A 54,445-nucleotide genomic window follows, 5' to 3' on the forward strand; every position below is an offset into this window, starting at 1 on the left:
CTAACCCCTATTAAATAGGTTTTAGAAATAGGACTGAGTTCGCAGTTTCCACGGTCTGATGTTCCCTTTAGACGCAACTTTTTAAGCCAAAGCACTTAAATCGCTCGTTGTGAAGAGAGTTTTATATTCATGTAAATTGAAAATATTTCGTATTTGTTTCACTAATGAAATATATAGAGATTATTGTGGTGTATTAATATAATGACCGCCCCCCCCCCAACCCTTTGACTCTCCCCACTCTCTATACCACTGATACTCTAAAGAATAACCCAATGCCGGTGTATGACATTGCGTACTAGTCGTCAAATCCGTGCTGAACCTCTGTAGCAGACTATAGTAGAATCTTAGTAAATAGGGTTTTAACGAACCCCATTCACTGACAGTGGAGAGAATCCCGCAGTGAGTTGTCGGCAGGTATGGAGCCCCTATGCTCTGGATGTGTTGTGGACGTTTACGGCAAATTTGATTTATTTCAATGAAATGTGTGAAATCCGCAGCAGAAAAGTCTTTTATGGAGTTTTCCTTGTAGATTTTAATTTAAAAATTTAGCGCGGAATCGCAGCATAAAGCCGGGCTCACACGAGCGCCATTTAATTGCGTATTATGCCGTGAATGGATCCAATGAAAGTATTGATTTGCACCGATCCATTCACATTTGCGTATAATACGGCCGTAAAAAAGAATGCAGCTTGTTCTATTTCACTGCGTTTTATGTGCGTCAGAACCCCATTGTTCTCTATGGACTTGTTGTACACGCCACGGTTTCTACACGCACCCTCGTGTGACCCCAGGCTAAAATGTGTGCTGCTTGTGAAAGGATCTCAAATGTCATAGTAAAACTTGTTAAAGGGAACCTTCATCTTATACCAGCGGGCAGCAGGGGGAGCCAATTTTTATTTTCTGGGTGCCTTAAGAGTTTGGTCCGAGATATATATCTATTTTTTTTTTCTTCTTTCGGTTTTCATGCACGATTTGCATTCATTTTTTACACGCATAAAAAAGCGTACAAGCTCTGCTTTAACCCCTTAAGGACGTCCCCTTTTTTCCCCCCATTTTTTGTCCCCACCCCACCTTTTAAAAAATTATAACTTTTTTTAAATTCATTTATCAACATAGCTGCATGAGGGCTTGTTTTTTGCGGGACGAGTTGTATTTTTCAATGGTGCTATATAATGTACTGAAAAACTTAAAAAAAATTCTAAGTAGAGTAAAACGAGAAAAAAAAAAAACACGAAAATTGTGGATTCTGCGAGTGGAAGAAAAATCGCAGCATGCTGTATTTTACCATGGATTCAGCGAGTATGAGCTCCATTGATCTCTATGGATGTGTTCGATCCACAGTGCATACGCAATTACATTGCATACAGGCGCGGATTCATACGGACGTTGCTAGGAGACCAGATAATAAATGGTATTAAAAAAGCAGGAATTTGTGGGTAGTCAATGCAGGAGAGTCTGGGGAGCAGCACACCATCCAGACTGTCTGCAACCTCCGCCTGTTCTTCTGGACTCTCTCCACAAGAATAGGGGTTTTTTTTCAAGTGGTTTATACTACTTCTAAAAAAGTAGTATAAACCAGCCAAAGCGAGAGAGCAGTATTCGTTCTGAAGGCTCTCAGAGCAGCGCTCACCACAAGAGAATGTCGCATGGGCGGTAGAAGGGTGTTACCAGGGGGTTGGGCTATTTTCTAATGTCATTCCCTGCTAGTGGTCTTTCTTACGCATGGATTATACGCTGTGCATACGTGTACATTTGTTCAAAAAACCTCATACGTATGCGACTATATACAATTTGTTTCTGCAAACTTTCGCAGGTCTGCCGCTGTGGATACCTTCACGCAGAACCTGACCCCCTCGTGTGAGCCTGGCTGTAGTTATATTTTTCCACTGCTGACCTCCCGCTAGTGAATTCTGATGGCACAGAACCAATGATGCGTCTTAACACTGTTCATAAGTTCCTCTGTACCATCTTACTGTCGGGTCTCCTGCTGTCTTCCTATTATTGGATGTACGGACATTATTTCTGGATAATATGCTCTATTCCTCTTTTGGATGTGTTAGTTTTCATGTATTTACACCTATTTGATATTTCTCATGTTTGTCTATATACGAGGGGCTGCTGATGAGTCTTTGGCTTTACCCAGAAAGAAACGAGATAGGAAGATGAAACTTTACATTTCTCCCACATACTCTCCACTGATGCCAACACACTTCTTACATCGGTATTCCAAGTTCTGTAAGCCTTGCAAAAAGAAGGATTTCGTTGTGACAATCATCTGTAGCAACCATGGCATCAGAAATGGTGTGAAATTTGGTACCCTTGAGGTGTTTCTTCAGGTTTGGAAACAGATGATAGTCGGAGGGAGCTAGATCTGGTGAATAAGGTGGGTGGTCAACCAACTGGAAGCCTAGCTCCACCAGTCTTGCCGTGGTTGCTTGTGCAGTGTGAGCGGAGGTGTTGTCTTGCAGGAACAAGATTCCTTTGGACAGCTTGCTGCGCCTTTTGGCCTTCAGAGCTGCCTTCAATTGGTCCAAAAGTTCAATGTAATACCTTGCATTGATGGTGGAACCATTTTGAAGGTCGTCCACTAGCAGCGCGCCCTCCTTATCCCAGAACACAGACGCCATCACCTTAGTGGCTGACCTTCTTTGGGTGAGGAGAACCACTGTGCCTCCACTCTTTTGACTGCTCCTTGGTTTCAGAGTCATACAAATAAATCCAGGTCTCCTCCATAGTGACCAGTCAATCCAGGAAGTTCTTATCAGTCCGGAAACGCCGACAAATGGACCGGGACAGCGTTACATCATACTGCAATCTGACAGGCAGCCTATCAAGCCACTTCACGGGCATGGCTTGATAGGCATACTACCAAGATAGCCCTAGGGCCTTTCAGAAGTCCCCCGGCTGCCATGACACCTGCATGGCTCCCTGCAATCTCATCGCAGGGGGGCCGTATGGGACCCCAGAACATCGTGTGGGGGATTTAAATGCCGCAGCATTTAAAGAGTTAACAGCCCCAATCGGCCGCACGGTTTGTCGGGGCTGTTGCCCGCGGGTGTCAGCTGTAAGAAACGGCTGACACCCGCGATGTATGGAGGGAGATGGCAGCGCGATCTCCCTCCCTACAGGTTCTGCAACTGCAGGCCGTAAAAACACTATGGGGCAGTCACTAAGGGGTTAAGGTGGTTTTCTACTAAAGATTGATACTTAGGGCAGGCTCACACAAGCGTATAGTAAAATGCAGCATTTTACCGGCGTGTAGAGCTGCAATCTCACGCACGCTGTCATGCGCTGGCTGCTTCTTTTACTTTCCTTGTTTAATTCCCTAACAACATGCGTATAAGACGCCGCACGTACGCAATGTAATTGGTATTGGTATATGCAATGTAAGTGGTTTCATACGCACCCGTTAACCCTGTGATATGCAGGTCACACGTGGTTTTGTATAAAAGCAGCCCTCGTACTCTACACCCAGTATACAAATTCGCCATCTCGAGTCACAAAGGCAGTGCCTCCATCACTGCGAATTGCCACATCTCCCCCTGGCTTTTGACATCAGCACCTAGATCTCGTACATTCTACTGCCGGTGCATGTACAGCACGCCAGTGTAGTATACACCTTGACTTCACCAATGCACGATGCATTGGTGGCAAATTTGCACAATATTATAAGTAAGATTTGGGGTAGATGTATATCAATATTTCTGTATACAGGTTCCCTTTAACCCGATAAGGACCAAGCGCTGTAAATTTACAGTGCTTGGTCCTGAGCCTTAATTCCAGACGATGGTAAAAATACGGTGTCGGATTAAAGCTCCTACAATGTAGCAAGGAGCAAGTTGGGTCCTCAGCTGTTAGTCACAGTCGAGGACCTGGTGAAGGCAGAATCAATTTTTAACCGCTTCTGCTTTCTCTCTTGCACACTACATAGTGCTATGTAGTGAATAGAGAAAGCAGAAATGCTACTTTCGCTAGTTGACCCAGCAATCACGTGACCAGAGGGAGCCCCCTGCCAAGGCCAAGCTGTAGGGTCCTGGCAGATCCAGATCAGCTCTGCTAGTAACTACTGTCACTACAGCGGTATGCTTTCCCCTGTAACTGGGGTCCCTATGGATGCCCCAGCTACAGTAGAAAAGTGTGAAATATTAAAAAAAGTGTATGACCCCCAGAGGTCTAATATGATGGTATGGAGAACATAGATGTTACAAAAATAATTACAAAAAAAAAAATTAAAGTTACTGAATAAAATCTAAAAAAGAAAATGACCCACCGCTGCTACCAACCAAAACCGTCGACATATGGGCCCTGTAATCCGAGACTATAGGAATTATATATCAAAACGTCCTAAACAAAATGGGCAACCCATTCCTGTACTTAAAATGAGTATATTTATGCTAAAATAACTGAATAAAAAAAAATGTTTAGCTTTTTACTCCTAATAGAACTAAAAAACTGAAAAAAAAGTTAAGTGAAAAAAAAAGATATTAAAAAACGCAGCAAAAATAATTTTGGGAACTGAAGAAAAAAAATTAGGGCCGTAAAACCACCACATGGGTGAAATCCTTAAAAATGGTCTAGTCTTTTTTGACCAGACTGATTGGGCCCAAACATTGCTCTGATCACTCGTTTGCTGGACAATCAGCCATGCGAAAAGGGCGGCGATTAGCTGATGAACGCGCTAACGCTCATTTGTTGGCTGTTCATCGGAAGTACATCTTCCTGTGTGAACAGAGAGATGTACCATTGGCCTATGGGGACGAACGATCGTAATTACTATCATTTATGCCCTATAAGCTGATTTTTGGCCCATGTGAAAAAAATGAAGTGAGCGGCGATCAAGTGTGTGAATTGTCGCTTGGGCCATAAGTTTGTATCCTATAACAGGGCCTTAACTATCTGTGACCCTTGTCTCATTAGTAACAATCAACTTATCTCCCGTGGTCATAGTCTATAGCAGGTGACTACTACTGATAACGTGCAGCTAGTTTTTCGCTATCAGGACTGATCTACTCTATGTGAACTCATTCTTTTGACTGTTTGTTATGCCCAAAGCAATAAAGTTTGTTTTATGGGTGCGTTCAAACATAGCCGTATTGTGGTGGAGCCCCATTTAACCGCAGTAGAAAAAAAATTAGCAGTAGAATCTAGTCATGCTATGGATTTTCAATTCGGCAGCATGCTCCGGGTATCGCGGGAAAGTGGTGGATTTTCACCGTATGTTTAATTGCGATGAATAAATGAAATCCACAGTGAAAATCTGTACCAAAATCCAGTGCGGGTTTGCATTCGAAGAAGCTCCACACCTACCCTAAAAATGTTTTTGAATAGGTTTTTGGGGTAAAAAAGACGTAGCTCATACATTTTTCATATCCACATGTACACAATGGCTCCTTTATAAAGGTGCACTATCGAGGCCCATGTGTTCTAATAGGGTCACATGACTACATATATTTGTTGCGCAACTGCAGTATCGGGATTGCACAAAAATATTAAAATGTTGGATTTACTGTGATCAAAAATCTCATGTAATTTGGTTTTCCGTACGATATTGCTGAACTACAATGCTGTACAACAGTGAAATTGTGGCAGTTTTTGTTCACGGAGGTCTGGTTTGTGTTAGTGCGGTTTTGGATTTTCCTCTCCACTTTCTCTAGCACTGGTGGGAATGTCTATGGGAGTGTTCTGCTATCTGTTGCACCTGCCTAGAAATTAGAAAGGGATTTTTATTCCCGTCTTGGCTGAGGACCTGTGCTGATTATTCTCAGTCTTCATCTGATGGTTGTTGGAATCTAAGCTGGATCTTGGCTCCACAACAGCTGAACAAGTAGCACAGTTACCCCAGGACCCGACAGACCTTCAGGTTGTGCAATTACTGATGTCTACGCAGCAGAGGATGAGTGACACCTCCATCCCAGCGGGGCTGCAAATACATAGAGCGGCTTCAGTTTAGGTACCCCAGTGCCTGAGCTTGCTTGGGGGCTCTGGAATTCTGTCATGTGCCTTTTTAGCAGAATCCTCCCCTGGAGCCTTAGGTGACCCAACATCTCTCCCAGGCTCCCTCACTCAGGATAAATCTCAGCAGCATGCAAGGGCACTGCTGCTTACTTCTGCAAACATATCACACCCCTTACAGGAACGATGGTGGATGGTGTGTGCCTTGCCCGCAAAGACAGATTTGGAGACCTAGCTCCAGAGCTTAGAGGAAAGACATGCCACGACCATACAGGCAGTTAACCAGACAGTACAATACCTGTCTGAATGGGTCTTGACATTGGAACAAAGATCCTCCGCAAACTCAACTGAATTGCAACACTTATCCCAAAATAGTGGACTCCCCACACTCAGATGAAAGACGTCACTTTACATTTTGATGACGCTGAAAATAGGGGTCATTCATTACAACAACTTGAAACTTCAAGGCCTGCCTGAGGATGGGCCACCTGATTCTTTTTAGGTTAGTATTGCTTTCATTTTAATAAGGTCTTAAATGGGCCAGAAGATAGAGACAGGACTCTTAACTGCCCATGCAAAGTAAAGTCCCATTTACACGCAAAGATGATCACGTAAAATTTGTCAGAAACGTACAGTTTTGAGCGATCATTTTGCATTAGCTACTAATGGGCTAATCAGCCCATTACTAGATAACTAGCTTCATTTGTATGTATCTAGAGAACAGCGGGTGGTGAGTTCTCTAAATACGTCTGCTTTGTTCTGCCGCGGGCTGCCAGCTGCATACAATGCTATCAGCGCTGCTCGCAGAGAACACAGTATGGCGTCCCTCTTATCAGGGACGATGGATTTCACACTGACTTGAAGTCAGCGATGAAGAGTGCACAATGGGCACATTTCCACGCAATAGCTACCGCTCAAAAACTTTTGAGCAATAATCGTTGCGTGTAAATCAGCCTTAACTTGCCATGTACATTTTTACAAATAAAAAGACAACCTACACGGAGCATGGGAGCTGGGCTTAATTCCTTGTAATGGCTTGAAATCACTATTCTGCCAGGATGTTTCCAGACTCACCCTCTACATGTGCAAAGCCGTGTGACCTCTTCTAGAAGCAACTCAAGCAGCCTATGCCACTTACAGATGAGGACACCCATTCCGTATCATCTTGCAGAAACGTGGCTGCATATACATTGTCCGCATCAGTGGACTTGGATGGTGCATTTTTCTTCCTCTGCACACCAGCAGGACCAGTCCCAGACTGGACTATCCCTCAGGTCTTTCTCCCGTCCAAAAGCAATAACACTGGCATCACCTTTCAGACTGCCAGGCACCCATTCATAGGAACTTTAGAGATATCCAGTCTCACTTTCACTACAGCAGCACCCCTGGCATGACTCTTACTAAAAAGGACAATTTGACTACAGTTGGGCCCGTAGTTCAACCATATGAATGACAGCCTTTCTGCGGTATGGTTACCTGTAGACTAGAATCTTAGGGCCCCAATGGATATGTCAGGGCGAGAGAGGGGGAAACCTACTCACAGCGCTTCTATCACCGATTTGCATGGATCGACTAATCCGAGGGCTCTCGACCTTACTACGACTGCTTGTCATGGCAGAGCCTCAATCGATCACTCTAAGGGGATTGCGAGCGCGGATTCGTTAGAATACAGGCAGATTTGTACCTAGCTTTTCCAGGCTTCTGCACACATGCAGAACGAAAGCTCAAATCACCCTCTGATCCGGTCTAATGCCTCCATAATCTACAATACCCACACACATTCACTGCCACCACCAGCTTTTGTTTCCAGAGTAAGCTGGCACCCAGTCTTATGAATTATTAACACAATCTTCTGAGTTATGGTTTGTTTTAAAACGGACAAGGTTTGACTAATAAATTGCAGATTTATTTCAAAAAAGACTAGCAGTGCTAAATATTTATATATACAGAAAAAAAGATGGTACAGTGGAGATAAGGTTTACAGGTATACACAACAGACAGTACTTAAAATAAACCAAGGAAGAAATAAAAGTAAGATACCATATTTGGGATGTTTGGTTCAATGTTCTGATTGTGCGGAGTCACTGGGAACAAACAGAAAAGTCCATATGCCGTAAAGCACCTCCAAAGTACTAAAATTGGGTCTCTCTGAGCCCCAAGTTTTTAAACTTTCCCCAGAACACACCTCTCCCCCTCTGAGGCCATTCAGAGAGAGGTGGGGTAAATGCGTACGTACCTGTGAAAAGCAATAATTCCCCATTTCTGCCATATCTTCGCAGGAGATTCTCCGATTGGGAATATATACCTGCCATATTTCCGGTCGCAATTTTATCTATTCTGCTATATCAAACTTGACACGTAAATTATAACCAGGTATGCACATACCCCATTTAGGGGTGTTCTGGGGCTTGCACCTCATTGGGTTTAGATGCGTTTTATTCATGCAACCAATAATCCTTATTACAAGATTTTTCCCTAATTTGAATTTTGGAGCCAGAGCATCTGTGAGAATCCAGCTTCTAGTAGGAGAATTTCCTTAGACGTCATTAAAAAGTAAATGGTCGCACAATTTGGTTTCCTCATGCTAAACTAAACAACCAAGTGGAGTGAGGAGGGCTTAGGGTAAGGCAAGACAATTGCCTTTCTAAATGCAAATATTCAAAAGGCAAGGGGACTGAGAAACTTCACATTATAGATTACAGTGTAGCTAGGTCTGACACACACTGTCAAAATGGCTGATGTCCCACCAGTCTCTATATCACAGGTTCCTCTTCTCTTTGACCTACACTTACGTACACAGATGTTAACTTTTATTTTTACCCTAAGCATCCTAGTCAGGTGTCAATAGTTTCCTGACTATTATACAACATATTTAGGTGGTGTTAGGGTATCTTGATGCCCTCTGAACCTAATTGGCTGCACAGCAGCCTGCCACATAGGTCCTGGAAAGGCACTACTAGTTGGCTGCAAAATACATCCAGCAGTGCCTGGTGCAAAGGCACATCCAGAGATCACACGCCCTTCCTGGCCCCCGAGGCACAAGCCACAACATGCCTCTGGGTTTTTGCTCTGATGCCGCTACCGTTTTTTCCTGTGCCACTACCCAACAGTTCAACCCACCCCCAAGCGATGAAACTTGCATATACCGGCGGTTGCAGGGAGGGGGGAGACAGAGTTTAATCCGGAAGCCGGCTACTGCTTGACCACACGCCGCAGGCTCCCCCCCTTCCCCATCACCGGAAAAGTCTTTACCAGTGGCGGAGCAGAAGCAATGAGGCGTCCAGCTGTCAATGGGTGAGCGCATGGCATGGATCTCACAGTCCTGACGGCGGCGGAGAAGAAGCGGTGATGGCAGCATCTCTGAGCGGGGGGGACGTCAGCATGCCAGTATTCAAACATGTTAATGTAAGCCTTGGCCCTATCGGGAGCTGGGGGTGTGACAGGGGTGTCCCTCCTGTCAAACCCCTAGCTTCTGGTGGTGTCATGATACACTAATACCCATTTAGGTTTGGTGTTCTGGAATTATTAGTTAGTTATAAAGTTTCTTGGCAGCGTTTTGCCGTTTGTTACCCCATTAGGGCGTTTGGGTTCTGTGCCTGAAATGGTACTTACTCACTGGGTCACAATCCTCGACATTTTGATATACGATTAGTTAACTTCTACTTATAGGGTTAAAGGCAGCTTACTAGATCCCATGTTTAACTTGTTTTTCCTGAATACTTGACCTCTCCCCCTCCTCATCTGTTATGTATTGGGTGACCCCCCACCCCCTCCCTTTTTTTGAATCTTTCTTCTCCTCTTTCCCTTTTTTTGCCTCTTCATTTCTTTCTTCTTCTAATCCTCCCTGAATCTCACAATCACCTAAAGCTATGTTTTCAGAACAGACCTAATCTTGTTATTGTCTCCATCAATGCAAAGGATTGAATGTCCCAGAAATAACGTTTTTCTCTCCTTCGTCTCCTGTGGCAGAAGAGAGCCCATGTAGGCTCATAAAAGTTTCATTCGAAACTCCTTCATTAGTATAGGTTCGCATATCAAAAAGGAACATAGCACCCCACTCAGGGACCCCTTGGGATGTATTCAGGCTTTGGAGGCGACACATAAAAGTACTCTGGACGGGGTGAGAGGAGCTGAAATGGCGCAGTCAGGTCCGCGATCTTTACCTAGCGCAGGCTAACATGTCATTATCTAAGTGTAGATATCACTTCTTCGATTTTGGGAATAAACCTAGCTGTACACTGGCCCAAGTGTTACGGAAAGCGAGAACGTGCTCATACGTCCCACACGTCTGGTCACTAGGCCAATCTCACCACTTACCTGAGCAGATCACTGAAGCGTTCCAATACTACTACCATTCTCTTTATAATTTGTCTCCCTTTTGGACACTGGGTGGGCCTCCCGTAGAACTTTGATGCAATCTAATCCTCATAACTCAGGCATGGGTCATTTCTTGCAAGAAGCAGGAGGAACTTGCCTTCACACCAAAAGAATCCTGAACAGGAGTGGCCCCTGGCCCTGATGGATTCCCCCTCTCTTATTATAAGACTTTCTTTGACATCCTCTCCCATCGTTTCCTTCAGGCCTTTAACTCTTTACCATCTGGAAACACCTTCCCGGAAGACACTCTGAAAGCATACCAGTCATACCAAAAGGAAAGAACCTTAGAAGTTTTCGCCCTATATCTCTCTTAACCCCTTCAGTGGTAGGTTTATTATTACCACGTCATGCCTCACAGGGCTGCCGGCAACCCCTGCAGTGATTTTCAGGGAAGGGCTTTAAATATAAGCCCTTTCCTGAAAATCCCTCCTAGCTGTAGTAAAAAAAAAAATATACTTAACTCTCCACCGCTGCTCAGGCGTGACTCACCGCTTGGTCTCCAGCACTGTAATTAAGTTGTTTCAGCAGGCGGGGATTTAAAATCCCCACCTGCTGAAAGAGCTGTGTCTGATTGGCTGAGCGCTCAGCCAATCACAGGCAGCGCTCAGCTATTCATTAATTGACAGCTGCGTGCTGCTTGTGATTGATCATAGTGCTCAGGCAATCATAGGCAGCGCTCGGCCATTCATTGAGTGGACACGCAGGTTTGTGCGCACGTGCGAAACGCTTGTGTGAACGAGGCCTAAGGAATGCAACAACCACATTGGGAAATCTCCAGGGTTTGCTGCGCTAAGTATGCAGTAAAAACCCTGGAAGATTTCAGATGACAGCTTAGTGCTTTGCACATTTCAGCACTAGAGCTGTCCACAGAAATCTTCCAGGGTTTAACTGCATGGTCAGTGCAGCAAGCCCCAGAGATTTTCCGGGCGTGCCACTAAAGGGGTTAAATGTGGACCTCAAACTTTTCACCAAAATATTAGCCCTTTTCTAATACACAGAGACCAAGTAGGTTTTGTGCCCCTTCGTGAGACCTGAGGCAACACTATCAGAAGCATAAATCTTATTCATCATGCTTTGTCCGATGCACAAAGTCCCCCCTATGTACTAAGTCGGGAAGGATATCTGTTGATGTCGCTCATGGTGGAACAAAAAACACAAGCTCTGTACCATACCACACAAATCGTCCATCTCCAGGAAGATTCAAGAGACAGGATTCAAATGTTCTCTCGCTGGTACGGGCTGCCCTCCTATCTGCACACATTGATACCTACTGTGTCCCCACTATGTTGGAGATGTGGAAATGAACAAGGTACCATGTTGCACATATTTTGGGATTGTCCAATATTGGTAAGTGTTTGGTCCGAGGTCTGGCACTTTACCTCTAGAGTCACAAACTTTGTTCTACCCAAAGCACCCGCACCGATTCTCTTGCACCTCAGTGATATCCCACTGTCTACCCATAAACACATCGTGGAGCCTGTATCACGAAGCTTGGGTGAAAATCCTCATCACCTCCTATCTCACTATGGTTTAACACAATACAGGAGATCCTGGAGATGGAAGACCTCTTGTGATGCAACAGTGCTACAAATCGCATGTATGTGAAGCCCATGATTTCCAATGGGTTCCTTCAGATTTGCGATGTTTTGTAGCATGCTAGATCGCGAGACAAAAACCTTGCTGGTTGCGCGATATGCAAGCGACTCGTGAGTTCTGTAGCCCACGTTTCCCTATGGAGCCTTGCTCTTTGTTGAATCACATGAAAACACGGTTTGTGTGCCGTGTGATCCAACTTTGACAGTAGGAAATCCTGTTTCCCCTAAAATAAGCCCTAGATGCAGGAAAAAAATAACTAAAAATATATCACCTAGAAGCGCTGTCCGGCTCCGCTGCAGCTTCTCCCCGGCACTGTTCTTTTTCATCACTTCTGGGCGGGGATTGAAAAATCTTGCCTCCTGGAAGTGTTGCCTCTGATTGGCTAAGCATCAGCCAATCAGAGGCAGCGCTTCCAGGAGGCGGGGATTTTTCAATCCCTGGGGAAGCGATGATGTAGAACAGTGACGGGGAGGAAGCTGCAGCGGAGCCGGACAGCGCCTCTAGGTGATGTATTTTTTTCCCCCTGCATCTAGGACTTATTTTCAGGGTAGGCTTTATATTTTAAGCTGCCCCCCTCAAAAATCCTCGCATGTGGTGCTACAAAGTCGCGCCACAAAATCGCAGTGAGAAAATGCAGTGATACGGCACAGACCAGCAATGTGATATCGCTAAGATTTTCTCGATGCCGTGTTGCCCGTGTGAAGGAGGCCCAATTCTCCCCTACTGAGATGTTGTTGAGATAATCTCCCTCTTCCTGAAAATATGGGATTAGTGACTGGCAGCGTACGCAGGACCGCTGGATATTGGCCTCCATATCTGTTATTTTCTATGCTACATATCATATCCTTATGGAGACACGTCTAGGCCCGCGAGCCGTTCGCACCGTGTATCTGTTACTTGTATATGTGAAAATTGACTGCACATATCCACCTCTGCTATCGCAGACCGCTCCCCGTATTCCCTTTCTGCTCTCGCAGACTGCTCCCCGCGTCCTCCTCTGCTCTCGCAGACTGCTCCCCTCGTCCTCCTCTGCTCTCGCAGACTGCTCCCCGCGTCCTCCTCTGCTCTCGCAGACTGCTCCCCGCGTCCTCCTCTGCCCTCGCAGACTGCTCCCCGCGTCCTCCTCTGCCCTCGCAGACTGCTCCCCGCGTCCTCCTCTGCCCTCGCAGACTGCTCCCCGCGTCCTCCTCTGCCCTCGCAGACTGCTCCCCGCGTCCTCCTCTGCCCTCGCAGACTGCTCCCCGCGTCCTCCTCTGCCCTCGCAGATTGCTCCCCGCGTCCTCCTCTGCCCTCGCAGACTGCTCCCCGCGTCCTCCTCTGCCCTCGCAGACTGCTCCCCGCGTCCTCCTCTGCCCTCCCAGACTGCTCCCCGCGTCCTCCTCTGCCCTCGCAGACTGCTCCCCGCGTCCTCCTCTGCCCTCGCAGACTGCTCCCCGCGTCCTCCTCTGCCCTCGCAGACTGCTCCCCGCGTCCTCCTCTGCCCTCGCAGACTGCTCCCCGCGTCCTCCTCTGCCCTCGCAGACTGCTCCCCGCGTCCTCCTCTGCCCTCGCAGACTGCTCCCCGCTTCCTCCTCTGCCCTCGCAGACTGCTCCCGCTGTCCTCTGCCCTCGCAGACTGCTCATCATGTCCTCCTCTGCCCTGGGAGACTGCTCCCCATGTCCTCCTCTGCCCTCGCAGACTGCTCCCCCTGTCTTCCTCTGCCCTCGCAGACTGCTCATCATGTCCTCCTCTGCCCTCGCAGACTGCTCATCATGTCCTCCTCTGCCCTCGCAGACTGCTCATCATGTCCTCCTCTGCCCTCGCAGACTGCTCATCATGTCCTCCTCTGCCCTCGCAGACTGCTCCCCGTGTCCTCCTCTGCCCTCGCAGACTGCTTTCCATACCCACTCTTGCAGACTACTCCCAATAGTCCCCTATGCTCTTGCAGATCGTTGGCCATCCCCACCTCTGCTCTCTTAGGCTGCTCCCAACGCCTCCCACTAATCTTGCACACTGCTCCCCAGTGATTCTGCAGACTGCTCCCTATATTCCCCTTTGATCTCTCACAGACTGCTCCTCTTGCTCTCAGTCATCCCCTCCCTCCGTCTCCTGCCTCTACATACACCCCCCCCCGCGACTCCCCGCGACTCCCCGCGTCCTCAGTATACACGTGTAGTCTGGCACAGGGAGGCCCCGCCTTCGGCGACGTCATTCCTACCACTCGTTTACAACCAAGCCTCGTTCTGAGTCTGCCGCGCTGTAAACCGGAAGTAGGAAGCGCTGCGGCCCCGCCCCTCTGGTGACTGAGGGGATTACTAGAACTTGTGACAGCTGAAAACCGACCGGAGTCGCGAGCCTTCTAACGGTAATAACCGGGCGGCGGTGTCACTGGTGGAAGGAGGAGCGGCGGGGACGAAGGGGCTGTCAGTGTATGTAATCCATATGTGGGGGGCAGAGGGGTGCTGTAGAATTAGCCATAGAGTCTCCACTGCTGCCCCGTGTGGACAGGGGGGTCTGCCGGGCCCCCACTAACCACAAGGCACCCCCCCCCCCCCTCCATATGATGGTACGCTGGTCGCGCCTGTAAATGAACACATTGCGTTGTTGTTACACGTGAGCGCTGACCGTATCACACGGCGTCCTCCATGCGCTGTTTTGCTGCGTTGCGAGACGCACGTGAAAGTAGTCCGTATTTGTAAATGTGTGTATTTACACGGGCGACTGTTCGCCGCAGCGCTGCTGTGTAATGGAGAGATCGCAGCGCGTCCGACTTATGGCGGTTTTGTTTTACAATCGCCCGTTATTCCCTGTGGGAGCAAAAAAATCGTATTGTCCTCGCACGTAAACGCAGGTTTTATGGCGGCGCGGTGCGATATTCTAAAAATGGTGAATTTTCTCAGAATTCCCTATTGGATCATGTGAAAATTGTAAGCGCAGCGATCCGTTTTTCTCGCCAAACGTGTCGCATAAGGATTTGCGTGACGCTGGCCCGCTGCCTCGGACTGATGTGCCTGCGTAACGGCGCCCTGCGTCACACCAGCGTGTTTTGTGCGCACCGTACGCAGAGAATAGAACCCATTGACTTAATGGGTTCGCTCACGCGTGTTTTGCGCGCTCAAAGAACAGCGCAGCGGGCTCTATTTTCCTGCACGTTTGCGCAAGAACATATTCTACTAAGTGCCAGTGAGTGGGAGTGCGGTTGCGGTATTTTTTTTGAATGCGCGGGCAGTACAGGAAAACACGCGTAGATACCCAACGACCCTTGCGCAAATGTTCTTACACCCATTTGAACTGGCCTAAGGGGAGAAGTTCGTTTTGTGGGACAACCGCTTTCCCCGCCCACCGGGTAGGGGGTAAATGTGGGATGGCGGACTGCCGAGACCCCCAGCGATGACGAGATCTGGGTGGCCCATGAATGGCGCGGTGGGACGGAGGAGTAGCAATGCGCTCATCAATCTTCCTCCGGCCCTTACAAGTGAACGGCGTATGGATTGCGTGTACGTCGCTACTGCAATCACAGGGAGGATTTAAGGTGCACAGATCTTGGGATCACCGATCCCAGCGGTCAGACCCCCTGTGATTAAGGAATGTACCCCCCACCCAGTACATGCAGCGGACCCTTTTAGACGCTCTGTCTGGTACTCTTTCTATCTCTGATCTGTCCTGAGGATAGGTGATCAGCGGGGGTCGCCACTCCGGATCTCCGCCGCTCAGCTGATTCCAGGCCTGCTATCAGTGCAGACAGCACAGAAAGCAGATAGCGCTGTCCGTATTACAGTGGCCCGCTTTGGTACTGCAGGCAGAGCTCAAATTGAATTCAATGGAAGTTGTGCCTCTAGTATCCAACCGGGCCGCTGCAGTACGGAGAGCGCTGGCTGATAGGCGGGGGCCCGTCATCCATTATCCGGGCCGACCAACTATTAATGACCTATCCTGAGCTTGGGTGGTCGATGGTAAAAGTCCTGCAGATCCCTTTAAATGTTTACCAGCAGGCTCGTTAGTATCCGCTCTAGGAGTCGTCTGATAGCCACATACGTCCTTAATAATCAGCCCTGACCAATCACGGGGCTAGCTGCCGCCACTTCGGCCGCTGAGTGACAGCTGTCCCCCTATATAACTGTTAACTATGAATCGTATAGCTAACAGCCCTTTACTGAATGACCCCCCTGTGGTTAAAGCTGCCAGGAAGCCGGAGAGTTCAGTGACAGCGGTGCCAGGTAAGACGGCCTTATCAGATCTTGTAGCAGAGTCCACGGCGCGGACGCCCCGGCAAGGACGCTCTTTGTGATGCAACCCTACGGAGCGCTCTTTGCTATCCGGGCAGAGTCGCTCGCTGTTAAGCATTCAAGTACGGGCTTGTTGTGCGGCTCGCTGCTGCGCCCATTGTGAACACGTTGGCCAAGATACATAGCGAGTCTGTGAACGCACCCTCGGGCGCATTCATACAGGTATGCAGGGTGTGATCCGTGGATATGCAGTGTTTTCACGGGCCGGCATATATGACCCTCCTTGCACTTTTTTTTTGTTTTGCGCATTTATTAACAGCATTTTTTGCGTGGATTATAGCGTGGATTTTCGGTGAATTCTGCACCAAATGGTGCTTTTTCTGATCTGACACTGCAGGTCTGCTGCGGACGCTCCACCGCAAACTCCGCCCCCTGCGGACGCGCCGTAAGGTTATGTTCACACGTGCAGAAATTATGTGTCTTTCACAGTGGAAATTCAAATCAAAACCGCGTGAAAGTGCGCAACATTGGTGCGGATCTCCCACTGTGGAAAATCGCCACCGTTTCCGCTACGTGTGAATATAACGAAATAGCGGCTTCACGTGTCAACCAATTAATGAGCGTGTTTTTGCGCTCGCAGAATAAAGTAGGAGCTGCTCTATTTTTCAGCGTTTTTGCTCAGCAAAAATCCCCATAGAAGTCTATGGGAGGTGCGCAAATGGGCGAGGGGAAGCGCGAATCGCTGCGCAAAACCGTGAAGACAAAGGACACGTCTGGACCTCATTAGGCTAATTAGCCTTTATTCCACAGAAAGGGAGTGTTAAGCGAGTGCGAACAGGCCCTGCGTGCGCAGAAAGTACAGTACTATGTGCAGATAGTACCGCTCCGGGGGATTGCGGTGCTGATAGTGGGCGCCCGACCAGCTGATTGGTTAGGGTCCCGAGTGGCGGACAACCGGGCGATCAGCTAAGGCCCTGAGGACGGGTCATCAATAGTATTTACGTGGAAAACGTTACACATGGAGAGCCGCTCTTCCACCGACTTATTGAGCGTGTTCGCACGTAATGAGCGCGGCGTTCTAGATGAATGAACAATGGTTTTTTTTTTGTGTGCGCAGCGGCGGATTTTAGGGTGCTTTTTGTGCCCACAAGACCTTTTCATTTGCGCACAGCAAACATATGCAATGCTTGACATGTTTAATGCGTGTCCTCGCGTATTGCACATGGCTTTGCGCAGCCATCATTTACTCCTCAGTGTGACGGCGGCACACTAATGTTGTGCCACTGCCAACGTATGTGACGGCCTTGTAATCCTGGCATCACAGCAGTCTGTTCAAAGTTCGCACATTTCTACTACATGACGGATAGAGGACTTGTTAGCGGGAGCCGTAGACCTCGGACCGTCTGTCCTGTCAGTCTGTACTGTAGAATTTAGTGCAACACATCGCCAGCGCTCTCTGATTCCGGCATAAAACTGGAGGGTCACTAACTTAGCGGGATTCTTTGGGACCTTAACCATTGATAACCTGAGGATGGGCCATCAGTAGTTGATTGGTGGGGTCCTTCTGCTCAAGATCCCTGGGACTGCAGGTAGCGCTGTTTGTATTGCAGTGGCCTGGTTTGGTACTACAGGCCCAGCTTCCATTGAATTCAAAGGGACCCGTCCGGCAGTACCAAACCGGGCTGTTGGTGTGGACGTTGCTTTATGCTTCCAGCACCGACGCTGGCCAGGGAATCAACGGGGATCCTGAGCAGCAGATCCCCCACTAATCGACTATTGGTAAGCTGTGCTGTGGGTAAGCCATCAATAGTTAAAGCCCAGAGAAAAACCCAGAAACCCTGATGGAAGCAGAGGCCCGATTGACTTCTGTAGGTTGAATGGAGTCTGTGGATCCATTGATCGCGTGCGCTGCATACAGTAAATGTACCGTGACGCAGGGTGAAATGCATGCAGGCGGCTTTCTGCTGCAGAATCGCGGCTGGCGCCCGCCTGTGGGTTCCACGGCAATGTCCGTCCATAGGATGCAATGCAAAAGTGATTGTTCACGCACATGAGCGGAAATCAACAGCGTCCGTGTGGAAAACACTCAGAAATGGAGCACGTTTCAATTTTTTATTTTTATTTTTTTACATTTTTGCTCAGCAAACGGAAGCAAAAATCGCAACATGCTCCATTTCGGAGTGTTTTCTGCACGGACAGCTTCCATTGAAGTCAATGGAAGCCGTCCGATTCGCCTCCCGCAGGGTCTCCAGCCGTGGGCACAGGCGGATTCCGTGTGCATTTGGCCTTCCTCTGATTGGCGCACCTGGATGAGGTGAATGCTACATTATGATCCAGCTTTTGGCCACCGGGATTAGTTTAGGAGGGGCCGTTTACTGGGTGCTTTGTGTCCACTACCGGCTCGTTTACCCTGGCAGATCTTGTGCCAATCAATGATAAAGCAAAGTTGATGGTTCATCCGACAGCTGCAGAAGGTGTACGTGGAGCCGCTTATATGCGCCCATAAATTAGTTCCTGCAACCAGCCTGAATCTCAACTATTATCCTTCAGTGTAAATGCGGCTGCGACTGAACGACGAAGGGCGTGCAGAAAACTGAGTGACGATCGGCCACGTAAACGGGCAGCTGTTCATCTATGAACGACTGCTTGCTTACAGTGAATGGAGGTGGGCGGCCGGAACGGATCGGCAACAATGCAGCGGCTTCTATTTAGCCGGACCCGTTTACTGATGGAAGAAATGTTTAGTCCTCCCTATTATCATCTTGTCTGATACCTACAGTAAGGTGTCCTCACCGGCGTGTCGGCAGGTAAGTAGTGCGGGGGTGAGGTTGTTCCTTCCTGCTTTGTTTGCAGCTGCAGTAACCTTATAGTCTTCATATGCTTCATCCTAACGCTGGACATTTCTTCTTCCTTTCCTCCAGGTCGTTGCAGCCATGAGCCTCCAGTGGACTGCGGTCGCCGCCTTCCTGTATGCAGAAGTGTTCCTGGTGCTGCTGCTATGTATTCCCTTTATTTCACCCACAAGGTATCTGAACCCTCTTTATACCCTCCCTCCATCCGTGTTGTATACAGAGTCCCCGCTGGTCTGTAATGCCAGGACCCTGTATACCGCCATACAAGGGCTATACATACGGCTTCACAACCCGGAGGGTTTAATTCAGTATGTTGCCCTCCCAGAGGCGGGTAGTTGTGCCATCCTGGCTCGTTCCTCTTCATGTTGGGTTACAGACGTGAGTGAATCTGCCTGGCGGGCGTGAGTGAGCTGGGATTACATTGTAATCTGAGTCACACGCGGGTGTCGTCCCGCTGCCTCTCGGGAGGTTACTGTCACATATTTACACTGGAATTAAACTGTTAGGCCGGATTCACATGAGTCTATGCGTATTTACGCGTGCATTTGCGCCTCGCTTTTGTAGGATGGGCGTTGTGTATTTGCGGGTACAGATGTGTGTTTCACTTTACCTTTTGCGCACACAAATCGTGCACAGTTGTGCATTCAAAACACGTGACCGCTCTCCCATTCATTGAAATGAGCAATTAAGATCAGTAGGTGCTATTGAACTTGAAACAAAGGGTTTGGTATTCTGTATTACGCTATACCATGACAATATTACACTGACTGTTAATCACTTATTGATACTATGTCAAACTACACTAAAAATAAAAAAAATAAAAAATTTATATAATAGAAAAAAAAGCGCGCTGCATATTTTTCCATCAACCAAATGTGTGCGTGCAAAATACACGCATGTGAACGAACGCATTGAGATCAATGGGTCCTTGTGCGGTCCATATTTTTGGAACTGACAGCACACGGACCCCTTACAGTTAATGGGACTGTACAGATATTCACACCCACAGACATGAATGGGTGACTGTCAGACAGCAAAGCGGTCAGACCAGAATAGGACGGGCTGTGATTTTTAACAGACCATAAGGGGAAAAAAAAAAGAAAATCACGGCCCGTCCTATTCTGGTCTGACCGCTTTGCTGTCTGACAGTCCCCCATTCATGTCATTGGGTGTGCAACAAGACATGGAGTGCACACGTAGGCCATCCGTTTACACGCCTGCCTTTTACTGATCATCTAGCGATGCCAGATAAATAGTTGGGTCGCTTTTTCTTTCTCGTTTTGTCTTGTGCGCCCAACACACAAATGTACAGGCAACACATTCAGATGCAACATGGACGTGCAGACGGATAAATATTGGTTCATTTTTTTTTTTTTTACAGACCAGAATCGGACGTGTATCTCGCAGCATACCGCCTGCGAGGGATATCCGCGTGGCACGCAGCCAGCATGTACTGACACTGCATACTGGCTGCTTATTGCCAATCGCCATGTACTAGTTTGGCATGTAGGCACGCGTAATACGTGCAAAGATAGAACATGCTGCAACTTTTATTGTACGTGTATTTCACGCAATTCCTGTGAGCGGTAACATGGCCGCCTATGGGAGAATGGTAGAGCGTAATGTGCGTGCGCAATACACTAGAACAACACATGTGAGTCCGGCCTTGGCCTCTTCTAGTCAGGATCGTGCAGAACAAAGCGGGCAGTGCCACGACCTCATTGCTCTGCCGACATGTTAGAGAAGGTAGTGGCTGGTATAATGGGAAGCATTCGGCTTCCCGCCGTGCCACTGTGATAGTTACATCTCAAACACTTTGATACTTTTCACTCCCTTCTCAGCCCAAAACCGCAGCCCCCAGTGACGGATCTCAGTGCTGAAGAGTTGGCTGCTTACTTCAAAAAGAAAATAGACGACATCCGTCAGGAAATAACTTCCCAATCCCAGACTAGCCCTGACCCTAGTCCTGTCAGCACTGCATCTAGCTCCTGCTCACTGTCTGTACTCAGACCAGCGACAGAGGAAGAAGTCTCCAAATTGCTCTTCTCTGCTCGCCCCACCACCTGCGCTAGCGACCCTCTCCCCTCACACCTCCTCCGTTCCTTCTCCCCAGTGGTCATCTCCCATCTCACCACTATATTCAACCTCTCTCTGACCTCTGGCATCTTTCCCTCTTCTTTCAAACACGCCATCATATCCCCACTGCTAAAGAAACCGACTCTGGACGCGACTGATGCTGCCAACTACAGACCCATCTCAAACCTCCCCTTCATCTCCAAACTACTAGAACGCCTAGTTTACTCCCGCCTTGTAAGCTATTTATCAGAGAACTCTCTCCTAGACCCCCTACAGTCTGGCTTCCGACCTCAACACTCGACAGAAACTGCCCTTACTAGGGTATCCAATGACCTACTGTCAGCCAAATCGAGGGGCGATTACTCCCTACTGATCCTCCTTGACCTTTCTGCAGCGTTTGACACTGTTGACCACAAACTCCTCCTCAGTATGCTACGCTCCATTGGCCTAAAGGACACTGCTCTCTCCTGGTTCTCCTCTTACCTATCTGACCGCTCTTTCAGTGTCTCCTTTGCTGGCTCTACCTCCCCTCCTCTTCCCCTTGCTGTTGGGGTCCCCCAGGGCTCGGTCCTTGGCCCCCTTCTCTTCTCTATCTACACAGCCCCTATTGGACAAACCATCAGGAGTTTTGGCCTCAAATACCACCTGTACGCTGATGACACCCAGCTATACACCTCTGCCTGTGACATCTCTGCACCTTTACTCCAAAACATCACTAACTGTCTGTCCGCTGTCTCTAACACCATGTCCTCTCTCTACCTAAAACTAAACCTCTCTAAAACTGACTTACTGGTATTTCCACCCTCCACTAACCGACCTCATCCTGACATCTCCATCTCAGTGTGTGGCGCCACCATAACTCCTAGACAACACGCCCGCTGCCTTGGGGTCATATTTGACTCTGATCTCTCTTTTGCCCCCTACATCCAATCTCTGGCCCGAACATGTCAGCTGCACCTCAAGAACATCGCAAGAATCCGCTCTTTTCTCACTGTGGAGACGTTAAAAACGCTTATTGTCGCCCTCATCCACTCCCGGCTCGATTATTGCAACTCGTTGCTGATCGGCCTCCCCTGTACCAGACTCTACCCTCTCCAATCCATCCTGAATGCAGCAGCCAGGCTCATATTCCTGTCCAGCCGCTACTCGGACGCCTCTGTCCTGTGCCGGTCACTGCACTGGCTGCCCGTTAAATACAGAATTCAATTCAAACTCGCTACCTTCATCCACAAAGCCCTCCACAGTACAGCGCCACCCTATATCGCCTCCCTCATCTCAATCCATCAACCAGCCCGGGCTCTCCGCTCTGCTAATGAAACCAGACTGAGCGCCCCTTTAATTCGAACTTCTCATTCCCGCCTCCAAGACTTCTCCAGAGCAGCACCGGTCCTCTGGAACGCACTACCAAAGGCTACCCGAGCAATCCAGGACTCGCAGAACTTCAGGCGTGCTCTAAAAACGCACCTCTTCAGGGAGGCATACCGCATTCCCTAAACAAACCTCTCTGTACTCCGCCTGATAACATGCTCCCTGACCTACTGACTGCAATCCCTGCTAGCCATCATAAACCGCTCCTGCAGTCACACCGTTTCTGCCGTCACACGGCTAAATGTCTGACCATTGTCTATGTGTATAGCATCGCTCACTCTCCACCTCGCCATACTGTGCACATCTCCAGCCCCTTTACCCTCTGTATCACCCCATTACTTGGAGTATGTAAGCTCGTTGGAGCAGGACCCGCACCCCTATTGTTTCCATCAACTGATTACTATATGTAACCGTGGTTCTGTAATGTTTGTATTTTGTCTTTCTGTATTCCCCCCTGTCTATGTAAGCGCTGCGGAATATGTTGGCACTATACAAATAAAGATTATTATTATTATTAAACACAGCTAACATTTTTTTTTTTTTTTTGAGCGAGGGCCGTCTTGAGCCCCGTGGATGTAACGGAGTATTGAATGTGGCTTCTTTATCTTTGTAGGTGGCAGAAAATCTTCAAATCTCGCCTGGTGCAGTTAGCGGTGACTTACGGGAACACTTTCTTTGTGGTCCTGATAGTAATACTGTTGCTCCTGCTGCTCGGTAAGTGCGCCATTGTTATTGTTACAAGTAATTGTATGTAGAGGTCGGTCGCTACTTCACATCTCACCGTATATTAACATTGTGGGCTGAGGTTTTGTGCCCATACCATCCACAGCGGCTGTCAGCTGTAACATAAAGGTGATGCCCACCTGCATAATCCCTTACAGGCTGTGGTCAATAGGAGTTCAATGGTGGAAGCCCCCCTCTGTAACTGCATCTGCAACTCCAAGACATAATGGGGCAGTGCTGATGGGTTGGCATGGCAGCTGGTTGCCCTTGTCTGCCATGTTTATGCGTTTACTAGAACTTGCCAATGGTGGGGCCCAATGGGTTCCTCGTGAAGAAAGCATAGTAAGGAGTATTATAGAAGACACCAGGGGGTTGTATAGTCAAGTACCATAGTGGAATTCAAAAAGGAATTAAAAAAGCCCCAAACTTTGAGGAATTTTAATACTTTTAAAGTAGGGAAAAAGTCAACTTTCATAGTTAAAAATCCAAATAGTGCAAAAGTCAAAATAAAGTACAAAGTATCCAGTATCGTTGCACTTGTAGTGGCATGTGTAATATAGCTACAATGTTATATAAAAATATTTTTATTTTTTAGTTGGGATGCTCCCCCCCCCCCCCCCCCCCCCCATGCACACACACCCTTTAGCTTTCATAGTTTTTTTTTTTTTTAAATTAAAGCCAATTTGTTCTCCAGAATGAGGCTGTGTAAGAAATTATAACTCCTCCCACAAAAAACGTGCTCTCAGGTAGCTACATTATCGGAAAAAATTGCTCTTGGAGTCAATGAAAACAAACCTCTTTGCATAACTCTTAAGTAGCTAATTAACTACTTAAAGAGTTAAATGCAGGTGGAGCTGGTATCCTGCTGAGAAGTCCCAGTGGGATACCAGCTGAAAGAATGCTATCAGCGCTGCCCGCTGAGAAAATCAGCATGCGGCGCTGATAAGTTATCACTGATGAACGAATAGTGCACGAACAGTGCATGATGGCAGCGCGTTTAGACCCAGCGATTATTGCTCAAAAGATGGCTTTTGAGCGAATTTTGGGCGTTAATCGTTGTCTAAATGGGCCTTAGGGCTTATTTAGACGACCGTATATCGGCTCGGTTTTCACGCCGAGCCGATATACGGTGTCCTTGTCTGCAGGGGGGGGGGGGGAGGATGGAAGAGCCAGGGGCAGGAACTGAGCTCCCGCCCCTTGCCACTATTTGCAATGGAAGGGGTGGGATGGGGGTGGAGCTAAGCGCCGATACTTGGCCCCGCCCTCGTCTCACCCCCTCCTATTGCAAATAGTGGAGAGGGGGCGGGAGCTTAGTTCCTGCTCCTGGCTCTTCCATCCTCCTCCCCCTGCAGACAAGGACACCGTATATCGGCTCGGCGTGAAAACCAAGCCGATATACGGTCGTCTGAAATAGCCCTTAAGCCCGGTGTGTCACGGGCGTAAGCATATTTGTGCACACGTGCGCTACTGTACCTTTTGTGTGCGCAAAAAATCTTGCATGCATACTCCCATTCATTGAAATGGGCAATTAAGTTAATTAGTTAAATGAGCTTTTTTGTCGTGCACGAATGTGGAGCAAACAGCATTTTATTTTCCTTTTTGCGCAAACTAAATTTTCCCTGCAAAATACGCTCATGTGAATTAACCCATTGGAATCAAATGGTTTCTTTTCACTGTGTATTGCATGCGCAAATACATCCATGCAATACGGGCCTGAAAGTGATCACATATCTTCAGGATAGGATATCAGTGTTTGATTGGCGGTGATCTAGAGCTCCCGATCCCCTCCGGTCCGCTCTCTCCAGAGTCTGTGGCGGGCCCACGTTACTGATGCCCTATGCTCAGGCTAAGTTATCAATATTTGAGTGCTGGAGAACCTCTAAAGGGTCATCTTCTTAAATGACCCCTGTCCATGTATAACATGCCACAGAGATCCCGGTGCTTGGGACCCCTCATTGAGCTCTGTATAAAAAGAGATGGTCTTCATGCAAGTCAGAGGAAAAGTATTTTTTAAGTGATGCTAACGTTCCTATTAGTGTGTATGTATGTATGTGTGTATCTCTTCCCCTCATGTTTAACCCTGTTCGATGTAGAAGCCCGTACTAGTAGAATGGCATTACCCTATACTAGTAGGACTAATGTACTCGCACAGCAAGCAAGCATTGTCAAGTCACCACAACTTCCCCATTTTTGACCGTCGCATGGTCTGGGTTCAGTAGGAGGGGATGACGCTGCTGATGTGATCTTCTCCTCCAGCAAGTGGTTGTGTGCATTCTGTCATTATAGTACTAGTAATGGTGGAGGAAGTCATTAGTGTTGAGTGAACCAAAATAGTCGAACTTTGCTAAAAGTTCAGTTTGTCGCGAACCTCAGGCGTTTCGTCTTGGCAAATCCACTAAAGGATCTCCCGCAGATTCCCAGACCCCGGGGGCTTCTAGGTCAGTAGGTTAGAACATTGTCACCCTCCAGTGCGGCATCAGAGGGTATTCAGAGCAGCGGGTGGTGTTGTCACCCTTAAGTGAGCAAAATTGTCCGCCATAGCGAAAATTAATCAGGTGTGGATCTCTGAGGATTTTAAAACCCCTGTGCCTGATGCCACGGATAAGATCTGCCATTGTAGCTGTCGACTTGCTGCTACTACCACCAGTCCATCACACATGCCGCTGCCCAGAAGTACCAGGCATACACAACCACAGATCTTCTGTCCTGTCCAGTGCGGCTACTTCTACCACCGCCCCTGCTGTTGCTACTAGTCTACCAGGCCTACACAAGCGCAGATTAACCAGATGATGCCAGATCTCTCCCCTCTCACCCCCCCTCTCGTGTGAATGGAGTCTCAGACACCCCTTTTAGGGGTATTGGTGAAGTTTGCTACAAACTAATTTCGTCCAAGTTAAACTTTTTGCCCAAATTTGGTAAATCAACCAAACTTTTGAAAAGTTTGCTCATCACTAGTAGTGACTTGTAAGGTGAGGTCTTGTATTTTATAATCCTGGATGCGTTTCGATAGTCTGTAGCGTTTACACACACTCATTTATTTTATTTTTTTTCCTCCTTGCAGATGCCTTCCGTGAGATCCAGAAGTATGGCGTCGGGGAGCAGGTGGACCTGAAGAACAACCCCATAGCTGTGGAACATATCCACATGAAGCTGTTCAGAGCTCAGCGTAACCTGTACATCGCCGGCTTCTCCCTCCTCTTGTCTTTGTGAGTCTCCGTTGTGTTTACTGCACCACACTGTCCTCCACATGTATGTAAGAGCCCTCTGCATGATTGGAGAGTCACATGTATGATCGCCCATCATGCAACGGGGTCATTGCACTATAGGTTCTCGGTCTCCTCTCATGGGGTAGATTGGGGTAAAGGATTGGATCTTGCAGCACAGCAACGAAGGGAAGCTAAAAGTTATAGTACTTTACATGCCAAATCCTGTCCACAAGGTGGCAGTAACTGCTCTAATATGTGATCTTGGAATTCTTGGAAATGTGAGTACAGGCTGACAGCTGCCATATATCATATATACAGTAGTCTAGTGTTTCGCAGGAGGATGCAGCTGTTATAGGTCACTTGTTCTATGGCCTTCCGCCATGTTTACCCCGCTATGGCGCCTACCGCGGTTGTATTCATGTTGTGTAAGATAATGGTCATAGCAAAGGGCCCGCAGGCTTTAAGAAGGGGTTTTCTAGGAGATAAAGTAAGATTTTAATAGGCAGCTAATGAGAAGAGCATTAACCCATGTCTGCAGCAGCTCTGCCCCTGTTCATTAACAGAATAACCTCTTAATGACCAGGCAGCTTGTTTTTTTTGTCTTTCCCATTTCCAAGAAGTCATGCCTTTTTCAGTTGACCTCACCGTATAAGGACTTGTTTTGTGCAGGACGACTTGCATTTTACAGCGGTACCATTTAATTCACCATATAATGTACTCAAAACGTAATATTTTTTTTTTTTTGTAAAATGAAATGGGAGTTGTGTGTGTGTGTGTGTGGGGGGGGGGGGGGGGGGTTGCCATTACACAGCTTTTTGGAGGGGGAAGTTGAAAGTTATTTTACGGCATACACATTTATGTAAAATTGACTTGTTCTGAAAGTTGCAAAATTACAGCAATACCAAATTTATACATGCATACCGTGTTTCTCCAAAAATAAGGTCTTATCTGGGTAGGACCATTGGGTTTTCGGGGGAGGCTTGAAATAGAAGGCCTCCCCTGAAAATTGGACCTAGTTAAAGTGCCCAGTAAAAAAAAAAAAAAATCAATACTCACCTGGTCCGCGGCATCCCGATGGTCTCTGTCGGCACTGCATCCTCCTCATCTTACAACTGGTCTTCTGCTGGTGACGGGGCTTTGAATGCCCCGCCCCCAGCAAAGCGAGCGCTGTGATTGGCTAATTGAGCGTCGGCAGCCAATCACAGCCATTCACTGAATGGCTGTGATTGGCTCATCGAGCGTCGGCTGTGCTTGGCTGCTGGTGCTAGATTAGCCAATCACAGCGCTCGCTTTGCTGGAGACGGGGTATTCAGAGCCCTGTCACCAGCATAAGATCAGCTGTAAGACTAGGAGGACTCAGCGACGCTGCGGACCAGGTGAGGCCCTCCACCCCCCCCACCCCCCCGTCCTCGCCTAAAAATAAGGCGCTGGGCATTTTTGGGGGCAAAAATAAAAATAAGCATGTCTTATTTTTGAAGAAATGGGGTACATTGTGTAAAAAAATAAAAAAAAAAAAAAAAGCACTTACATGGAGTTGTGGGAATGGTATGAAACTTTCTCTGTGTGATTGTAATGTTGATATAAGTGATTACAATATCAGAGCATATACTGCCTCTAGCTTGGATACAAGATATGATACAGGCGGACATTGAGGTATACAAGTTCTGTGTGGTATCCTGCGCCATATCGCCCCACATTTGCTGTAACTGAGCGTCTGGTTCCTTCGAAATCCTACACTGTTGCAGTCGCCATTCCAGATGGTCCCCTACATGCTATATTGGTGATAAATCTGGTGACCGGGCAGCCACAGAAGTGTGACAATGTTGTTTGGGCTTCCTGTGACCCCCTTGTGTGTGCGGCCGAGCATTATCCTGATGGAAGCCGCCATGAGAGGAACACATATGGCTGCAGGATGTCCTGAACATATCGCTGAGCTGTCATTGTCCCCCGTACCACTACTAGGGGGGACCGACTGTCGTATGTGATGGACCCCCAGACAATCACACCAGCAGGGGGCAGTGTGCAGCTCTGCAGCAAAAGCAGGATTGAAGCGCTGACCCCTAGGTCTCCAGACACGAACACGGCCGTCATCAGTGCTCAAACTAAACCTGGATTAGTCCCTGAAGACAAACGTTTTCACTGTTCACAATGCCACTGCAAACGGAGACAACAGTTTCATGGGTGTCGGAGGCCGTACATGTGATGGGGGCCGCGAGACCAAACATCTTTCAGCCAACCACCTCACAATCGTTCAGATAGACACGGGTTTAATGATGGCGGACAATAAAACAGTTGGAGCTGCTCATGCTTGTCAGACAATCAGACGCTCCGCTCTACTGGTGGTCTGTCGGGGTGTTCTGAGCCCGATGGCCTTGTGGTCCCTCACACATCCACTGGTCCAGCACCTCCTAACAGTCTGATCAGAACGGCCGGTGGGGGACAATTCATCGATACGACCATACAGGTTCTCACATCCCAATAATGCGCCCCTCTCAGAATCTGGTAACGGGGTGAAATCTCTTCTCTGCATCGTAGAGGCGTCTAGTGGCCAACAAGCTCTACACAAGCGGAAGAAGAGGTCACTGCACACAAAGAGCCTCCGAGAGCCTGTTATAGGCCAAGGGGGAACCACGTTTAGGACCTTTGACAGCAGACATCCGCCTACAACAGCTGAAATCACTCAGATCACTGCTGTTAACTCTTTAAATGCTGCAGTCCATACTGACACCAGGTATTTAAATTTCCCAAATGGCCCTGCCGCAGTAAGATCACAGGGTTGTCATCCAGGTGTCATGGCAGCCTGGGGCCTTCTGAAGGCCCCCATTGTTGTCATGATTTGACTATTAACCCTTTTCAATCGACTGTCTGACGTTTTCCTACATTCTGATTGAAGCTTGTACAGCTCCAATGTCAAAAGACATCCGACAGGGTATTCTTACAGTCTCTTACCAGCCACTCCGCTGTCAGAGGCTCTCTGGTGCACACACCGGCTTTAGCCAGCAGATGGCACCGTTGTATAACAGCAAAAAGAGAAAGCCTTTTAGGAAACCCTCAATCCAAAATTGGATTGGAAAGGGTTAAAGCATGTCTGTAGTAGGCCACATGTAATACACTGTATGAATGATCAAACTGTTGGGAGTTCAAGTCCTCTATTGAGACTAAAAAAAAAAAGTAAAAATGTCAGGCTTTTGGAATTTTTTACAAATATTAAAAAACAAAAATCGCTGGTGGAGCCCGGGGTGCCGGTGTGGCTCATCTATGAGGTGCAGGGCAGACCGCAGGATTGAAATAGGGCGTCATTAATAATAGGTTGTAAGCCTGCGTGGTGCACTACACGTACCGTGTGGTCTGACACCCTGTATTACTCTCTTGTGCAGAAATAAGCACTAAGCAGCCCCCCTCTATATAAGGAGAGTGGTGGCTCATCAGTACCTTTTACCTGTGCTATCAGCGCCTCTGTTTGGCTGTCTGCACATTGAGGGATATGTGGTATTACCTGCCCCCTTGTATCAGGAAGTATATGGCCACTTTCTGTAATCCTGCAATGGGGGAAGACCGTCAGGAAGAGAAATAGACAATGTTAAAATTGTGGAGGGGGGGGGGGGGGGATTGTAAATGGGAATGCCAGGACTGCAGAATGTGACCCGGACACAGGAGCATCAATGACACTTGGTCATGTGAGGGTTAATCAGAGGTAAAGCCTAACTTTTTAGACTAGACAACCTGTCGGCTCTCTTCGCGTGTCTGTTTTAGTACGTACTTGTATTCCTCACAAAACGTCAATTTAGGCGTGTTTTTTTTTTCTTCTTAGAGCTCTGCCTATTGCCGTTCCTCTGTTGTTCCTCCTGGAAATGTTTGAATCAGTAGACAACTGGGTGTTGCCGTTCCCCTTGTCAACAGGTTGTGTTTCTACACAGTGACCTTGTCTGAAAGGCGTGTTACTACACCGATTTGACTTGCGGTGAATGGTAACCCCAATTAACAACGTATCCCTAATTTTCCAGGAGGAACGGCGCAGTGCAGAATTGCGAGCATTATCTTACAAGGAGGAGTAATTCCTAGAGCGGACCCGTCGGTGCCTGAAGAAAGGCTCCCCCTTATCTGATGATCTTAGCTTGTTTTGCTCTGTAGCGCGCCCCGGGGGGTCAGTGAATGGGCGCAGTGTTTGCTGTCCCGGTCGTGGCACACACGCAGTTAATGTGGTGTTTTTCCCTCGCACAGAGCTCTTTTTGTCTTCGGCCTCACAGTAACAGATTTTGCTTTATTCCGGGCTGAGTACATCCCTCCGCTCCCTCGGGGCAGGCGCTCTCTATATATTTTTCTCCTGGCGTGCGTAACTGCGGGTCGCAGCTATGTGTTCTGGCGCAACAACTTGTTATGTGCTGGACCTTCCTAATAATGTTCCTGGGAGCGCTGCCGCTCGCTGTCCAGGAACGCGCTGCTCCGACAACATCAATGTTTACAACTGTCAGCCTAGTAAATAAAGAGGCTTGTGCCGCCAAACCGTGTGTTCGGTCATCGCTAACAAGCGCTTCTTCATCTTCCTCCCCTCCCATCGGCTGCTTTCACTTATTGGCTGCTATTAGGGGGGGGTCTAAAGGGCACAAAACGCCCCCCTGCAGGACGACAACATCTCTACCTCATCGTATACTTCATGCTGCGAGTTCAGGCAGAATATGTTACGGGACGGCTGTTTTTCTTAAAGCTGGGCGGTAGAATTTGGGGTAATTAGGAGGTGAAACTAATTACACAAGTGATTTGGAGCCGCTGTAAGTATTAGGCAGCAGTTTCCTAACATAATAGCAGAATTGTCGCGATTGGAAGGCGACAGGGTTACTATTCTAAGCTTGCATTAGGGTGCCTTTACACGGGTGAGAAAATTGTGCGCAATTTGCGCGTTGCGAGGCTCACAGATTTTGCGCAAAAATTTTCAATGGGGTTCTAAACATGAGCGATTTCTTTCCTGCATTGCGCTGCGATACGGGAAACAAATCGCGGCATGGTCCATCCTTCTGCGTGCTCTCACATCATAGTGCCTATAGTTCTCAATGGGGCCACCGGCAGCACCGCACCATGTGCTAGCTACACGCGATTCGAGGTCTCCCATTGAAAACAATGGGAGAAACTCTGCGATCCTCCGCCACGTCTGACAGCCACGGTGGAGGATCACTGCTTCCCCAAATTCACATGATGGCGAGCATGATCACGGCCCCTTATCACGCTCGCCCGTGTGAAGTTAGCTTTAGGATGTAATCGCATGTGTGGTTGTGTAATATATGGCACAGGGCTGTATCTTTGGGCTGTCAGTGCGGTTTTATTGACTGCACACGGCCCCATTATAGCCTGGGAGGCTACTATGCACTCGCCTCTCCCCACGGCTGCTCGGTCCTCCTCATTTGTTTACAGGCTGCAGTCCCGCCCAGTTTACAGGACGTCAGCCAATGACAGATCTCAGCAATCAAGTGTCGAGCTCTGTCATTGGCTGCAGAGCCTGGGACGTCTGTAGACCTAATCCTCTCTGATGTCACGTTTACAGGCTGCTCCAGCAACGGTGCAGACACAGCGTGGAGGGGGAGAGGGGAGTAGATGCCTGTTTTACTGGATGGGAAGGGGTTTTGCTAAAAAAAATATAACTTTAAACTCTGTAAAAGGCTATGGACTTTTTTTTTTCTTTCAGTTCTTTGTAAATTTGTGTAATTTTACATAGTCATTTTTGCAATTGGCGGTTAAATGTTAACCATTTCTGTGCTTCCGCCTACTGCAATACGCTGCAGTGTGGGAGGACAGAGTGTTGTAGACTAACTGCCGGCCTCTCAAGCGAATGATGGGAGGGGGAGAGATGGGGAAGGTTGATCGCAAGTGGGAGATGTGGGGGACGCCGTGTTTAGCTAATTAGGGTTTTACTTGCCTTGGGAGGCGAGTAGTGAGGGGGAGTCGTGTCAGAAGGGGGCAGGTTCATAAAGCGCTGCAAGGAGTTGGTGTTCAGGGGGGTTTATGTTGGATAATAAAGTCGTAAATGGTGCGCCCCCCCCCCCCCCCCTCCACCCGCTGTAAAGCTTACGTCGGGGCGCTATTAGACAGAACAGTTATCGTTTAATAATCGAGCCAACAAGAATCGTTCACTTTTCGTTCATCGTTCCTTTTAGGCCCCATGCCCACGGCTCTGGCGGACTCCGCTAGCGGAATATCGCAGCAGAGTCCGCCACGGTGCCCCCCAAAACCCTCGTACTCTCCTCCCGGATCCGCCGCGCTGTTCCCGTCCCTCGAGCCGGCACGCATGCGCAGTACAGAGCATTACGCGCCGGCAGTGCGGGATGACGCAGTGGTCGGGAACGCGTTTTCATGCGATACTCCCGCTGTGCTACAGCGGACGTATAGCGTAACGGCCGACTTCCATTGACCACAATGGAAGCTGCCAGCGCGTATTCCAGCGGCAATTAGAACATACTGCGGTTGAATTCCGCAGTGTACTGTGCGTGCGGACCGTCTGCAGTATAGCAAAGCTAGAAGAAAACAGGTGCACTCGTATGCCGATGAAGACGACAGGTACGTAGGGTCACTTGCCGGATTCCGCAGCCGGTATCCGGATCTGCTGTGTGCATGAAGCCTAACAAACTGAACGAAAAGGGAGCATTTTTTTTTTTTTTTTTTTTTTTGCATTCATGCTGAAGGTTTATTGCTCAAATTCGTCAAGAATGTCTTGCCATGTAGTGTGTCCAGCTCCTACCCAGATCTGTGTGTCTCCATGGTAACAATGCAAACACCCCTATGTAGTCTTATCTTGCAGTCAAATTCCTTTCCACCACTGTCCTATCTACCCCTTACTGCTTGTCAACATTATACTCCATATCTGAGCAGGAAATAGAAGGAAGTATGACTGCAGGATGAGACTATGCTATTTATTTGTAGTCTGTTACCATGGAGACACATAGATCTGCATATGAGCTGTGTCCTCGGCACCATTGCTTGTATTTGGAACAGATAAGGGGAATCCATTCCGATGATTGTATTGGAAGGTGGAACTATGTCTAATGGCCCTCTTTACACGGGACGACAGTTGGCTGCATGAGCGCGGATGTCACTGCTGAGGTTGCTGGCGTTCGTGCAGAGCGTTTACACGGGCAGTTCGCCGCTGGATTGCGGGCTTCTATGTGAAGTGCTGAGTGGGGGGGCGTTTACACAGAACGAGAAGCCAGCGATTAGTTATGCTGACTGAAGTCATCGATATCGACTTGCGAACGAACAGTGACATTTTTTTTTGCGCACTTCCGTTGCAGGCTTTTAGGTGACAATCGTTACATGTCAGCGGGCCGTTAGTTTCTCCATCAAGGAGATATAAGAGGTTGAACCACAGTGACCTACAGTCAGTAAATGTGATTTACCAGTGTAATGCCCATATTGATGGCTCGGATCTTGCAGTCATTCACATGTAGCGTAGATCATTGTCTGTGGCAGTGTAACGGCATAAGCAAACGGCCAGCAGAGGGCACCATTGGGCTCTATTGTGTCACGTCTTGGTTATCTGTTCGCCTTATCTTTATGGAGTCTGCTGAGATGTCTGTAAAAGAGGATTCATTTTCCCACATGCATAAAATTCTGATCAGCCTTTTCATTATTGATGACCAATCCTCAGGGCAGGTAATCAATAGGTGATTGTCGGGGGTCTAAAGGCCCTTTTACACGGGATGACTATTCTGGTTGTTCAGGCTCCCGCGTGGTTTTGACTGATAATCGTCTGTGCAGAAACTGAATGACTGGAGGAGAATCCATCATTCGGTGTAGACGACAGCCGTTCAGGACTGGTCAGCCACGGCTTGCAGTGAATGGAGAGGGGCAGGGAGAGAGCTCTCCTCAAGCCGCCCCCTTCCCTGCTGGCTGCACTGTTAGCGATCCAGCAATACTCACTCCTGTGTAACAGCACCGCAGCGAGTATACATGGGGATGAGTGTCGGGCATGGACAATATCTGTTCCTGCAATACCAAACCAGACCACTGTAATACAGACAGTGCTATCTGCTTCCAGCGCTGTCCAGACAAACAGTTGGCCTGATGATCAGTTGATTGATGGAGATCCCGAGTGGTTGACTCCTGCTGATCAGCTATTTAAAGGACCCCAAAACTAAAAATCCCAGAGAACCCCCTTTAACTCAGAATCTATTTAGAGTATTTTAATAATGTGTTTTCTAAACCAGACATCCCTTTTAATCCCTTAAGGGCCAAGCGTGGTAAATATACGGCATTTGGTTCTGGGCTTTAACCTCGGCCAATATCTGATGTATAGAGCAGGAGTTGGTAACAGCTGAGAACCCAGAGCAGAAGGGAGAAGCGGTTTTTAACCTCGTCTGCTTTCTCCTTTCCTGGGTACAGGGCGCTGGATAAGGGCTATGTATAACAAGAGTCACTAGCAGAACTGATCAGGGTCTGCTGGGACCCTGCAGCTCTGCTGTAACAGGGAATCTCAGCAGGGGGTCGCCTAGTGGAAACACTTCCACTTAGTGTGTGTGTGTGTGTGTGTGTGTGTGTATGTATGTATGTATGTGTGTGTGTATATATATATATATATATGTATATGTATATATATATATATATATATATATATATATATATATATATATATATATATATATATATATATATATATATATATATATATATATATATATGATCAGTAATATCCTTAAAGGTCTGGTCCTTTTTTAGGTACAAAACAGCCTGGTCCTTAAGTGGTTAAGACTCTTGTGCTGATATCACATCAGGTATTTCAGCTGAGATGAGAATCCGCAGCTCATTCCCGGTTGGACAGATCATTGGTACATATATGCAAAGTATCAACCCAAACCCATTACTGTGTTTTTTCCTCCCCGCAGTTTGCTGAGGCGTCTGGTCACACTCATATCCAAGCAAGCTACACTCCTGGCGTCCAACGAGGCGTTCAAGAAACAGGCTGAGAGTGCGAGCGACGCTGCCAAGAAGTACATGGAGGAGAACGACAAGCTGAAGAAGGTATGAGTCGCTGTCTGCAGGTGATGGCGGAAGCGCTGTTATAGCCGCACGAGCCTCTGCGTACGGCACTGCTGGTCCGAAGCATCTGGTATCTCCGGCTGTGCTGATGCTTCATTCTAGCAGTCTGTAGCCATTTACTTAGAACTTATTAACTTTTAGCAAACTTCCCACTTTTTAAATCTCCCCATACAGTTCTTTAGAAATTAGTGAAGTTTTTTCATAGGCGAGCCTCGACCTTTTCTTTCGTTAGCTGAAACTTTACTAGGCAATGCGATCAGAATTTAAGGGGTTTTCCAGGATTTTGCTTTGATGGCCTACCTTTAGGATGGGCCTTCAATGCGTTATACACGAGGGTCGCACCCCTAGATCCCTGCACATCGTCAGAATGAAGGACCTGGAATGCCATAGCCCGTTACACACCTGTGTCTGGTGCTACACTTCTACCAAAGCGTTGCTGCCCATGTGTTCTGCTGATCGGTGGGTGTTCAGGGCATGGGATCATCATATATTACACATTAATTGGCATTCCTATTACACCAGCTCTATCAGATGCCTCCAGCACTCCGGCCTGAACCAGCAAGAGCGTTAATGGTGCTCGTGTAAAAGCACCCTATGGATAGGCCATCAATATAAACTGCTCCCCAAAATAATACCCTTAATTTAAAAAACCTAAAATAAGCGATATTTTGATACCATCGGGGGTTAATCTAGTCACCTGGCTCTGTAAAGCGGCCACAAACAGGTTTATATGTACCCCAGCGAACTTTAGCTTAAAGTTTTCTGTTATAACACATAAAGTAGGCTGGAAGTGGATTTTGTGCCTCCTGTTGACTCTAGACAGGGGTAACATTAGTGTAAATGGGTATTCTGTCTGAGGCTTTTATGGCCTTTCCACAGTCTGATGGGTACGGATCCCGGAGTTGGGAGCCACGTCTATCTTGAGTTCTGGCCTCCTTGCGCTGGCTGGGAGTTACGGAAATGGCTGAAAGAGAAATAAAGATGGCCGTCCCCGTTTCTGACTACCAGATGCACGCTGTGTGCATCATTAGTCTAAGACGCTACACCTGCTTTGATTAACCAGTGTTGTTGTGAGCAGCATATAGTGACTTAGACTAGCAATGCATACTAATTAGGGATGAGCGAGTATACTCGCTAAAGCACTACTCGTTTGAGTAATGTGCTTTAGACGAGTATCTCCCTGCTCGTCCTTAAAGATTCGGGTGCCGCCGCGGGGCGGGGAGCTGCGGGGGAGAGCGGGGAGGAACGGAGGGGAGATCTCTCTCTCCCGCCTGCTCTCCCCTGCTCCCCGCCGCAACTCACCTGTCAGCTGCGGCGGCTCACGAATCTTCAGGGACGAGCAGGGAGATACTCGTCTAAAGCACATTACTTGAGCGAGTAGTGCCTTAGCGAATATACTCGCTCATCCCTATACTAATACACTGTGCGTCAGGGAAGTGCTTCGGCCATCTTTGTCCGGGCCTGGAAGGTCGCTGTAAGAAAGTCTATTTGTCAGTTTCCATAGCTCCTGAGCACCCAGGCCATCTCATATAGTGGGGTACTTCCATTACACCCATGATTGATTGAGATGAGAGCACCCCCTTTTTTAAGATGTTCACCAGATATAAGGAAAACCTATTGGAGCCGACGTTGGCCATGCATTCTGTACCTTGAATTTCAACTAACATATGGGATCACACATGCTGATGACAAGCTGCTGTAAATGGTGCCCATAAGTATACAGGCTGCTGTGCACAGAGCCATTGGCAGAATACAGGCTGCTGAAATTAAAGGCAGCGTTCTACTGATGGTCTCTGCATCGCATTGGCAAGGATTTTGAGCTCCTCCTAAGTTCTGTACAGCTGCTTCAAGTTTCATTTGAACACGTGAAGTAAGGTGTTTTTTTTTTTTTTACTATATACATCTATCTCAACCTTCTTGATTCTGCTTTTTTCCAGCAATTAAAAGCCTCTGGCATCGAGGTTGCAGATGTACCAGAAAGCGACGCTGAGGAGGAGAACATAAAGCTCAAAACAGAAGTCAAGAAACTCAAAGAAGAGCTGAGCTCCACCAAGAAATGTAAGTAATATCCCAGACTGCCCCGCGACAACTGGTCATCTATTAACCGTTACAGTGCTGCACAGAACATATGTCATCAATATGTAACTATACTGTTCTCTGCCCGTGCCCTGATATATTTGGTTTATAGACAATGATTTGCCTGTTAGACAAGGGCCGTTGCTGCAGTTGTCATCCTGCCCTCTTGGACTCACCGTGAAGGTTATGATCAAAGTAGTTCCTTTTTTTTTTTTTTGAAAATCTATTACCATAATAAAACTATAAACCAGCTCGTTAAGAAGCACTGGCTAACGGGGTTTTCGGACCCAAACATTCCCTTGTGATTAAAGGGAACCTTTTTCAGGTCGTATAGCACCATAAACGAAGTATATGGCTAATAAACCATGGGTCGCTGAGTCTGAGGATGCAGGGTTTATACTCGCTAGCCTCCGCGATCCTTCACTGCCAGCGCACAGTCCGTGCATCGGACTCCTCTCTGCATTCAGTGTGCACATACACATGCACTTGGAGAACGTGCGTGCACTATATGCGAAGATGATTAAAATTCATGTATAATGAAAGAACGGGGCGGCAGGTGAGGATAGAACGCGTACCCCTGACCTCAGCCGCCCCTGTCCTATGAGCCCATAAACTTTAGTTTATACCACTCCTATGACCTGGCAGGTTCCCTTTAACTGAAAAGGTAAGTTGACAGCTGCTTCCCCTGGCAATGAGAGCAGTCGGCACCCGTGATCATCTGATTAGGGAACCTAAAGGGCAAAATGCGATCTTCAAAAATGGACATTTTTCCCGTTTTAAACTTTTTGTATGACCTGAGAATGGGGGTGCTTGAGTTTCTGATGTGTATAAAATTACCCTATCCAAAAGAGATTCCAGGCACGGATCGGGTTGATCAAAGTAAAGTGTGTTGTGCTGCAAAGTAGCATACGAGCCAATATTAAATGGGCATTAGTCACACTATAACTTAGTACAAGTACAATGGAGAAGATCACAGTGGTGGAGTCTAAAGCTTCCTTAAAGTGGTTGTCCCGCGCCGAAACGGGTTGTTTTTTTTTTTCAACCCCCCCCCCCCCCAACCCCGATGCAGGGACTGAAAAAAAGAACAGCACAGCGCTTACCTGAATCCCGGCGCTCCGGTGACTTCTATACTTACCGGTGAAGATGGCCGCCGGGATCCTCTACCTCCGTGGACCGCAGCTCTTCTGTGCGGTCCATTGCCGATTCCAGCCTCCTGATTGGCTGGAATCGGCACGTGACGGGGCGGAGCTACACGGAGCTACACGGAGCCCCATAGAGAACAGCAGAAGACCCGGACTGCGCAAGCGCGGCTAATTTGGCCATCGGAGGGCGAAAATTAGTCGGCTCCATGGGAACGAGGACGCCAGCAACGGAGCAGGTAAGTATAAAACTTTTTATAACTTCTGTATGGCTCATAATTAATGCACAATGTATATTACAAAGTGCATTAATATGGCCATACAGAAGTGTATAGACCCACTTGCTGCCGCGGGACAACCCCTTTAAGGTTCAGGCCTCGAACCCTCTCCTTTTTTTTTTTTTATTTTCCCCATCTATGCAACCCCCCAAAATGGACAAACTGTCAGCGGATTTGGCTTTCAGTACCCTCTCTACACTGTTGAAACCCATTTATACATCTCTTCCTCAGACATCACCCTTGCAGTACTGCAAAACCCCAGTGATTGCCCATCCGCTGTCTCTTGCATCACGTCGTCTGACACTGAATCTCTCAAGAACCGAACCTCTTGTGTTTCCGCCATCTACTAATCTACCTAATCCTGCTATCTCCATCTCACCCTGTGGTACGCCCTAACTCCTCCGCAGCACGCCGCTGTCTTGGGGGTCATCTTTGACTCCACTCTATCCTTCACCCCTATAGTCAGACGCTCGCTCATGTCACCTGCACCTCAAAAACCTCTCTAGAATCGTCCTTTTTGTGACCTGTAGAAGCAGTAAGCGCTCTTCTTGTGACCGTACATCTAGTCTCCTGGGCTTCAGCTCATGTAATGTGCTTGACCAGCAGTTCTTAATGCCAAATCCATATGACCTTCCAAAGTTTTAGAACATGACCATCACCCTCGCTGCTTTTGGATTGATACTTCTATGTTTCTGTCTGCATCAGATTGCAAAACAAATATGTTCCCGTGCGTATATATATACCCTCCGTGACCCGTCTGTAATTTCACCTGACGGAGCTGAATTATGGCTTCTACTCCATTTTTGGAGAACCTATTACCTGCACGATTTGGACATTAAAGTGATATATGCGTCCAAACATGTAATGCGTGGCCAGTGCGACTGATATGAACATAATTCTGATATCCCCCCCCCCCCTCCTTATTTCCTTACTGAAGGGATGTTACACTCTGCTAATTAGTAGCGGGGTTACTTTCTGCAGGACTACAGCAGGGTAATGGATTATTTGCATTGAGCTAGTTCTGCTGTAGACACGGAATAGCCACTTTTGGAGCCAAATACCCCTTGCGGTCCCATCTAGTGGCACATTAGCCCTCCTTTTGGCCTTCAGAACCACAGCAGTCTCGTAATATAAACTAGGTTTTGAAATTTTTCTGCAGGAGTATCGGCCCATGTGGACAGGAAGCTTCCTACAGTTGCCACAAATTAGATGGCGGAACTGACATGCTTTAACAGGAAGGGTCCATCAAGTCGTGCTGCTTGTACTAAATTCTGGCCTCAATTAGCACCATGCAACAGAAATCTGGATTCATCTGAGCAGGCGATGTTTTTACTGCTCGGTGATTACATCTTTTGCCCTCTGTAGAGTCTCCTTTCTGTCTTTCTCAGACTGCAATGGTGCTGAACCTGGCCGTCTGCTGTTATAGCCCATCCGTATTGAGGAACGACTAGTTGTGCATTCATGCTCATTAGTTGGAGCACCAGCGTTGGGTTCGCTGCAGTTTGCTTGACTGTACAGCGCTTGTTGGTCAGAATGATTCCTGACATCCTCCTGACCCCTTTCGTTGAGTTGTTTCCATCCGCAGGATCTCCTTTTGCTGGATGTTTTTCCTTGATCACGCCATTCTCTGTATATTCTCCACACCGCTGCATGAGAAAACCCCACAAGGTTGGCAGTGAAATCCTGGTCCTGGCTAGTCTAGCACGATGACCCGGCCTCGTTGGAAGTCGCTCAGATCGCTGGATTTTCCCATATACCGTGGATTAACACTAAAACTGATCCACGCTCATTACCATGTTGGTGGCCGTGTTTACACTGAACCGTCGTTTGAATGCACTCTTCGGAATGATTACTATGATGATAGTCATCCCGTGTAATGTCACCCTAACATGTGGAGATGCAACCAATCAGAACAAGCAAAGAAACCTGATTAGTTAAAATGGACAGTTTTTACTCGTGTGCAACTTTTTCCTGCCTGGAGCCCATTACACATTCCTAGTAGATATCCCGAACAGGTAACATATTTCAGTAATGCAGTAATAGATATATAACGTCAAGCTATATTCTGGGGAGGGCTGCGGTCATCCTGCTGGTTATTTCATGTTGCACTGCTATTACTACTGTGTACCTCACGAAGACCCCTCCTTTCTGTATGGATAACATATAGAGGGTCCTCTGTTCGGGAACCCCCTCTATGAACCAGAGTAGAGTTGTAGCTCCCGCATTAGTGAACCTGGGCCATTCTTTTATTACATGGATGTTTATTCCCACCATATAATAGTAAATTCCCTCCAGCAACCGCTGGGGAATTCTATGGCTCTCCCATCTTTTCCGTCAGCCCGGGGTCTCTGAAGCCGAACCTACGGTGATGAGCTGATGATCAGCCCAACTTCATTTCACAAAGGAGATTTGAGGAGACAACCCATTTTAGCAGTGACTGGACACATAATGAATAATCTACCTCCTGTCTTGTTTTGTACCCAAAGCCCTACAGAAATCTGAGAGCGAGGTGATCGCCATCAAAAAGCAGAGCGAAGGCTTGACAAAGGAATATGACCGGCTGCTGAATGAACACGCCAAGCTGCAGGTAAGAGCCAAGGGCCCAGGTCCAGGAAGTGGGTTAAGTGGCTGTAGAGTCTTGCTGGTAATACTGAAGTTCTACCCACAAAACTGTGTGGCCATTAACATCATAACAAATCCCGTATTCATACCACTGACTGTCAGATGTTTTCTTGTTGGCTGCCCTTGTAGGCAGTGGCTACATTTATCATGTTTCAGTGACTATGAACAGACTCCTAAATGTACATCTTAACCCCTTGAGTGGCACGCCCGGAAATTTTCCGGGACGAGCTCCACTGCCGATAGTGATATAGCCCGGAAGATTTCCGGGCTATGTATCACTATGGGAGCTGCAGAGCACAATGCCACAAGCTGTGACATTGTGCTCTGCCTGCACAGACCCACAGAGAACAAAGCAAGGGCTTTGAAAAACCAGCAGAAGATATTGCCGATCTGCCGGCAATCTCCTGCTTCTAAGTCTCCTGCTTTGTTTACAGGTTGCCATAGAGACCATCGGCTTGTCAGAAGCAAGCCGATGGTCTCTGTGGCAGGGAGAGCTGGTGCTTGGCTGTCAGAGGACAGATAGGTACTAGCTCTTACAGCAGAGATCAGAGAAAACCTCCGATCTCTGCTGTTAACCCTTTACATGCTGCAGTCTATGTGACTGCAGCATGTAAAGGGCTCACTGCAGCATGTAAAGGGCTGTCACCATCGGACCCCCGGAATGTGATCAGGGGGTCCTGATGGGTCCCTGTGGAAGTCCCCTAAAGGGACAAAAAAAAAAAATAGAAAAAAAAAAACAAAAGTTAAAAAATCATAAAAAAAATAACATTTGTCTCCCTTTACTTTGTAAAAAATCAAAAATACAATCACACATGTGGTATCCGTGCGTCGTAATGACCCAGAGAAGGAAGTAATACATTCATTAACCCCTTAATGACATGGCCCCTTTTTTTCCCCATTTCTTTTTTTCCTCCCCCCTGTTTAAAAAATCACAACTTGTCCCACAAAAAAACAAGCCCTCATATGGCCATGTCAATGGAAAAATGAAAAAGTTATGGCTCTTGAGACGCAACTGCAAAATTAGTTGAAATTCAATGATTAGACCATTTTAAAAAACCTGCCCTGGTGGGTCTGACAGGGTGGTAGGAAACCCGTCACTCAAGGGGTTAAGGTGCCCATACTCCAACAACCGTTCATCTGACCCCTGTATGGATCGCTCACCTATACTTATGGAAGTTCAGCTCAACCAAACGGGCGTGTGTTTATGAAGTTAAGCTCTAGCACCAGCGCATGTCCTACGGAATGAAAGGATTGGGTACTGGAACTCGGCGTCCTCTGACCTTCTTCCTTCCTGACATCGTCTGTCAGGGACGAGTTGAGCCGACTCCATACACGCTAGGGCCTGTTCAGGTAAGCATTGGAGGTTCCATTCAAAACCTCTGCAGCTGAATTCTGTAAAATGGGACAAAATAGAGCTGCGTACGGCGCTGTCTTGTCCTATACAATGCCAGTCGGCTGGCGAAAAACCGAACGCACTCGTCCAGAGTCCACATATTTGGGGGGGGTTCTGCACTCTTACTGCTTAGGCATCCTACAAACCCCGAGCATGAGGAATACAGAAGTTGTGGAAGCGTGTCTATAGAGGAATTTGAAGTATCCTCAGGACCACTACACTTGATTTTTGACCAAGCATCCAACCAAGGTTGTCTGTCTGCAAATCTCCACCTGCTCCCCCGTAATGAGTTGTTTTATGGGCAGTCACTATTGATTTCCCAAATGCGAACGTTACAGAGCGCTCTTGGATATCTGTAGGTGTTCATTGACTTCATGAACTGGTGGGTCCAGCTGCTTTTTTTGATGAGTTCCTTTATACACCATCATTAGACCCAGATAAATTGGTATCTGTTTTGTTTGTCCCCCTCATTCAATGTAGCGCGGTGCATGGAGCCAACCTGACAATCTAAGGATACGATGTCCCAGAATAGGTGCGAGCAAAGAAACTAGCAAGCACTACTCGCATCACTGCATATCATGTCTGTCAGTACTTCAGACCTGTCAAGTTACTAACTTTTTAATCCCTTAAGGATCAGGGTGTGTTGGCCCTAAAGGACCAGACACTTTTTAGGGATTTTACCCATGCGGAGATATATTATATATTATATTATTTTTCCATCCATGATATCATATAAGACCTCTGGGGGTCATTCACATTTTTCGTTTATTTCATACTTTTCCACTGTATCTGGGGCATCCATAGAAGCCCCAGTTACAGGAAAATACTTTCCCTGTAATGACATCAGTTACTAACAGAGCTGATCCGGGTCTGCTAGGACCCTGCAACTCTTCTGTGACGGAGGGCACTCAGCGGTCATGTGATTGCCGGGTGCCATAGCGGAAGTATTACTTTCACTCTTTAGTACACAGCACTCATTGAGCCCCATGTAACTTGCAAAGAAGAAGGCAGAAGCTGTTAAAAAAACGCTTCTCCCTTCTCCTCTGGGTCTTTGGCTGTGTCTGACAGCTCCTGCTTGATTGCGGGAACAGAGAGTGCCGTACCAGTTGGTATTAAAGCCCAGAACCAAGAGCCATAGATTTACCGGGCTTTGTCCTTTTTAAGAGGGTTAATGTTTAGACCCATGAAGTTGAAACTGTCATATTGAAAGACGACCCCTTTTTCATGTACCCTAATGGGATATATGGACGTCGTGTAGGAAATGGGCCCTTCCAGTTCTTTCCCCACTCTGCATAACCTGTAGCACACGCTCCGTGATGGCGCTTCTGCCAAGACAAATACCATGTGGGGGTTTATTTACACTAAATATTAGTTGCTACTTTAACAACCTAGGTGACTGGTTGGGCAGAACTTCCTATTCATGTGAGTTTAAAGGGATAGCAAGAGACTAGAAAAACCATGGCTGCTTTCTTCCAGACATGACTATACTTTTGCGCATCTTTTCTCCTTTCGAGTAATTGGGGCTGAGTTGTAATACCAGTCAAATTCCATGGACAAGGGTGGCGCTGTTCTGGAAGAAAGTAGTCATGATGTTTTTTTCTAATCTCCCGCACCCCCTCTAAACTAGGACTACTGTCATTTTGGTTCTTTCATATTAAGTCATCGAAGAGGGACGTGACTACAAAATTTGTGAAACTTGTGACTATTTTAGAACTGTGAATTGGCTTTTTAGAAAAATAGCCAAATAGGCGGGTTGCAAGCAAAGTCGCAGTTGCGCACAATTTGTATTGTAGTCTGTGATGGCAAAATGCAACATACAACGAATTCCAACAGTTTTCTTTTTTTGCAACTGTTGCGCTGTGGTTGCAGGAGGCTGTAACGCAACCCCATTGACAGTTGTTTGAAGCAGCCCTGCAGTGTGTGACATCGCACTGCGGTCGCTTCACCTCATACCAGGAACAGTGCTGTACATTTTATATTGGCTGTGCATGGTATTGCAACTCAATCCCATTCAGTTGAATAGCACTGAGCTGCTCTTGGGCTATGTGACCTACGAACATAACATCATAGGCCTGATAAGAGGCTGCAGCACCCACCAGAGCATTTTGGGTTCTTCGATCAGTTGATCAGTGGAGGGCCCGAGTGGTGAACCCTCACCAATCTGAGGACAGGTCATCATCTTAGTTGCATTTACTTAAAGGAATTTTCTGGGACCTGATCTGCAGTACCAGGTACCACCTATGACTAGGAGTGGCGCTACTTTGAAAGGAAAGTTCCCTCCTACAATAATAGATTTGGCAGATTTACGGATGCAATCTTGGCATTATTTGAACCACTTTTTTTTCTGTAGGACCCGACTTGGCCGACGGTTCCACCTGCAGCGTACGTGCAGCCCAGCCTGTCCTGTTGGCAGTCCTCTATCTCACGAGTTCAGCATCTTGTAATCGCGTCTAAAGTCAAGCTAGGCGCTAGTAATAAAGATAACTGGCTGCAGGAGGTGCAGCCCTCGGGGCGCTCTTATTACACACAGCAGCTATTTACACCTCTGCTGGGAGTTGGTAGGAATGTGGAGCTGAGAGAATATCTTCTCCAGAGCACTTTGTGTCCAGCGGCTCCAGCACTGGACGGGTTTCCTTAGTACGAGATTATAGAACATCTCCGTCTGCAGTATCCACACAAGTCCTTGTGTCCACGTTGTCAGAAGACGAGACATCCGTTTTTAAAAGGAGTTTTCTGCGCCATTTCTATTAATGACCCATTTTCCATATAGGTCAACCATAGTAGATTGGCTGGGGTCTGGCCAGGTCCAGAGCGGCAATCAGCGGTTTGGGCGCCTGCGCCAAAACAGTGTACGGAGTGGAAGCTGACAGCGCCGGCCACTACACGGGGCAACGTGCCGCCGTCCGCAAAGACTTGATCACCCAACGAATGAGTAATGAGTCATTGTTGCATAATTTGTAGCACAGAAGTGACGATTATTTGGCAGTCAAATGTTTGGACACACGAATTGGCCGTATAACGGGCCCTTTATGTACTGCAGCCGCCGGCTAGTTCTATGAAAACATATCAGTTAACTTCGTGAACAGAAGGGAATTCTAGAACATGAAGGATTCCCTAAAGTTTCATGAGTTTCCCTTTAAGAGCTGTCAATTTATATGAAAAACTTTTTTTTTTAATGTGCTTTTTAAAAATTCCTATAAAGTTTTTTTTATTTTATTTTTTTATTGGCCACAACTAGTGCCAGCCGTGCCGCTGATTACAAGCAAAGCAGCTGAATGTGGGAGGGATCATTGTGTGATTGACGCTTGGCACAAATCAACAAAGTTGTCAGCGATCTGGTGAATAAACTTTTTTCGTAATAGCTACAAGCAGCTAAAGGTGCGTTTACACGAACGATTATCTTTCGGATTCCCACGATTCAGCCAGGATCTGAACGATTCGTACCATATGAATGCACGCCCTGATTGGACGAAGAATGAGAGGGCTTTCACTTCTTATTCGTCGTTCAGTATCGTTGCGTATGAACAGGCAGTATTGCTTACTGTGAATGGAGGCGGGTGAGCTGGAATGCTCCCCGGGTGCTCCGCCTCCAGGCGATACTCATTACTGTGTAAAGGTCCCTTTACATGGGACGGCTGTCGGGCAAACAATGCCCAACACACGTTCCTGTGTCCCCGTACTCCTGCACGGGAGCTAGCACAGCTGGCTGGTACACGGAGCGGCCAGCAGGGGGGGCGGGGCAGTGCAGGAGATTTTTCTCCCTTGTCCCTCCCCATCGAGATACACAGCAGCCGTTCACTACTGAACAGCCACTGTTTAAACTGAGCGATCATTCTAAACACTCCAAACTAGAACAGACACCGCTGTGGCGCAGAAACGCGCTACGATCGAGTGGCTGGCTGAGCGGTACCGTTGAAAACAATAAGAGCGTTATACCATGATTAGCGCAAAGCAATTCTACATTACGGGATTCTCCTTGAGCCGCCATCCTGTTGATTTGCTCCTTTCCTCTGTATCGCTGTCCCCTAAAGTTATAGATTGGAGCAACACCATTATTTTCGGGAATAAAAAAAAATTATTTTAGCGTAACCTCCACTATTTACCCGCTCCGCACCTCCTCTTCTAAAATAACGCCGGCAGGGATACTGAATTCCTCCTGGATCACATGTATTACATTACTGGCTGATAGAAATAGTTTGTCATGGCGAGTCCATGTAATCTCCCAAATCCCATATGTGGTCGTGGTAGCCGGCTTGAAGTAGGGCCATTAACCCATCAAGTGCTGAGCTGGCTTGTAATAGCTTGCTACTAGCGCTGCCTATTGCATGATACAAATAGAGCGGTTTACACAAGGTAGATGACATTAGGGCCTGAATAACCAGCTGTATATGAATACAGTGATTACCTGTGGCGTGGCGGTCTCTATGCGCTCCTACTAATTGTAGATAACGGTCGCAGCAGACATAAGTTAAATATCACACAATGCCGAGACCAACCTTTTTAAGGCCTCGCTCACACAGGCTGTAACCATCAGATCTGACCATTTAATCCGAGGCTGAGCCTTGACTTTCTGCTGCAGATTTAAGCTGCTAGTAGGACAATTTTGCAAGGAAACTGCGTCAAGAATTTATCTTTGACCGTATGAATTAGGCAGCCTGTGGTTTTACGCTGCGGGAATCCCACGGTGATTAACAAAAAAAAATCCCCACTGGCGATCGTAGAAAAATGCGCTTTTTTCCGCAGTCTCCACTAATACTGTATTAATGGAAACCTCCCGCCGTGGTAAAATAGAACACTCCTCGATTTTCTTCCTGCGGCGTAAATCCACGGCAGAATCCCGCATGTGAGGACTGAGCCATTAGGTTCAATAGAACCTAATAGCTGCGTTATTCCACTGCAGGGGAACGCAGCATAAATCCGGCTGTGGGCATTAGCCCTTATGGCACAGATTTTAATGGCATTCAATACAATGCTAAAATAATGCTGCTTTTTGCTGAGGAATCCACATGCAAATCTGTGACGAAATTGCGCCATGTGAACGCAGCTTTGTTCACACAGATGATTTTCCCCAGCGGAGAATCTACTGCAAAAAAAAAACGGACTGCGCATGCGGAAATGCCATTTGTATGTTTGTTTTTTTTTCTCTGCATCTTTAAAAGAATCGGCCTTGTTCTGGCAGGAAAAGTACGTTCAAAAACTTGCTTTATTTTAACCCTTTCCAAACCAATGTCGGGCCTGCCCCGACATCATTTCCCTCCACAGCCCCGATGTCGGGGCAGGCCCGACACTGCAGTGCAGAATTGCATCTGCACCCGATCATCAGACACATCGGGTGCAGATGCACTCCTGCACTGATCCTCATTGAGGACCCCTGAGGAGAAGGCAAAGGGTTTTTAACCCTTTCTGCCTTCTTTACACAGCGTTGAATTAGCGCTATGTAATGCAGAGAGATTCCGGCCAGCGATCATGTGACCGCCGTTGTTACCTAACCCCCAGCGGTCACATGAACACCAAGCTGGGAGCCTGCACCATGGGGGGAATGCAGAAGTAATACTTCCGCATTTCCCCCACGGTGCAGTGAGCTCCTGCACCCCCCTGAACTCTGTCAGTTCAGGAGGGTGAAGGGAAAATGTTGTTGTGTTTTTTTTTTTTTTTTTTTTTTCTATCTCATCCATTCTCCCCAGCTCCAATTTATTTGGAGCTGGAGAGAATGGATGAGAGAAAAAAAAATGGATTGAAAAGGGTTAACTTATTAGATGCTTTGAAACCAAATATTTGCTACAGTGGACCTCCCCTGTAAGCTTCACTGGCAGTAGACTGGTGACTCGAGTCTGTGTATTTGATACATGATATATTCCCTTGACATGCCTGTGGAAAATGCTAGCACCGGGTTCCTGAAGCCGCGCAGTAGTATCCTCTAACGAGGGCGCCGATGTCCTGCATTAACCTCCAGCTAAACAAACTCTTAAGCAGCGGCGGTGGAGTTTTGGGGATGTTCTTCGCACTGCAGCATTGTGACACTTGGCCATCAGCGCTGTAGTTTTGCCACTTTAAGCTGAGCGTACACAGAATGCCGCGCTCTCCCCACAGACCTGCGAGTCAAATCTCTTCATACGCCTCACATCTCTCTAATTAAAATTTCATGGAATATTTAATACCGAACTCCTCAGAATTGTCCACGTCCTCCCCTTTTGTTATGTCCGAGTTAACCAAGCATGCAGATGATATACATATAATAATGGGGCAGCCAGGATGCTTTTTCCAATTACGGAGAAACCGTCGTTGGCGGAAAATTTCCTCTGAAGTTTTTCCCTTTTATTTATATAGGATGCAGGACACACGAGAGGACGGTAATTACAACTATGTACAGATGATCGGGTATTAGAAGAATGCGAGCCATTTGCCAAGTGCTTAATGGTTCCTTTTACATGGAGCAGCCCCTTGAAGCATATGAACAGTAGTCCTTCGTTTGCTTTTATACAGAGCGATGACTGTTGCCGGTTATCATGTGTTTTTTTTGAGATGTCCTCCTTAGAGGGGATCTCCATGCAAACCTGCTTGCAAGTTATTTAAATAGCAACGACTGTGATAGTCGGCCATGTATAGGTATCTTTTGTCTTTCTGGAATACCTAGAAGGTTGGCTCCTGGTCGTCTTTACCGCTGAACCTAGTCTGTACCAGTGGATACAATACCTGGTGGTAAGTAAGAGTCCCTTGTTCTAGTAACCAGTCGGTGATCCAAGAGTCGGACCATCATCAATCTAACTTCTATCATCCATCCCACGGATGCGTGACAAATATTAATGGGGAATGGACTTGCTATTATAGCGCCAATTTATTTTGCAGCGCTTTCAGGTAATTTGAAAGCTGGGTACTCATTTTACTGACCTCGGAAGGATGGAAGGCTGAGTCAACCTTAAGCTGGCTACCTGAACCATGTGGGGATTGAACCCGCAACCTTCAGGTCATGAGTAAGACGCTGGCTGGAACACCCCATAGGGAATTCTAAGCTAATAGCAGGCTTCCATTCAGGGTTATCTATTAGCTATAATAGGTTACAAAGAGTGTCTCCTGTTCTGGAGGACCTGACATTTCCATCAGCAGACCATTGTCATTGTAAAACTTGTAATGCTTGGCTTCACCTGAGGTGGTGCTGTAGGGAAACTGAACACTTGCTAATGGGTCCACCCAGAGATTACAGCTGATCACTGGGAGTGCATGCACCCCAAAAGAAATTTATCCAGAGCTGACAACCTTTTTATGGATATGTTCACACCGCAGTTAAACTTGATGCGCTCTGCTATTCTAGACAGCTGCTGAAACTGAGACCAAGAAGTCTCTATTTTGACATGTTGCCTGCATTCAGTGCCGAAAACTAGCGGAAAGTTCCGAAATAGAGACATATTTGTTTTCGTTTTAGCAGCTTTCTTGAATGGCGAAGAGCTTCTTCCAGGGGTTTCTTATTTGGGAAGTAACCCAGGATGGACCCCTGGTAGCTCAGATGTGGTATGGACATACTCAAGGTCTTTTACTGTGTTTGTTATTGTCCAGTGTAAGCGGGTCAGAAGGCTCTGCTCCTCTACCACTTTCCCTTCAGAACACAAGCACTTCCATGTAGAAGAAGCGCTTGATATCCCCTAAAGATGTTGATCAATGTGTTAAGGGGGTTTCTGGGCACAAAATGAAAATTCTGAAATCTAGGATGTACAGCTAAGTAGCGGCAACCTGTACTTTTCATCTGCCGCTCTGGACCCTCTTCTTCATCCTGCGCAGCAATCAATCTACTGCTGCGCTTGCATGCATAATTTCCGCAGTAAACAGACTGTTACCTACAACTTGCATAGAGCTTATTTAGCGGTCAGCACTGTAGCTCCGCCCACAACTCAGGGATCCTACATCTAAAGGCCCATTTACACCCAACGATTATCGCTAAAAATCCACTCAATGTATTTTGAGCGCTAATCGTTGCGTGTAAATGCTACTATTGTTTACGTTTCAGACAAACGATTATTTCTAGGTTAACATAAAATCCATGGTTCATCCGGAGAACTAAAAGCAGGGACCACATGCTGTGTTCTCCACGGGAGCGCCGATAACATTGTATTCAGCTTGCAGTCGCGTGGCAGGACAAAGGAGTTGTATGCAGATAACAGACTACCTGCTGTTCTCTGCATACAGCTCCTGGAGGCTCCTTTACATGCAATTGAAGGTAATAAGCTGTCCTCTTATGCGATATTACTCTGACAAACTTTACTAAGGGGGAGTTTCAAATCTCAGTCGGACCTCCCAACAAATCATTGTCGTGGGTGCATTTTTGGTGCATATACCTGCCCTAAGTGATTTATCGCCTCCGCTCGCACTTCTACTTTTCCATTTGTTTTCCCAACAGGCACTTCAAGATGGGCCAAAGGATAAAAAGGAGGAGTGAAGACTGTGCCAATTGCCAGACGGTCTCCCCATCCGGCTGTCCCGCTATTCCCACAAGTGCCGGCTGAGTTGAGATGACTTCTCTTGTTCCTACTTGCTGACACTTTGCTTGTGTTGACTTTTTAAAAAGGTTCTCTGAAATCGCTGCCAGTGTTATGTTTTTTGCTGACTGTCTATAATTTTACCTTCCAGTTCAGCTAGTCCATTGAGCTAAGATCTAACGCACGATCCACGGAGGTGCTGCTTACACTCACGTCTACATATCCACCTTCAGCGCTGCATGGACAGCCGTATAAAAGTCCCATGAGTTCAGGTCCGAGAATGGAAGGTAAAGGATAGTCTCGGCAACGGGAGAACCTCTTTCAAAGAGCACTCCAGGCAAAACTAACACGGACATCCCTGCTGTAGGGTTGATGGGGTGGAGCATGACACAGACTTAAAGACCACCAAAGAGAGAATCCTAGTGTCATGCTCCGCCCCCTCTAATCCGTTTTGCCTGCAGTGTGCCTTTTTATAATCCAACGATTTTGGAGTATTTTCTACAAACCCCTCTCTATCGTCTGTCATATACTCGAATAGCTTCAAGGCTGGGCAAGATGCAGACCACACTGTTGTCTAGTCATTTGTTTGGTAGCCAGTCTAGGCTACAGCTGGTATTGTGATATTCATGTATCGGTCATGTCCTGGTCAAGCCAAAGCAATGGCGACTTGGCCATGTCATGTCAACCTATCCTTGCTTTTTTTTTTGTTTACCACTATGGAAATGAGAAGGGTGAGCCAATGGTTGACTTTTTTCTTTCGAGCTGCCACATCCACTACACAGCGTTGCTCATACCACACGTCCTCTGCTTTATACGGTGACACTGAGACCTCTCGGTTTGTTCTCCATCTGTTTTCGTTTACTCTGTTCTGCTTTTGTTTCATGATTTGCGTTATCAGAATACCTTTTGTTGAACTGTTGATATGTAATAAAGTGATCTCATTTGATCTCCATACTATGTTCGTGCTACAAGGTCGTGAACGCCGCTTATCACTTCTTCGCGCCACGTCGACTTGGCTGCTTGTATCGCTGTAGTTTTCCACTCCATTCTCTTCTCCTTGGAAGGGGGCTTCATACTTTTTACCGGGACTTCCTGATAGTTCTTGTGAGACATTCTAGAAAGCCACATCAGGTGACTATTTAGTTTGCTTGGATCGGGCTTGAAGAATCCTTATGCTGTAAATATTCTCCTACTCAAAGTGACCGGGTTAGTCTAGATCACCGTATGGGAGCGTTGCCTAGTCCCACATCTAGTGTTATGTCAATTTCGTATCACTACCCTCAGATGAATGAGTGGGGTCCTCCAAAATCAGGCATGAGCCCATTGTATCCTCAATATGGTCTCTACTCACCTTCAGTATTGACCCTCAAGCCTTCTACTAAATCGGATGTTTGTTTTTTTTTTCTTCTTCTTCTTTATTCCTTATGCAGCTATTCTCCAGTACATATAAGTGAGTAAGTGGTTAACTATTTCTTTGTCTGAAACTCCAGGGCTTTTTTTTTTCTGATGATGATCAAGTGATCTCAATTCTGACCAGCTCAGATTTACTTGGAGTTATATATTCTGAAACTAGTCAGTTTAACAGTATGTGTGATGCTGTTGCAGAAATCCTACCCTAGAAACTGCCTAGAGGTGGACAGACACTTGTGTTACAGTTACTGATGATCACACTGCTCCTGTCACACGGGTATAATAGAGAAGAGCACAGCTCATCCTCTGTGATGGTAACAATATAGAAGATAATGATGATTAAACTGTCCCACTGCAGGCAGAAAATGGTAGTCTTAACTAATGCTGTGCTAAAGCCTCATGAGATTGATCTGAAGCAGAAAATAAAGTATCAATATGGTATCTGATACTTATCAGATAGGAGGGCTGCACTCCATGGACATGGCTGCAATAAACAGAGTAGACCTCAAGAGTGTGACAGGCAATCGGGTCAGGCATTGAAAAATGTCAAAAAACATGCAAATTTTTAGTTTTAAACCATTTTATTTATCAGAATACAGTAGTGTCTTGGCATACGAGTGTAATTCGTCCCGTGACGGAGCTCTTAACCCAAAACACTCGTATGTCAAATCCCTTTTTCCCCATTGAAATGAATTGAAACGCCATTAGTGCATTCTGGATTAATGGTGTTTCAATTCATTTCAATAGGGAAACTAACTACACGACATGTAAAAAAAAAAAACTTTACATTTTAGTGTCCCTTTTTGGGTGTCTGGTCGATGACATGAGGGTTATGGGCACTGTCAGTCTAAGGTCTCCACAAAAATATGTATACACACTTTAATAGTGGTTAGTTTGGGATTTTAAAAAGAGCATAGATAAATTATGGCAGCCATATGTAGTTTATGTTCTCTCTATCTGGCCTCTAGCCAAGATATCTCAGCAATTTCAAGTTGATCTATTGGCAAGCTGAGCTTGTATGTAGTTGAAGTCGGAGCTCCTCGGATGAAAGGATCCCATGCAATCCAGAATGCATACTCCTATAGTTAAACTCAGTGGCTGAGGCAAAGTCTAAAAACAATGGACCATGCTAGGAACTGGCCATAATTGTTCTCAGGTAGGGGGGTGGAAGATGTGTTGGCCCATGTCACCACAAAGCGTCATGGTTTTAAAATCTCCAAACAATGAGAACTTGTAACCATCCTACCTCCATAGTCACCACACCCCTCTGTCCATTTAGTGGGTTGAACTGGCATGTGAATGGGCTCCTTTATTAGTGCCCCCCCCCCCCCCCCTCCAATTTAGTAGCGTATTGGACCTCCTATGTCTTCACAACTGCAGTAATTTGTTGTGGTATAGATTGCACTAGGTGTCGAAGTTCTGCAGAAATATCGGCCCTTGCAGGCAAGGAGCTTTTTGTAGTTGCTGCAAATTCGATGGAGGGGCTGGCATGTTCTCAACAGCTGACAGGAAGGGTTCATCGGCTCATGCTGCTTGCACCAAATTCTGACCCTCCCATCAGCACGGTGCAACAGAAATCTGGATTCTTCTGAAGAGGTGATGTTTCTCCACTGCTCGGATACACTTTTTGTGCTTTTTTTGCCCCCCTGCAGTCTCATCTTTCTGTTAGATATCTTTTGGCG

The 54,445-nt window shown here is 47.2% G+C and overlaps 1 protein-coding gene across 1 annotated transcript; it reads left to right on the forward strand.

Moving 5' to 3' along the window:
* The first annotated feature begins 14,152 nt into the window (after positions 1-14,152).
* BCAP31 (B cell receptor associated protein 31) lies at positions 14,153-52,305 on the forward strand. Its single transcript, XM_066580658.1, has 8 exons — positions 14,153-14,270; positions 19,053-19,156; positions 23,041-23,141; positions 26,212-26,356; positions 35,224-35,359; positions 37,315-37,435; positions 41,357-41,457; positions 51,275-52,305. Exons 2-8 carry the CDS (start codon positions 19,065-19,067, stop codon positions 51,311-51,313), a joined length of 735 nt encoding a protein of 244 aa, XP_066436755.1. The 5' UTR covers positions 14,153-14,270; positions 19,053-19,064; the 3' UTR covers positions 51,314-52,305.
* Positions 52,306-54,445: the final 2,140 nt, after the last annotated feature.

The sequence above is a fragment of the Eleutherodactylus coqui genome, chromosome 10 (assembly GCF_035609145.1).
Source record: "Eleutherodactylus coqui strain aEleCoq1 chromosome 10, aEleCoq1.hap1, whole genome shotgun sequence".
Taxonomy (NCBI): Eukaryota; Metazoa; Chordata; class Amphibia; order Anura; family Eleutherodactylidae; genus Eleutherodactylus; species Eleutherodactylus coqui.

Bases quoted from the DNA above. Each gene is read 5' to 3' on its own strand.
- BCAP31 (XM_066580658.1), top strand. From the start codon at position 19,065: ATGAGCCTCCAGTGGACTGCGGTCGCCGCCTTCCTGTATGCAGAAGTG. The intron at 23,142-26,211 runs GTAAGTGCGCCA...TCCTCCTTGCAG, and splicing joins ACTGTTGCTCCTGCTGCTCG to ATGCCTTCCGTGAGATCCAG. The intron at 35,360-37,314 runs GTATGAGTCGCT...GCTTTTTTCCAG, and splicing joins AGAACGACAAGCTGAAGAAG to CAATTAAAAGCCTCTGGCAT.